This window comes from Nicotiana tabacum, chromosome 17 (assembly GCF_000715075.1).
Source record: "Nicotiana tabacum cultivar K326 chromosome 17, ASM71507v2, whole genome shotgun sequence".
NCBI classification, from domain to species: Eukaryota; Viridiplantae; Streptophyta; class Magnoliopsida; order Solanales; family Solanaceae; genus Nicotiana; species Nicotiana tabacum.
In genome coordinates, this window is record NC_134096.1 from 113,810,511 (window position 1) to 113,882,599 (window position 72,089).

General features: G+C 37.8%; 5 protein-coding genes, 1 long non-coding RNA gene and 1 pseudogene across 9 annotated transcripts; 4 read left to right on the forward strand and 3 right to left on the reverse strand.

The window, feature by feature from the left end:
- Positions 1-13,728: 13,728 nt before the first annotated feature.
- LOC107776686 (sphingolipid delta(4)-desaturase DES1-like) lies at positions 13,729-16,779 on the forward strand (annotated as a pseudogene).
- On the reverse strand, positions 15,137-19,312 carry LOC107776687 (tetraspanin-19). The gene is given in 7 exon segments (XM_016596597.2): positions 15,137-17,663; positions 17,742-17,938; positions 18,028-18,092; positions 18,095-18,131; positions 18,265-18,345; positions 18,438-18,537; positions 19,024-19,312. Coding segments are annotated over 6 exon segments (630 nt in total). The 5' UTR covers positions 19,191-19,312; the 3' UTR covers positions 15,137-17,663; positions 17,742-17,758.
- Positions 19,313-20,183: 871 nt separating this feature from the next.
- LOC107776685 (general transcription and DNA repair factor IIH subunit TFB2) lies at positions 20,184-30,411 on the reverse strand. Of its 3 annotated transcripts, none has more exons than XR_012701414.1 (15): positions 30,089-30,411; positions 27,382-27,549; positions 26,478-26,546; positions 24,427-24,520; positions 24,158-24,258; positions 23,978-24,026; positions 23,847-23,906; positions 23,038-23,106; positions 22,774-22,857; positions 22,589-22,672; positions 22,246-22,331; positions 21,818-21,908; positions 21,011-21,101; positions 20,639-20,713; positions 20,184-20,534 (listed from the first exon to the last, which is right to left on the reverse strand). XR_012701414.1 is itself a non-coding variant. In XM_016596595.2 (15 exons), exons 1-15 carry the CDS (start codon positions 30,199-30,201, stop codon positions 20,397-20,399), a joined length of 1,362 nt encoding a protein of 453 aa, XP_016452081.1. In that variant the 5' UTR covers positions 30,202-30,411; the 3' UTR covers positions 20,184-20,396. The 3 variants fall into 3 exon arrangements, 2 of the variants coding, with proteins under 2 accessions (XP_016452081.1, XP_016452082.1); XM_016596595.2 differs by having other exon boundaries at positions 21,011-21,091; XM_016596596.2 differs by having other exon boundaries at positions 21,011-21,091; positions 27,382-27,499; positions 30,089-30,225.
- Positions 30,412-31,601: 1,190 nt separating this feature from the next.
- LOC107776689 (uncharacterized) lies at positions 31,602-33,939 on the reverse strand. Its single transcript, XM_016596600.2, has 5 exons — positions 33,670-33,939; positions 32,980-33,033; positions 32,548-32,651; positions 32,028-32,066; positions 31,602-31,873 (listed from the first exon to the last, which is right to left on the reverse strand). Exons 1-5 carry the CDS (start codon positions 33,743-33,745, stop codon positions 31,772-31,774), a joined length of 375 nt encoding a protein of 124 aa, XP_016452086.2. The 5' UTR covers positions 33,746-33,939; the 3' UTR covers positions 31,602-31,771.
- Positions 33,940-34,869: 930 nt separating this feature from the next.
- LOC107776683 (1,4-dihydroxy-2-naphthoyl-CoA thioesterase 1-like) lies at positions 34,870-37,462 on the forward strand. Its single transcript, XM_075234863.1, has one exon. The coding sequence runs from the start codon at positions 35,150-35,152 to the stop codon at positions 35,627-35,629; it is 480 nt and encodes a 159-aa protein (XP_075090964.1). The 5' UTR covers positions 34,870-35,149; the 3' UTR covers positions 35,630-37,462.
- Positions 36,424-37,124, forward strand: LOC107776684 (1,4-dihydroxy-2-naphthoyl-CoA thioesterase 1-like). The gene has a single exon (XM_016596594.2). The coding sequence runs from the start codon at positions 36,424-36,426 to the stop codon at positions 36,898-36,900; it is 477 nt and encodes a 158-aa protein (XP_016452080.1). The 3' UTR covers positions 36,901-37,124.
- Positions 37,463-47,261: 9,799 nt separating the features above from the next.
- LOC107776682 (uncharacterized) lies at positions 47,262-49,217 on the forward strand. Of its 2 annotated transcripts, XR_012701415.1 has the most exons (5): positions 47,262-47,727; positions 48,346-48,400; positions 48,601-48,732; positions 48,846-48,895; positions 48,996-49,217. It is a non-coding gene; the product is annotated as an uncharacterized LOC107776682 (long non-coding RNA). The 2 variants fall into 2 exon arrangements; XR_001646029.2 differs by having other exon boundaries at positions 47,263-47,727; positions 48,846-49,217.
- The last annotated feature ends 22,872 nt before the right edge of the window (positions 49,218-72,089 follow it).

Here is a 72,089-nt window from a genome sequence, read left to right on the forward strand (position 1 = left end):
GGTAAGTGTCGAGCCTAACCTCGACGAAGTAGTGACAAGGCTAGGACAAGACACCCACATATAACCTGAACAGTATAATCATTCTAGTGGCAACAACAGTGAATAAGGAAATAACGTAGAAATAATGGGAAGGGGACATAGAGTGGGGGAATACAATATAAAGAGTGATAATAATGAAAAGACATAATTAAACTGAAAATTCTAAAATGAATTGAGCAAATAAAACAGCATAGGAAAATTGCACGGCATCACCCTTCATTCTTTTACTCTCATCCTCACCAAATAAATAGAACGGCACGACATCACCCTTCGCGCTTTTACTCTCAACCTCACCAAATAAGTAAATAGAACGGCACGACATCACCCTTCGTGCTTTTACTCTCATAATATACGCGGCATCACCCTTCGTGCTTTTACACTCTTCCTCACAATATAAATAATGCATGCACGACATCACCCTTCGTGCTTTACACTCCTCCTCACAAATCAAAGAATCAATAACAACGGATAGATAGGAGTATCACAAAGAAACTAGTATTTTACCCATAATCAATAGCACAATGTAACCTCAACCTTAATCAATATTTGAAAGTTACCAAATCTCAGTGAAACCAGATATAAGTCACCCAACGTTTCAAGTAACCCGCTAAGCATGGATAGTAGAATGTAAGGCTACAAAATAGACAAGAATAGAATTTTACTCACAGGCTATGACTCGACAACGACGCATAGATGCTCGTCACCTCACCTATACATCGTATTTAACAACCAAACACATAGCAAATAAACGCATAATACCTATTCCCTCAAGCCAAAGTTAGACACGACACTTACCTTGCTCTGAAAGCCACTTAATTCTCAATCGCAGTTTTTCCTTTGGAATTCACCTCCAAACCACTCGTATCTATTCAAAAATGACTAAATAATATCAAATATTGCTAAAGGAATAAATTATATTGCATAAATTAAATTTCCCAAATTTTCCTCCAAAAAGTCGAAAATCGACCCCGGGCCCGCTTGATCAAAACCTGAGGTTCGGACCCAAAATCTATTTACCCATTCACCCCGAGCCCGAATATGTAATTGGTTTTGGAATCCGACCTCAAATCGAGGTCTAAATCCCCAAATTTTTGAAATCCCTAGTTTCTACCCAAACCCCTAATTCTACCATGAAAACTCTAGATTTTAGATTGATAATTCAAGAAATGTAATGGGTAATTGAAAGAAAATGGTTTCGAATCACCTACCAACACTTTGGGGAAGAAAATGACTCTTGAAAATCGCCTCTACCCATTTGGTTCTTGAAAAATGTTGAAGAAATGGCTTAAACCCGTGTTTGATTCTGTTTTATGCAGTGGGCGACAGTGTTCATCGCGATCGGGTGAACATTGCCGCGTTCGCGAAGAGCAACCTCCTAAGGACTTACGCAATCGCGGGAAGCTCTACACGTTCACGAAGGCTTAACCCGCCTTACCTTCGCGTTCATGTGAAATGGCCCGCGTTCGCGTAGATCTTACCCAGGTCCCCTGCCCAGCTTAGCTAGAGCTACGCGTTCACGTTCGACTTGTCACATTCGCGTAGAGCAACTCCCCCTAATGCTCCGCGTTCGCAACCATGGTCTCGCGTTCGCATAGAGTAAATCCTCCCCCAGCCCAGTTTCCCCTTCGCGATTGCGAGAGTGACTACGCGATCACGAAGCACAGTATTGCAGACATCAGATACAGCAAAAATACCAGATTTTTCTAAGTTCAAAACATCTCGTGGCCTATCCGAAACTCACTCGAGCCCTCAGGGCTCTAAACCAAACATGCACACAAGTCTAGGAATATCATACGAACTTGCTCGCGCGATCAAATCGCCAAAATAATACCTAGAACTATGCATTTAGCACCAAATCAAATAAAATTCTCAAGAACACTTTGAAATTTCTATTTTCTCAACTGGACGTCCGAATCACGTCAAATCAACTCCGTTTGTCACCAAATTTCACAGACAAGTCTTAAATATCATAATGAACCTATACCGAGCTCCAGAACCAAAATACAAACCCGGTACTCACAGTGCCAAACATCAACCAATTCTTAAAAATAATTAATTTTTCAGACTTTTAATTTTCATCAAATATTCGTAACTCAAGCTAGAGACCTCCGAATTCGATTCTGGGCATATGCCCAAGTCCCATAATTCGATACGGACCCACCGGGACCGTCATAATACGGATTCGGGCCCGTTTACCAAAAATATTGACCAAAGTCAACTAAAATTAACTTTTAAGGCAAAAATTTTTATTTTTATTAGTTTGTAACATAAAAGCTTTCCGGAACCATGCTCGGATTGCGCACGTAAATCGAGGAGGATAAAAATGAGATTTTTAAGGCTTAAGAGCGCAGACTCGAGTTCTAAAAGATAAGATGACCCTTTTGGATCATCACATTCTCCACCTCTAAAATAATCGTCCGTCCTCGAACGGACATAGAAAAGTACCTGGGCTGGTGAAAAGGTGGGGATATCTACTCCGTATATCGGACTCGGACTCCCAAGTAGCTGCCTCAATAGGCTGCCTCTCCACTGCACTCGAACTGAAGGGTAACTCTTTGATCTCAACTGGCGAACTTGCCGGGTTAGAATTGCCACCGGCTCCTCCTCGTAAGTCAAATCCGTGTCCAACTGGACAGAGCTGAAATCTAACACATGGAACGGATCACCATGATACTTTCGAAGCATGGACACATGGAATACCGGATGAACAGCTGCTAAATTAGGTGGAAACGCAAGCCTATAAGCCACTTCTCACACTCTCTCCGGAATCTCAAAAGGTCTGATATACCTAGGGTTCAACTTGCCCTTCTTCTCGAACCTCATTACACCCTTCATGGGTGATACCCGAGGCTACGTGCCGATATTTTAGGACCCATGGGGTCGTGTTGTCCTTTAATTAATTGTTCAAAAATATACATTTTACACTCAGTAATAATTGTCCATTGTAGGAATATTTATGGGATTGAGTTGCGCAACGCAGCAGGCCATAATGGCTTTATACATTATATGGATCGGGGATGCCCGCCTGCAGCAGGCCTTATAGGCTTTACTATTATATGGATCGAGGCTGCCCGCCTGCAGCAGGCCTTATAGGCTTTACTATTATATGGATCGGGGTTGCCCGCCTGCAGCAGGACTTATTGGCTTTACTATTTTATGGATCGGGGTTGCCCGCCTGTAGTAGGCCATATTGGCTTTGTATTACGCTTGGGCTAAAAGAGCCCCTACGGAGTCTGTACACACCCCCAGTGAGCGTAGATGATCATCGATATTCGGGATGGACTTCCCAGGGCATGGATTTGCCTTACTTATTATTTATATATATATATATTTGGGATGGAATTTCCTAGGGCATGGACCTTGATCGTATTATTTATATTTGGGGATAAATTATCCTAGGGCTGGATTGGCCTTATATGGTACTAAGTGACTGACTGTCAGTCGATGTGTATTTATATACGGGTTGGTACACCCCTGGGCTGGAATGGCCATAAACAGTACCAAGCGACCGGATAATTTGTGACCAGTATCTACATGAGGTCTTTCTACTAAGATGTCATATGCCTCAGATCATGCAGTATTGATCTATTTCACTTGTATTAAGTTTAACTGTTGAACTTGAAAGCATGCCTACATTTCTGTACCATTATTTTTACTGGACTGTACTTGCGGAGCACATCATTTGTTTCAGCCCAGAGGTTAGTCTTGTTACTTATTGAGTGAGTTGTACTCATACTACACTCTACACCTCATGTGCAAATCCAGGTGCTCCCGGATACGACGACTGCTAGAATTCGGAGTTATTTCTGTTGGAAAGTATAAAGGTAGCTGCTGGATGACCGTAGACTTGACTCCATTCCTGTTTAGTTATTGTACTGTTCTATACTTCAGACAGTGATGTTAATCAGTCAAACTTTATATTCATTTAGATGTTCATGTACTTAGTGACACCGGGTTTTGGGAGGATTATATTTAAAATTGTGAGATTTCTTCCGCTGAATTTAATTATTGTATTTTCAAACTTAAGAGAAATTGTGGTTTATCGAGATTTTCGGGTTGCCTAGTATTCAGAAAGGCGCCATCACGACAGGTGAGATTTTGGGTCGTGATAAATTGGTATCAGAGCTTTAGGTGACATAGGTCTCAGGAGTCATGAGCAGCTTTAGTAGAGTCTTGCAGATCGGTACGGAGACATCTGTACTTATATTCGAGAGGCTACAGAACCCTTAGGAAAAATTTCACTTTCTTGTATTCTTTCATGCGAATTTGTTGATTCCGAAAACTAAATTTCTGTTATTCTATTCTCTCACAAATGGTGAGAACACGTACTACCAGATCGGACGTTCAGCCACCAGTGCCACTAGTTAGGGCCACGAGAGGCCGGGGCAGTGGTAGAGGCTGGGGCCGGGGTAGAGGTCGAGGTGTAGCTCGTACCACAGTTGGACCAGCACCTGTAGTACCACCAGTTGCTCCAGCTCAGGAGCAAATTCCAGATATAGTTGAGCCGACAGGATCAACTCAGGCACTAGTTGTACCCATTGAGATTCCAGGTCTTCAAGAGACTTTGGCCCAGATATTGGCAGCCTGCAATGGTCTTGCTCAGGTGGCTTCGGCTCAGGCCGCACCTGCCACTTCTCAGGCCGGGGGAGGTACTCATACCCCTGTTGTCCTTACTCCAGACCAATTAGTGCAGGGACTCCAGATACCGGGGGCACTACTAACCCAGCCGGCTGCAGCTGCTCAGGCCCCCGGTAGTTCCTGTTATGGCAGATGATGAGCAGAGGAGACTTGAGAGATTTGAGAGGCTTCGACCTCCACCATTTAGCAGTATTGAGTCAGAGGATGCTCAGGATTTTCTGGATAGGTGTCAACGGATTCTTCGGACAGCGGGTATTCTGGAGACCAGTGGGGTCTCATTTACTACTTTTTAGTTTTTTGGGGCTGCACTCAGATGGTGGGAGACTTATGAGAGGCGTAGGCCTGTTGGCGAAGCACCCCTTACTTGGCAGCAGTACTCCGTGGTCTTTTTAGAGAAGTTCGAGCCTCAGTCCCGCAGAGAGGAGCTGCGTAGACAGTTTGAGCAGCTTCGCGAGGGTGATATGTCCGTGACGCAGTGCGAGATGAGATTTTTTGAGTTGGCTCGTCACGTAGTCTGGTTGGTTCCCACTGATAAGGAGAGGATTAGGAGGTTCATTGATGGCCTCACATATCAACTGCAGTTACTTATGACTAGAGAGAGGGTCTCTAATGCTACTTTTGATGAGGTAGTGGACATTGCTCAGCAGATAGAGATGGTTCGTATCCAGGAACGTGGAGAGAGAGAGGCTAAAAGGCCTCGTGGTTCAGGTGATTACAGCGGTGTTCCTTCAGGGGGTCAGTTTTACCGCGGTAAGGGTCGTTCTTACAGACACGCTCAGACGAGTCATCCAGTTCACAGTGGTGCATCATCTAACCATGATTCATACAGTTCTCATCAGAGTCAGTCATCTCTCAGTGCACTTCCAGCCCCGAGTATGCTCCGTGCACCATCAGTTCAAGGATCATATGTACCAGGTCCTTCTGGTAGTCATTTTGATTTTTGGGGTCCGCCTCAGAACTCGCCACCATTCTTCGAGATGGAATGCTATGAGTGTGGAGAGCTGGGCCATGTGAGGAAATATTATCCTCGTCGTACGCGAGGTACAGTTCAGCAGAGGAGTCAGGCTACTACTTCTGTACCAGTTGCTCCACCACCCTCTCAGCCAGCTCAGGGTGGAGCTCAGTCAGCTAGGGGTCGCCCAAGAGGGGTAGGCCGATCCGGTGGCGGTCAGGGCCGATTCTATATTTTTCCTGCCAAGCCAGATGTTGTTACTTCAGATGCAGTGATCACAGGTATTGTCTCAGTGTACCACAGGGAGGCATCTATATTATTTGACCCTTGTTTCATCATATTTTGTTCATTTTTGGATATGCCCCGTGAGCCCTTAGTTTCACCTGCTCATGTATCTACGCCGATGGGCGATACTATAATTGTGTATCAGGTGTATTGGTCTTGTGTGGAAATTATTTTGGGGACGAGACCTGAGTTGGTCTTTTATTGCTTAGTATGGTCAATTTAGATATTAACTGGGTATGGTGAGATATCAGATATTTTGTTACATGGCCTTGGGCCAAGTGGGGGAGTCTGCTATCTATGATTTGATTGCACAATTAGGTGTGGTATTAGTTTTGGTCCAAGGTATACTTGTTGATTAGTTATGACTTGCATAGGTTGAGATCGGGTATGACTCGAGTAATAAAATTTCTTGAATGCGTGTTGCATTGCGCTTTATGAAAGTATGAAAATTATGGAATGAGTAAGTTGTTATTTTGAAGGATGTAGTGCGTACGAAGTATGAATTTTATTGGTGGTGTTAAGGTAGGGTTACTTATTTGAGTGTTGATTGTGCTAAAAGAGCATATGTCATTCGGCTTGTTCAGGAGGTGCAATTTAGATTTGAGCATAGCAGTGTGTTGTGAGGGAGTTAGATTTATAGGTACGAGGTGGCAATTCATCCTTGAAAGGAAGATCACAAATTCTTAACGGAATGGTCAGTGTTATATATTTAGATGAATGCTATAGTTGCTCGGTAATCCCTAAGAAGGGTGTGCGATTAAAAAAGGGCTTTTTGTTTTGAATTATAGATATTCATTGGTATTACGGTACTCTCCTGGTTGATAGACTGTTGATATTCAAATTATTGATATTATTGGCACGTGAGTTGTCCGTGCAGGTTCAGATATTGATACTATAGCACGTGAGTTGTCCGTGCGAGTGATGTTAATGTGAGCTCTAGAAGAGCTGGTTACTGGTATTAAACTTGTGTGTATGGGTTCTACTATATATAATAATAATGAGCTTATAGCATCACAGTTGTGGTGGTGCTTGTTGAACTTACAATACGGTTCTCTACTTTGAGACATTTTTCATTTTTGGGTACAAGGTTGTGAGTTGTTAAGTTGTATTGTGTTGTCAGCCTATATGGAATAGGGTAACGTGGGATCATCCCCGGGTACGTGTGTGGTAAGATGGAATAGTGATTTAAGGCTTAGGAATAACTCTTGGCACGTTCGAGGACGAATGTATGTTTAAGTGTGGGAGATTGTAACGATCCGACCGGTCGTTTTGAGCATTTATGCTCCTTTCAACTATTTGAGGTCTTGCATAACTTCGTACGAGGTATTATGACTTGTGTGAATTGTCGGTTTGGTTTTAAAGAATTTCGGAGTTACCTTGGAAGAATGAATTTCATGTTGGAAGCTTAAGGAGAAATAGTTGACCGAATGTTGACTTATGTGTAAACGACCCCGGAATAGAATTTTGATATTTCCAACAGCTCCGTATGGTGATTTTGGACTTAGGAGCGTGCCCGAAATGTTATTTGGAAGTTCGTAGTTAAATTAGGCTTGAAATGGCTAAAATAGGAATTTAAGCTTGAAAGTTTGACCGAGGAGTTGACTTTTTAATATCGGAGTCGGAATCCAGTTCCGAAAATTTTTATAGCTCTGTTATGTCATTTATGACTTGCGTGCAAAATTTGAGGACAATCGGACTTGATTTGATAGATTCCGGCGTCGTTTGTAGAAATCGAAAGTTTCAAAGTTTATTAGACTTGAATCTATGTGTGATTCGTATTTTTAGTGTTGTTGGATGTGATTTGAAGACTCGACGAAGTTCGTATGATGTATTAGGACTTGTTGGTATATTTGGTTGAGGTCCCGAGGGGCTCGGGCGTGTTCCGGAGGGTTAACGGATCATTTGTGGCCTTGGTGAGATTGTTGATATCTGTTACTGCATTTTTCGGATTTTCTCTTTCGCGTTCGCGAGTGGGCCCTCGCGTTTGCTAAGAGGAATTTCAGGCAAGCAGGATTTACTCTTCGCGTTCGCGAGGGGGTCTCGCGTTCGCGAAGAGGAGCTGGGTTGTGCATCGCGTTCGCGAGCAGTATCTCGCGCACGCGAAGAGAAAATGTTGGGAAGCACATTTTATGCTTCGCGAACGCGAGGGACCTGTCGCGTTCGCGAAGAAGAGAGGTCTGTACAGAGAGTTTAAGTTCTGAAAGTTTTTGACGGATTGGAGCTCGGGAAGAGGCGATTTTCGAGAGTTTTTCAAGGAAAACAATGGGGTAAGTGTTCTTAACTCAATATTAGTTAAATTACCCGAATCTATGGTTGTTTTTATCATATAATTGGTGAATTCGTTGGAAAAGTTTGAAACCCTCTTAGTTTAAATTGAAGATTTGAGGGTCGAGTTGGGGTCGGATTTGGATAAAATTGGTATGGTTAGACTCGTGGATGAGTGGGCTTTTGGATTTTGTAACTTTTGTCGAGTTCCGAGATGTGGGCCCCACAGGCGATTTTTGAGCTAAAATTCGGATTTTTATGCAAAATTTAGCATTTTTTATGGAATTAATTCCAATAAATTTTATTGACTAAAACGAATTATTTGTGACTAGATTCGAGGCATTCAGAGGCCGATTTGCGAGGCAAAGGCATAGCAGAGTAAAGAATTTCACGCCCTGAGGTAAGTAACACTTCTAAACTTGGTTCTGAGGGTATGAATCACCGAATTTGGTATGATATGAATTGTTGAAGGTGACACACACAATAGGTGACAAACATGTAGACGTGCACCACAGAAGTTGTGTCTTGAATAAATCATGTGAAGTTGTAAAATTAAAGAATCATGTTATTATCTGAACATGTGGCATGTGTTAGAGGAATTGAGATGAGGCTTGTGATAAATATCGTGTTTAGGCTACGTGCCGATATTTTAGGACCCATGGGATCGTGTTATTGTTGAATTAATTGTTCAAAAATATATATTTCACACTCAGTAATAATTGTCCATTGTGGGAATATTTATGGGATTGAGCTGCGCAACGCAGCAAGCCGTAATGGCTTTATACATCATAATTATATGGATCGGGGTTGCCCGCCTGCAGCAGGCCTTATAGGCTTTACTATTATATGGATCGGGGCTGCCCGCCTGCAACAGGCCCTATTGGCTTTACTATTTTATGGATCGGGGTTGTCCGCCTGCAGTAGGCCATATTAGCTTTGTATTACGATTGGGCTGAAGGAGCCCCTCCGAAATCTGTACATGACCCCCAGTGAGCGTAGATGATCATCGATATTCGGGATGGACTTCCCAGGGCATGGATTTGCCTTACTTATTGTTTATATATATATATTTGGGATGCAATTTTCCAAGGCATGAATCTTGATCGTATTATTTATATTTGGGGATAAATTATCCCAGGGCTGGATTGGCCTTATACGGTACTGGTTGACTGACTGTCAGTCGATGTGTATTTATATACGGGTTGGAACACCCCTGGGCTGGAATGGCCATAAACAGTACTGAGTGACCGGATAATTTGTGACCAAGTATTTACATGAGGTCTTTCTACTGAGATGTCATATGCCTCATATCATGCAATATTGATCTATTTCACTTGTATTGAGTTTAACTGTTGAACTTGAAAGCATGCCTACATTTCTGTACCATTATTTTTACTGGACTGTACCTGCGGAGCTCATCATTTCTTTCAACCCAGAGGTTAGTCTTGTTACTTATTGAGTTAGTTGTACTCATACTACACTCTGCACCTCGTGTGCAGATCCAGGTGCTCCCGGATATGACGACTGCTAGAATTTGGAGTTATTTCTGTTGGAAAGTATCAAGGTAGTTGATGGACGACCGTAGACTTGATTCCCTTCCTGTTTAGTTATTGTATTGTTCTATACTTTAGACAATGATGTTTATCAGTCAGACTTTGTATTCATTTAGATGCTCATGTACTCAGTGACACCGGGTTTTGGGAGGGTTATATTTGAAATTGTGAGATTTCTTCCGTTGAATTTAATTATTATATTTTCAAACTTAAGAGAAATTGTGGTTTATCGAGCTTTTCGGCTTGCCTAGTATTCATATAGGCGCCATCATGACAGGTGAGATTTTGGGTCGTGACAGGTGGGGTGGCGTTGGGAGCTAGGTTGGGAGATTTAACTTGGATGTTTTGGCTTGAATCTATGGCACTGAAAAGCAAAAAAAAAAAATTGTCATTTCAGTTTATGCAAAATCTTTTTTTTTATGTCACATATCAAACTATGTTGCAACCTAACAAGTTTGTGATATCTTCTATCAAGTTTGTGATGTCAATATATACCCTAATGAAGCTATTAGATATAAATACTCTTCAATTAACATATCATTATTATGTATCCATCTTTTAATTTTGTGATGCCAATATACATTATAATAATACTATTAGTAATATTCTATTAACATTCTCTTGCGGACTATTCGTTTCACATGATTTATTCTATTTATACTGTTAGTGGCTTAACCACGTACACTCCTCCTTAATTAAGTAAACCATGTGTTAATAAATAATAGTGTCTTAAAGAAGTTTTAGACATATGTAGTGCCTTCAAAACTTCTGGTTCAAAAACTTAATGGAGTAGCAATATTTTTTTTCTCAACTCATCTTTTTTGCGTGATTATATAACCTTTCTTTGATTGATACAGATGCTATGATCTTCATTTGCTAGTAAACTACGTTAATGCACAATTATAACTTGTGAAAACAAACACATGCGATATCAAAATAATATAATACATATTAGACAGCCATTCTGGTTGAGTGCAGTTGTTCGAGCAGAATAAAAAGATCAGCAAATTATGTTACGGTGAATTTAAACACTAAAATGCATGTTATCACCTTTTAATGAAAATTACAATGTTCTTTACAATCAATCATCATTTGTTACTTTATACTTTTCTGTTGATAAGCTAGCTCTGTTAAGTTAGTACAAATAGTTGAATATTCATTTTTACTACAAAATATCATACATGACTAATTTTCATAGCAAGTCTATAATCATACAATTTATAGATAAATAACATATTTCAAGAGTCTATTTTTATCTAATTTAGTCAATCTAACCAGTAAAGTCTTAGTATTTTTGCCGATTTCTCTCTCTCCCTCTCTCGACAAGAGTGGGTTGCTCTAGTGGTGAGCACCCTCCACTTCCAACTAAGAGGTTGTGAGTTCGAGTCACCCCAAGAGCCAGGTGGGGAGTTCTTGGAGGGAGGGAGCTGAGGGTCTATCGGAAACAGTCTCTCTACCCCAGGATAGGGGTAAGGTCTGCGTACACACTACCCTCCCCAGACCCCACTAGTGGGATTATACTGAGTTGTTGTTGTTGTTGTTGTTCTCTCTCCCTCTCTCAATATTATTTTGTAATGGATAATAGTTTGAGGTGCTACATATGGACAAAAATCTTCCCTAATTACTCCTGGCATTTTTGTTTCGATGGATGATTTTAATTTTTTTTTTGGTTCTTTATATTTAGATTTCAGAACACATCAACTTCTTAGGACATTACATGCTAAGCGAGCAAAGTTCAAAAATCGCTCCAAAACTTTATTTTTTGGATAATTAAAAGTTTTTGGCAAGATTTTAAAGTGTTTTCAGAGTGAAAAATATCTAAAAGCAATTTCTTAAAAATGACAAAAACTTCTTAAAAGAAATTTAAACAAACACGCCTTTTAAAAAAAAGCGATTTAAACAAAAATGTTAATTCGAGCTACACAAACAAATAAATATTTTTCACATTTTTATGAGATAGCTTACCTTTTGCTTTATTGTCAATATTTGCTATGGTTGCTACCAAACCTCTATTTTTGTTTCCAGACCTTCCAGTCCGAAATTTTGATTTTGGTAGTAATGACATTTAACAAGTTGTGATAGCAAAACATTTAATAGTTAATATTGACTTCACAGTTTGCTAATTCATCTAGCATTTTTTAACCTTCAATCTTTATTTATACTGTAGGATTGTATAGAGGTGTTCATAACACGCATCGGAAGATAATAACAATCCTAGGAAGAACTTTTCGTGTTTAAAATTTATTTATATGTCAAAGATCGGATCTAAGACGTACCTGGTGAAAAGAGTCTCGTTTTAAATTTCTTTGATAGAGTGAAAGACTCTATGCGTATCCACACCGAGACTGATCCTTGCTATCAACTCTTTGATCAATGAAATCCCGCGAACAAATTGAATGAAAATATTGTGTTAAAATTTTTCTCAAAAATCTCAACTCAAAGGTAGAAGAACAAGAAATGTTATATGAGTTAGGGATATATTATCAAATATGAGATTTGATCTTTATGTTATTAAAAATTATTTTAGTAACAATTCCCTCTTACTAAATGTTAGGGAAATATTATATATGCCCTAGATCCAATCTCATATTTGATAATTTGAACATATTTTTGTGAATGTTATTTGATATAAAAATATATGGCATTTAATATTCGTTTATCATATTTATTATTAATTACTTGATTAATTTAATAAGGTCCTTGATTAAATTTTGAGACTTGTCATCATGATGGAGATCATGATAATGAGAGTAAAGTCTCTTACAATTTAATCTAAATTTTGTTCTTGATCGTAGGATTATTAATTTGGACATTAGTAATCCAGTTAGATCAATATTTATGTGATCGTCTTTATGGGATAAAGATTAGTTGATCTCATTAACTAAATAACATAAATAGATGATGCATATAGAGATATGATCATTGAACTGATTCATTGGATAATTCCCAATGGTTAGAATTACCATAAACTGTCAATAGGATATTCTCTCGAAGAATGTGATGTAAGAGTTTCCTTTGACATGATATTATCATAGTAATTGACAAGTTATTTATTGTGCTTTGATACTAGACATCTATGGCCCTAGGGCGATAGTTGAAAGGATATTGGGTACGATTAAATACTTGTAGAATTAGTGATTGATCAAGATAGAATCTGTCAACTCTTGGTAATGAGTTTAAGCTCCATGTTGTCATAAATTATAACCAACCAAATTAAGACCTTGGTCAGGGCGATTGAATGAAAGAAGAAAAGAGTTTCTTAGGTCATTCAATGGTCGATTATTTTTTACATGAACACATAGTCGGCCGCCTATTAGGATTTGACAGTTGAACCATATCATAGGGTGACCCAGAGCTATAAGGACAAAAGGAATTAATACATTATTCTTCTACAGGTTCTTGAGAGTAAATTGTATACTTCATGCTATCCAGTCGTTAAAGCAGTGTTGTTAGACGTCACCCTTGATTAGTATATTGATGTGATCAATTTACTACCGGTTTAGTATTGAACCTATGGAAGAGATTAGTTGATCTAGTATTCTTCTGTCCTTTGCTAAAAAATTTGATCATAAATATTTTTCACATTTTTATGAGATAACTTACCTTTTGCTTTATTGTGAGTATTTCCTATGGTTGCTACCAAACCTTAGACCTTTCAGTCCGAAATTTTGGTTTTGATAGTAATGACCTTTAACAAGTTGTGATAGCAAAACACTTGATAGTTAATATTGACTTCACAGTTTGCTAATTCATCTAGCATTTTTTAACCTTCAATCTTTATTTATACTTCATACACATGCTTTAATAATATTTATGTAGCTTTTAAAAATTTGTACTATAAGACATAATACACACATAGCACGTATTCTAAAACTAGGTTTTTTTAGAGTTGGTGTTGTAGCAGGACAACAGAACGAAGAAAATCTAAAAACACAACAGCAGTGGGGACTGGGGAGAGAGAGAGAGTGGGGGGGGGGGGGCATTGGGCAATGGGGCATGACTTATGAGGGGGGAAAGAGAGAGGAAGAAGGAGTAATGGCTACAGATTTCTATTGGTCATAATACAGATGAGCCTCATGCTTCTCGTAGGAAACAGATTCTATCTCGCTACCCTCAAATTAGATACCTTTTTGGTCCTGTCCTGACCCTTTTGCTTGCCTCAAGGTATGTATATGCCCCTTCTTCTTCTTTGAATTTATACACATTTATTTCAATGTTTATGTATTGTTCCGTGTAATGTTGGCTTGAATATGCTCTTTAATGGTTTTGCTTAACGGGTTGTGTTAGATCTAGTTTAATGCGAGTGATAAAGAACGGCTCTTTTTAATGCTTTTGGTTTGGGATTTTATTCAATGTAGCTGATTTTGTATCTCTGTTTTCTGCTGGACATTGTGTACTGTTCTATAGATTTTCTTGCATGCTAAAATTTTGGGTTTGAGCTGTTTCCTTGAATTAATCATCATATTCGAGGTTTTATGTGCAGTATCCTTAGGTATTGGTAGTTTTATACTAGAATATATTGGAGTCCTTTTACTTTTTTTTTTCTTAACTAATCTGCATCTTGAATACAATGGGTGGTATTTAACTTTTCTGTAAAGCCAGTAAAGGTGATTCATTATTATTCTCTTTTCTTTTTTCCCTTTTTCCTGAAAGAACAATGAAGTTGCCTTTCTTAGATAAGATATCTTGTGCTTATGCTCTTATTCGGAGTTCTTATTTGTGATAATTCATGATTAAGTCAAAATTGGATGTTGTTTTGTGAGGTGATTGAATTTTCTTTTTCCTTTCTTTTAATGTTAGCTGCAATTCTGTTTGCAACCTTCCTAATTTCCATTCCCTTAGTTTTGTGGGGTTATTATCATTTTATGAATAGATTATCTGGTTGGCAGCTTCTTTGTTTTTGCTAGATGCAATTGATGGTGAAGAATTGACCTTTTAAAGCAAGGAGCAGGCTAGAGTTCTCATGTATTCAGTTTGAAACTAATTTGAGTACATTGGATTTAAAGATTGGCAATAATATTAAATCAGGAAATAGTAAATATGATATGTGTCTGTTTGCAGGATTAGATCTGTGTGTTGAACACATAATGTCTATATTTGCTTTAGACACTTTTTACAATGCCAGCCCCTTCTCAACAAAGTGTAATTTCTGATACATAATGTTCTGCGATATAGTATGCTTTATTGTGGTTGTCTCATTTATACAGCTTTACTGGTAGTGCAGGAGAAAAAACCTCCCATTGACCATACTTTTATCATCTCCTCCTCCTATTTTATGCAATTAAGCCATTTGATAGTTTCTATTGGTGACAATGAATTGATAATGTTACATAAGTTATTTGATATTTGTTTGATGAGTCTAATAGGAATCGGTCTCAAAAAACCGGTAGGTGTTGCAGGTGGATTTCAAATAAACACAATGACAAATGATTAAAGTTGTTAATATTTGTTAGACAGAGTTCAAAAGTTTTAAGGATCTATATGGGGGAATCTCTTGTTGTCAAATAGCTACATTTAAACTGTGTAAAAAAATATATCCCAAGCAGTATTAGCAAGAATCTGAGTTTCTCTCTTATAGTGATTAACTTTGATTAAGAGCAGCTCCGAAATCTTCACGATCATATGATTTTCTAACTATTTCATAATCACCATATGGAATAATTTTGAATTGCTCTATGAATGTTTTGCAATGCAGATATCAGGGGTTGTTTTGGTTCAGCTTTGGACTGCCACCTTCCTCCATGATGCTAGTTGGCGGAAAATACTAATAGTTGCCTACTTTTTTGGCTCTTTCCTGAACCACAATCTCTTCCTCGCCATTCATGAGCTCAGTCACAACCTCGCTTTCTCCACTCCAGTCTATAACCGATGGCTTGGCATTTTTGCCAACCTTCCCATTGGCGTTCCCATGTCTGTTACCTTCCAAAAGTATCACCTTGACCATCATCTCTACCAAGGTGTAGATGGACCTGACATGGACATTCCGAGCCTTGCTGAAGCGCATGCTGTCAAAAACATCGTCACAAAATCAATATGGGTTGTCCTCCAGCTCTTCTTTTATGCTCTCAGACCTCTCTTTCTCAAACCTAAACCACCCGGTATGTGGGAGTTCATCAATCTGATTATCCAGGTATGCCTTGATGGAGCCATGGTTTACTTTTGGGGCAGGAAATCCTTTGCATATCTGATCCTGTCTACTTTTGTTGTGGGAGGGATGCACCCGATGGCTGGTCACTTCATTTCCGAGCATTATGTCTTCAAGTCTGACCAGGAGACATACTCCTACTACGGTCTCCTTAATCTTATGACGTGGAGTGTTGGATACCACAACGAGCACCATGATTTCCCGAGGATTCCTGGAAGCAAGCTCTACAAGGTGAAGGAGATCGCGCCAGAATACTATGACAACTTGATGGCCTACAATTCTTGGAGCCAGGTCATCTACATGTATGTAATGGATCGTGCTGTAGGGCCTTTTAGCAGGATGAAGAGGAAGTTGTCTACAAAGACAAATGAGAAAGCTGAATAGACGGTGCTCTGCTGGAATCTTTTCCTTTTCCTTTCTATCCAGTCTTTGCAAGGGATATTTCCTAAGATCTTGTCTATTCTTTGATTCACCTTTTGTAATACTAGCAATTTGGTGTCAGATGTCATAGGTTCTATTGATGTATCAATGTCCAGCTCCATCATTGATCATTTCTGTAACATCATTTGGAGTTCTCCGTGTAGCCTTTTTCGGTCCCTCAAAATTCTTTGTAAACTTAAAGGAAAGTCAAATATATATTTTAGCATATAATATTGCCTCCTATTTACCAAATATATGAATAAAGTTGCAGAGGATGGGACTATACGCTGATAATTTAGAGAATTTTTACACATCATGTCACCTTTACTTGTTTGTAGGCTTGTAGCAAATAACCTGCCTCATTTTCAAGAATACAGATTCCTATTTTTATGGAGGTTGACTATCTTTTGACTGACCGAAATAGTGTAAAGATTTACACTGTCAGTGTATATAAGCTTAAACTCTTCTTGAAAATATTACAACAACATATCAAATCTGGGGAGAGTAATGTGTACGCAAACCTTACTCCTACACCTTACTCCTACCTTAGAGGGGTAGAGAGTCTGTTTCCTGTAGACCCTCGGCTCTACCGGACAATATTACATCAAAAGTTAATAAGATGTCAGCAAATTTTATTTCTTAAATGGCCAGACGACCCCTTACAGTGATAGATTTCAAGCACAAGGGGGGTTCTGGATGTTAAACCCCACATTTGAGCAAATACCAAAGCTTGTTTGAGTAAAAGAAATGAGATTTTCCAATATCATCCTGAGATAGCTAGAGTTTCCAGAGAAAGATGTCATTCATTTGATGACAAATAAAAAGGTTTATAAAAAATTCCAACAAGTTTTTTTGAATTAGAATCACAAGAAGTGGAACTAGAAGAAAACTTTCTTTGACATCAAGGATTAACAATTTATTTCTACCTCACGTTTCCCCCCATTATTTTAGTACTCCGTAGTTCATATTAATCTATCAGTGGAGATGGTTAGCTCTTTCATTTTCTTTGTTTCCTTTCTTTTTGTTCAATATTCAATATTTATATTTTGTTGAGAATGAAAACAAATATTCAATTATCCGACAAATATAATTCATTGTGATAAATGAAGCAATACTACTGAAAACATCAAAAATGCAAAATGATACTATTAAATGTACATTATGATCTTATCTGTTCCTCATAAAAAACATTCTTAAGCAATTGGAGAAGCTACATAGCATAATCAATATTCCTAGCTAAACTTGCCTGGGCAGGTTATATCTTAGTCCCAATCTCCAAACTTCAAGTTCAATATTTGAGTTGTGCTACTAAGTGTTGCCTCAGCAACCTTCCTCCCATAGAGGAAAGCTTCATTCACTTCAGCTTCTGCAAAAACTGGAAAACATCAATAACTTAAATGCCAAAAAAAGTTTCAAGATTTTCCATTTTTAGTATGGATCTAACCTTTTCTCTTCCAAAACTCAAACACCCTTGTAGACTGGTTCACCAATAACATAGGGTGGATACATTGTAGCTGGTGGCAGTTCTGGTGGGCGCAGAAGTGGATCCCATGGTTCTGCATATTCACCTTCATTCTCTTGAGTATATTCCTTAACTTTCCCTATAGTTCTTAACATTGTAGCAAATAGCATAGAACACCCCTGCTTATCAAAAATTTTGATCAAGAATCACATTTCATAACTTCAGACAGCAAAACATACTGAAATTTCTTCAAGGGGTCTTTTCTTGCCTGTGCTAGAACACTAAACACGGCAATCCATTGGAATACACCGCTATTCGACTTCACAAACTCCTACAATCATTAAATCTTCCTGATGGATCTTCTGGTAAATCCTGATTTAGGTAAAAAACATAATCAGAACATTGGAGAGAAGCAACGAGGTTCTTTTGTCGATGTCTTGATCAATAGAATACAGAAAGCTAACTTGAATAACAATAGTTGAATAAAGATTTCTTAGATGCATACCTTCTCCCAGTTAGAATTCAACAAAACATCAGCTGCCACTCCAATCTCTGATAGAAGAAGCACAAATATGACGAACATATACTATAATTATTGTTAAGGTCCTTTCTTTTGATCTCTTCCTATGCAGCTTCTTTCCTAAGAGAATATATGAGAACTATCTATAAGAAGGATACAGAAGAGAGGCAATAAGTGTTGGCAGAATTTGCAGCAACATGGCCAAGGCAAGTGATAGCACACAAAGCAGTGCCAATACCAAGAGATGCATGGATGAACCTGTCATGATTTCAGCAGTATTAGCATTTCTTTTATGCCAAGAATGTATTATAGGCAAGGAGTTAAAATTAGGAGCAGAGCTACATGGTCTAAAGGGGGTTCAATTTAATCCTTTTCACCGAAAGATATACTGTGCAAATAGTTGAATCCCCTTGATATAAGTGAAGTTTCTAGTGTACGGGGCGGAGTTAGAGTGCCGGGAACGGGTTCGGCCGAATCCACTAGCTTTGGTTCGAACCCTGTATATGTCTTAAATATTTATTAAATATATGTAAATTATTAATTTAGAACCCATTAGCTTAAAACGATTAGAATTCCGAACTCATAAACTTGAAATCCTGGCTCCGGCTCTGCTAGATTAGAGGCAAAGGTGTGACATTTTTACATTTCTTTGAATTTCCTTGTGAGAATTTCAGGCTACACCGGTGGTCAAAGCGAATAAACAAACTAGGTTGTGAAAGTAATAGCACTAAGTTGAGAACTTACCAAGGGAAATGATCGTAATCAGGGGATGAATGTGAGTCCGCAGCATCACGCTGCCAAACTCTAATCAGCCATATACCATAGAAAAGTATTGCAATACCCACAAATCCTATTGTTAAATTTGTGAACTTGAGGGACCATTGCAGGCAAACCTTCACAGGTTTTACCATCTTGTACTTTAAAGAGTAACTCTTCACTCACTTGGTAGGGAAATTAGAAGAGCGATAGCTCTTATGTCTGAAATGATAACTTTGAAGAATGCATGACAGAGCATATTGTTACATTTATAACTGTTTGGAGTCTTGATTTGTAAGAAATTAGGATATGCAACGTAGATAGGCTAAAAGAAGGAAATTTCCAAGAAAGAGCTTATTCTTTGTACTTTTGTTGGAGGACCTACTCAATTATCAGTTGCTTGCTGTTTTTGTATAACCTGAAAATTGGTTGCCAAATATGTGGACAGATAACAACTGTCTATTTCGATAATTATGTAAACAGTAATATATTGCCAAATGATTCTAAGTAGATATAGTGTTTGGTGACTGCAGTTATTAGTCAGCTTAGGTAGTAAAATATAATGTGATGATATAAATGGAAAAGATAAGAGAACATCTTCATCGCAGCCCAAGCCACTGATATGTTTTGTCTGATAGATTGAAAAGGTTCTTTTAGGTTGTCATTTGACTTGAATGTCTTTACCCACAAAGTTGCGTTTCTTTTCTTTTTCTTTATTTAGCTGTGTGTGAATTCTGTTAAAGAAATTTCATCCCCTTCCTATATAATTAAAAAGGAGGCATGCACTCGCAACCACAGAAGATAAAAAAAGAAAATTAATTGGGAGAATTGGGTTTTACTTCATAGATGGAACCACTGACAGAGTCTTGAATATCTGAGCATCTGCTATTGTGATGCTTAGAAGAAATAATAGATAGCATCATGAAGTCATACTAGTGTTATCTCTATAACTCTATCCAAAAGCTAATATATTCGTCACTGAGATCACTTTAAAGAGCATATGCGAGGGAAGGATGATTTGTAATTCCATATATACTAGGTATCGAAAGCTGAAGAGTATGCCACTCTTGCTCCCAGCACTGGATAAAGCCGAAGAATTTTGTTAACGCCTCTTGGTTTCCTTTGATCAAAGATATTTCTAATCCAGATATTTCATTCGACAGCACTTTTCTTCAATATTGTTTAAACCCCAAATTTTGAACAAGAAACAAGGCAGCTGAAGCGCAATAAAAAGATAAACCCGCAGCAAAATTCATGATTCATGAACAGCTCTCGGCAATGAGTTTTAAAATATTAGCCGCAACACCCCTCATCAATCTTCCTCCCCATACAAAAATGAAGGCCATCAGAAAACAAATACGCTATTGCTTTTGACGACGAAGAAATTCCTTCATCTCTGTCAAAATGTCAGCCTTCACTATGATGCGCATTTGCTTAGAGTCCTCCCACAGTAATCCTCCATATTCCCTGGCAAAATCACATGCAGCCTCAAAGACATCCTACAGTTATGTAAACAAAAACAATCATGTCATATAGCCATAAAAATTAAAACGTTAATCAAAATTAAGTTTGTAATGCAAATAACAAATATCTTGGCACTCACTCTAGAAGGGAATTCATCGTAGAGGTGGGCGGGCATCATCTCAACCCGATTCAGATCTGATTCCCACAATCTAATCTGGCATGAGAAAGTAGTAGTTGAATTAGTTGACTTGAAAAGAACTTGTTTTCCTAATAATCCTTTCATCAATATTTGTCAATGAAGACATATACTGTTGAATTGGTTTAACAGCTTCTGGTTGGCCACAATGATGGGAATGTGATACTACTCAAGAATATATTCTGCCAATGAATCAGTCTAAATAATAAATGGGGTCCAATCAGTAATCATCCATCAAATAACCAAAATGTATTTTTTATTACTAGAGCTTTACTGTCATTCAATTTCAATGCGCTATGAAATAGTAAAAGAAACCTGATCAGTAACATTCTCGGGCACGGACGGTATCCTCTCTGCAACCCTAGGATGGGCATTCTGCTGAAGGAAAGAAATTATCTGCAAAGCACTACAGCAGTCAAATACTTCAAGTGAAAAAACTGTATTGCAACTGCTCAATAATAATTACGTCCAGATAGAATACCTTATAATTCTACTTGAAACATTTGGCAAATCATCATGACTTTTTGTTCCCCCTTTTTTTTGGAGGGGATAAACCAATCAACATGACATTTAACCTACTAGGCTACTAGTAATACATTTGATAGCTATGGATGAGGATAATTGGAACTTGAATACACATTACCGATCAACACAAGCAAAGGTTTCTACTTTTCATATTTAACCTTTTCAATTCATACAGAATTAAAATTCAGAAGTCGGTAAGAATATAGCACCAGAAGCACAATACTTCCTGTAATTCACATGCTTTCAAGTATGTACTAGTTAAGAAAGGTGCACCAATGTAAATAATATTAGACATGATAAGTGCATTGAGGGACCAGACACAAAACTATAAGAGAAACATTCTTCAGAGGTCTGCTATTAAACAACTACCAACATCGACCAGCTAATCAAGATTTTTTTTTCTTTAGCAATAGCAGCTGATAAAGAATTAATAAGAATCTATGACAAACATGTCCCGCACTATCAACCTTCTTCACCTTTTGCTTTACATAAAATATGGCACTCCAAATACAGTTCACTTTCTCAGATATTTTTTAACTAGTTGACTCCAAAATAAGACAATGCTTGTCAATAAACAAAATAGCAGCTGAAACTTGCCTGCTCAGCAGTAATGCCATTTTGAAAAGCTTTATACAAACTTTCTTTTGTAATAGCACCGACAATGAGATTTGGAAGTTGGTATTCCACCCTGTATTTGCAGCTAAATTTTGTTACTCAAGAGAGTTCAACCACAAAAGTGAAAGAAGAGAGATCTACTACTAGAAAATCAACACTCAACAGCCAAAAAAGAGTATAAGGCGTAGCACATAGATTTAAAAATTCAAAAGAGTAATGCATTTCTTGACGAGCACCAATCCACCACATAAAGGTCGTGATGGTATTCTTACCAATTCCAACAAAAAGAAACAACAGATGCTAATACTTTCAAGAGAAAGAGAGTTGACGCCTATTCTTCCCTTATGTTCTTTTTTTCCCAACCAAAGGACAGAAACAAACACACGCAATGGAAACAAGTAATCGCGTACCTTGCAAAGAGGCGTAGGATCTCACAGTGTAATTTTGATGTTGAATATGCATACAACCTGAAGTTTGTTTCAATAACGATAAATCCCTGATGAAAGGGGGAAGGAAGGAAATCAATAGATGTGTTTCCAGTCAGTAAGGTATCATTGAACTCGTCCCACCATTACTAAACGAATTCGAGAACTTAAATCTGGATGACAGGAAGCACAAAATTCTAAATTTCTGATTCAGAATTTGCCGTTTTAAGAAAATTGTAATGCTAAAGATGGAAAACAAATAAATAAAAATGGACTGCTATGTAGCTTGACCCAACTACTCTAGAGAATGCTTATATGTGCATCATACCTGTTTCCTGGACGTTGTATCTGCTAAGCTAATTGACAGATTGGTGGCAAGTTTGGTGGGAATAAACCAACTCTCTTTCCTTCCCTAAAAAACAACAAATAGATAAATAGGATTCCATGAACATCACGGAAAAGAAAAGCTCCATTCATTCTGGTGAGCGCATTGATGGGGCAATTAGTATTCACCTGCTGCAGCTTGACCAGTCCCAAATCTGAAAGGTCCTTAGTTATACTTCGCTGGATATCAGTTAATGTGTTTGTATTGTATGCCTATATAATGCAAAAAAATACAAAAATCAAGCATCCTCAGAAAAAAAGGATAAATAACAGCAGAACTTAGTGCTCCAGAACCAACTAAAATCCATACATTCATAATTAAAAGGATGGCGTCATTTACTACAGTTCTGGGGCAAAATTAGTCCAAAATGTGCTAGCTCTGTCTAGTAATACCTTGCCAGTAACATGAAAGCTTAGCTCCAACAGAAATGCAATAAGATCTGCTGAATCCACACCTCGCTCCTTCATTAATATGAGAAATACAGTGTAAATAATTAAGTAAAAGTCATAAGTCGTCATTTGCAGAATTTGAGTAAAACACAACATCTATTCAACATTATGGTCATAGGCACAGTATCTTTCCAACCAAGATCTTAAATAATAGAGCGAATACATTCCAGAATGTTGGTCGCATTGACTAATTTATAGTGAAGAAATAAAGGAAACATTAGAAAAAGGAAAGAGTGAATAAAAATATGAGATGAAGAGCAGTAAACTCAGAGGTGGAAGCTATGAGCTCAACTCAACTATGTTTCAATCCCAAACTAGTTTAGATTATATGAATTTTATATGAACCCCCTGTATGAATGTATCCATTCCGCTTTATTCTTCAGTATTCAAATGATTCATCAAAGTTCGACTATTTTTACGTGGGACGTCAACCTCCCGCAACCCTCTTTCTTTATCTGAGCTTGGGACTGGCTATGCTTCGTGAAGCTTACATATGCGGAATGGGCAGCAAGAATGAGCAGCTCCCTAAATTGGCAGGTAGAATAATCTGCTCTGAAATTACTTTTCCCACCTACCTCCTTATCTTCAAAGTCTCTCAGAACACTTGTCAACGAAGTGAAGTATAAGCAGCTATTAAATGCTATTGGGTTTCAAAAAATGAATGCTGTTTTCCATGAAAGAGCTAACAAGAGAGGAGAGAGAGAGAAAAGAGGTAAAATGAGTTCTATGAATAAAACATCAAGAATTATTACCTCAGCATTTGTTATGTACTCCCTGATGATGTACCAAAGCTGTGCATTTGTGTCCATCAGCTGTTATACACGATGGTCAATAGAACTTCAAATGAGATATTGATTGACTGAGATAATTTAGTGACTCGTACCAGGAACTGGAACCCACTTTCAGTCAACCTTGGAGGTTCCCTGTCATCTCTGCTTAAGAAGGCATGAACTCATTGAGGTTATGTCAATTATTACAAAAATCTTCCAATCATACATGAACAAAGCACTATACATATATGTGGGTGTGCAATATTTATCAAAAATACTACACTTGAAAGTACCTCTGACTTAAAAGGCCACGCTGGAAAACTTTCATCATTGAAGAGCTTATGTTTGTGGTCTTTCCAGCTTCACTGGAGCTTATAAGATGCAGCAGAAAGCACTGGTTGCCACAGTTGCAAGTCATAAAAAGAGTTGCCAAAATTATAGTCAAGCTGCAGATTGATCAAGATGGAGAGCAAAGTAGATCGTCTCACAACATATTATTACATATTCTGAACTCTCCAGCAAGATGAAAATACAAGAATTACTAATATAATGCAATTCATACCTCCCATTGTTCAACAGCATATGCCTCTAACTCCTCCAAGCTAGGAAGCCTCACAGTGATATTAGAAGGCATTGGTTCCCTTGGTAAGACTCCACTACAGTAATTGAACTCACAAGTCATCATCCAGAATTTTTAACTTACAGATCAAGAATATGAAAGAAATATTTCAACATCAACTCACTTTTTTCCGAAAAATGAAAGAAAATTCCAAAACAAATTTAAAAAAATTGAAGATATTGAATAATTTTACAGGAGCTTATTCACTAAGCCTCCTAAATAATAAGGCAAAGGATTCAACGCTCCCGCAGAAAATTTCTGGTCCTTTTTTGCGTAAAAATGCAAAAATTGGAAAACACATGTCCATCAAAGTAGAAAATATTACCACAACAAATCTCTATATCAAGAAGCTGAATTTTGAATTGCAGCATGACAAGATTAAGACGCCAGTCACACAGCACGAATAAGACAAACATATACACAACTGAGAAGATACTTATCCAACAACAACAATAACAACTATGCCTCAATACCAAAATAGTTTTTTCTTTTTCTTTTTCCTTTTTCGCTGAACAGTATGCCTCAAATCCAAAAGAGCCAAAATCTTTGGAGCTTTAAGTGAAAAGTGCAGTTAAAGTGCAGGCGCCATCAACAATAACAAAAATTACGCCTCAGTCCTAAACAAGTTGGGATCGGCTATATGAATCATCGCTGACCACGTCACTCCATTTAAACTCATCGCATGCCAATATTATGCACATACGAATAGAAAATATTAGATGCTATGTATACAAATAAAAAGTATTAGAAGCACCAATGAAGAAAAATAAAAATATAGAAATGTAATGCAAGAAAATGCAACTATACACACAAACAATAAGAATGGGAAAACTACAATAAAGCTATATATTTGCTGTTGTGCCGTTAAAAACAGAACCCATTGGTGAAGGTGCACATGCCTTAGCACCTTGACGCGTACCCCAAACCGCCGATTAAGCGAAGAGCATAACTGGGCTTCTCCGAGCTTCAGCACGCTTTAAACGAGTCTTTAAGAACAATGATTTATTCAACTCTATTTGGGCACATTTTATTCCAATATGCAATAATTTATCTTTTAAGACAAATTAGGGAAAATAATAATGGTCACACCCCATTGGGCTCAAACCCAAAACCACAAGTAAGAGTCTTGCGCTCTAATGACTGGAAGATACTTATCCGCTCCAACAAAACTGTCAGCCTACTTTAAAACATAGCAGTACATTCAAAGACAGCAGCTCATCACAACTCCCTAATCCTATAAAGACCGACTACTGGAGATCCTTTGAGCGAGAGATATACTCTGTGTGTGTGTGTGTGTGTGTGTGTGTGTGAGAGAGAGAGAGAGAGAGAGAGAGAGAGAGAGAGAGAGAGAGAGAGAGAGTAAGTACATCTTAAATCTACATTTCAAGTTGGCATGCCTTCTTCCCAAAAAAGAAATGAAATACTGAATAAACCAAATAATGATTGTTCTACTACAAGAGTGTACAAAAACTGATGGGATGAGTTAACAAACAGATGAATTCGCAAAAACTAGTTACTGGACGGAGCAAGTTTGGACTTTAGCTTTCTCCCGAAGTTTAACTTTTGAATAAAAAAGAACAAAATTAACCAATGCACTGATAACCAACAGAAGAAAGCAAAACTGTAGTAGATGCTATTGCAACTTGTGCTCCTCTGTTTAACTATTTCCTTATTGTTCCACATGTATCTTTCTTACCTAGAATTTCATAATGTTATTCTTGTTAGAACTGGTCATGCTGCTTGGAACTGGGATTAATAGGAATGGAGTCTGGTGTCCGCATGATTTAAGTGCCCACTGCCTAGTAATTCAGTTTTTTTTGACTCCATTCCTATCAATCCCAGTTCCAAGCAGCACTACCAGTTACTGCCCACTGGGTAGTAATTCATCTAATTGTGCATATATTTTCATTTTTTAAACCACTAATCTCAAAAAGGCCCTTTTAAATCGTTAACTACCTAAAGAAAAATAAAATACACAAGATAAGGAAGCTTACCCATGGACTATATGCTTCTGAAGATTAAGTTGAAATTTTGGATTTAATTGATACATGGCTTCCTTCTTCCTGTAAAAATCAAAGAGAATGGCAGCGGTCAACAATCAAAAACTAACTAAAACAAAAAAGTGAAAATTGACAAGAAACTAGAGCCAATTAAATTGAATTTAAACTTGCGGATTAACAGTGTCTTCAGCAAAGAAATAATGAACCGCCCTGACCAGTTAACTATCATCCCAATAGTTGCGGCACGATTTCAATAACCTACAATTCTATAACTTATGAAGAGGAACTATTACTGCAACAGTTGAGGCATGACACAAAAAACTAAAACTTCTATAATGCTTATAAAAGCAAAAACTGCAACATGAAAACAAAATAAAGCTAAGCAAGCATTGGCATTTCAAGATATTCCCTTTGATCATGATTATTTTGAGCAAGGTTCTAAACTAGCTCACATGTCATCATTCTAGACAAAAACATGAAAACAAGATAAAGAGCATGTAAAAAGGTAAATAGAAATATAGTACGTTAGGATGTAGAAACTAATGTCTTTAAATACTAGAAATCTGAGAATACAAAGCTGCCTAAACAGCATGTTTTAAGCGCACTCCAGCACTTTCTGTTTTGAGAAAAAGGTAAATATTTCATTATAACAATAGCCTCTGGGAGACGCATATTACAAATATATTTACAATAGTGATCCCTTCTCCATCAGACGCTCAAGCACTTCCAGAAAATCTATTCGTATATAAGTTCCAACCTCCCTATGCTACCGGACAGGAAGTATAATAATTGCCAGCAAAGGCTAACTACCACTTTCATTACTAAAATTGGAATAAACAGCATTAATCAAGAAAAGAAAATAGCAGCTATCAAGAAAGAGAAGGATCTGCTCAATAACCTGTCAAATGTTTCCGTCATTACTCTCAGCTGTATCAATCTATCAATGGCAACTTTATGCTTTGAGAATCCATCTGGAAGCACCGACTCCTCCATTGACTTGGCCGAGATTGGTATGTCTATATACAACAAGTGTAGCACATACTTCTTTGCTAAGGGAGGTAACGATCTTGCAGAAGAAATGAATAAAATAAACACCTAAAACAGCATATTTCTAAATACTATCACCAAAAGAGATTTTTGTTTTCGAATAAACTAGTACCTTTTTTGCCTACCAAAAAGAAAGATATTTTTTTTCATTTTTTTCAGTATCTACAAGTAATCATGAGCATGATTAATTTACAAATTTACACCACCTCAACAAGGTCTTCTAGAACTTATTTTGTTCATTAGATTCATCAACAACAACGACCCACTGAAATCCCACTAGTAGGGTCTGGGGAGGGTAACGTGTACGCAAACCTTACCCCTAACCCGAGGGGTAGAGAAGTTGTTTCCGAAAGACTCTCGGCTCCAGAAAACGAAAAAAAAAAGATGAAAAGAGGCAATATATTAGAAACTATAGAACAAAGAACAGCATCACCAGAACCAGAAAATAGATGAAAAGCAAAACAATAACCAGTAAATAATGCCCGACACTAAGAGGAACGAAAGAGTAGTGTGAACTCATTAACCACTAACAGTCTAAGACTAAGTCCTAACAGACTAGCCTCACTCTAGAGCGCCGTAAAAATATGCACAACTACCTCCTAACCTACAATCTTAATGCTCGACCTCCACAACTTCCTGTCTAGGGCCATATTCTCGGTAATCTGAAGCCGCATCAGGTCCTGCCTGATCAACTCTTCCCACTACTTCTTAGGCCGCCCTCTACCTCTCCTCGTATCCACCAAAGCCAGCCGCTCACACCTCCTCACCGGCGCATCTGAGCTTCTCCTCTGAACGTGCCCGAACCATCTGAGCCTAGCTTCCCGCAGTTTGTCATCCATGGGGCCACGCCCACCTTCTTCCGAATATCTTTATTTCTAATCTTATCCATCTTAGTGTGCCCCCACATCCGCCTCAACATCCTCATTTCAGCTACTTTCATCTTCTGGATATGTAAGTTCTTAACTGGCCAGCACTCAACCCCATACAATATGGCCGATCTAACCACCGCTCTATAAAATTTATCTTTGAGAATCGGTGGCAGTTTCTTGTCACACAGGACTCCAGACGCTAACCTCCACTTCATCCACCCCACCCCTATACGGTGTGTGACATCCTCGTCGATCTCCCCATCCCCATGTATAACCAACCCAAGGTAATTGAAATTGCCCCTCTTAGGGATGGCTTGTGAATCAAGCCTCACGTGCAACCCCGCTTCCGTCGGCTCGACGCTGAACTTGCACTCTAGGTACTCCGTCTTAGTCCTGTTCAACTTGAAACCCTTAGACTCAAGGGCCTGTCTCCAAACCTCCAGCCTCTCGTTGACACCGCTTCGCGTCTCAGCAATCAGCACTATGTCATCAGCAAATAACATACACCATGGCACCTCCCCTAGAATATGGTGTGTCGGTGCATCTATTACCAGGGCAAATAGGAATGGGCTGAGCGCAGACCCTTGGTGTAACCCCATAACAACTGGAAAATGCTCTAAGTCGCCTCCATCATACTGTCCTAACCTGAGTCTTAGCTCCATCATACATGTCCTTAATCACCCTAATATAAGAAACCGGCACACCTTTTGCCTCCAGGCACCTCCATAGAACCTCTCTAGAAACCTTGTCATACGCTTTCTCCAGATCAATAAATACCATGTGCAAATCCTTCTTCCTATCCCTGTACTGTTCCACCAACCTCCTAATAAGGTGGATAGCTTCTGTGGTAGAACGCCCTGGCATGAACCCGAACTGGTTGTCTGAAATAGATACCGTCCTCCTCACCCTCACTTCTACTGTTCTCTCCCAAACTTTCATGGTATGACTCAGTAATTTGATATCCATATAGTTGTCACAACTATGAATATCACCTTTGTTCTTGTACAACGGAACCACCGTACTCCACCTCCACTCCTCCAGCATCCACTTCGTCCTGAAAATAACATTAAACAACCCAGTCCCCCACTCCAAGCCTGCTCTACACACCTCCAAAATTCTACCGGAATTTCGTCTGGCCCGGTAGCTCTGACCCTACTCATCTTACGCATAGCATCCACGGCCTCCCCAACCTTGATGTGCCTACAATACCTAAAGTCACGGTGACTCTCAGAATGCCCCAATTCGCCTAGATTCATCATATTCTATATATATTCTCTTTGTAGAACTACATTTTATCAGATTCAAAAAGACAATCGCATCCGTCATAGTTCTTGTCGGTTCCCATAGTATCTCCTTGCTATAGCCCAAGGTGAACCACTGAACTAAATAATAAGTAATAGTAATATTTTTCTCAAATTGTTCAACTTTATATATTTTGTGTCTGTGTGTATTATACTTGTGACTAGCTTGAAGTTCATTTCTCCAGAATAATAAGCCCAAAGAGAAATCAAATTTCTTTTGCATCCAAACTTACACATTACTTATCAAACATTGGAAAACACAATTGTGAAGATTACATCTAATTTTAATTGCAAAAATAAATAAAAACGGCAAGATTAAGGATTAACTCAATATGAAACCGAAGTTTGCACATATAAAAATGGCTATGCAACAAAAAAAAACTCTAACCTGAGGATGGCTTCACAGATAAAGGAATTGTCGTAGAGCATGTCGAGCTTCACTGCAGGCAATGAAGCCACCATGTCCATGAAATTCCTGGGCACTATCTTCACTTGTGGCATTGTTCCCAATCTCTGTTTTGGATCAAATTAGTGTTTTTAATTTCAATTTCTCAACCTAGGTTTAACTCTGATGATTCTATGGTACTTTCGCCTATATATTCATACGAATCATGACAAAGAAAAGTGCAGATTATGAAGTAAACTCGAGCAAACTCAAGCGATGAAAATCGAAAAGTTCTTTGATTCGTGCGATTTGGGCCAGATGATCTTGGACTTTCTAGCGTTTGCTTTGGATTTTGAAGTTTTGAAGGCGAAAATATATTTGGGCCTTCGAGATCAAGGGTAGAATTATTTCGTTTTGTTTTTTGTTTTTTTCCCTTACGTTTATGACATTTAGAAGCTTTTGTTTTCAAAAACACGTGAAAACAATTTTTCGAAAAGGTTTTGAAAAGTTTATTCAACTAAAAATTGGTTTTTTCTTTATATTTTTTGCAAAACTGGAAAATTACTCCAGATGTATTTCTTATTTTGTTTGCAAAAATAGAAAAAACTTATCTCTAATGGTGTTTGGTTTGAAGAAAAAGAAAGTACAAAAGTGTTTTCGGAAAAAAAAAAAATTGTTAACACTTTTTAGAACAGTCGCTAATTAGTACATTAGAAAATAAATGCATTTAGAACGCTGAAAAATAGAGTTAGGAAAACAAAAACAAAAAAAGTAATTTTCTACTTTAGGAGTATTAGTCAATTAATTGGTACAAAAAATAATGAAATTCCCAAAAGCACTTTGATGCTTAACAGCTGAAACTCTTTGCAATGTCAGTGACTCAGTGTGTTAAAGTTTTGAATTTCAGATTTAGCCCAAAGAAGATAAAATTTTATAAAAGGTGTTGTGTTCTCTTTCGTGCTAAAATCATTTATGTTTTCCCGTCTAATCAACCATGTTAATTAAATCCGGACAAAAGACCATGTTATTAATGGTTTATAACTTTATATGGTCTAGCAACGGATTTATCACTTGGAAATTTTTGAAATGATAAGCTATTAAAACAAAGATGGAAAAGAAAACCAAAAGAAGAATGTTAGATGGACTGTTTCTAAGAAGAAACTGGAGAAAAGAAACCCCACATGAAATTTGTTCTGCACAAGTTTGGAATTAGTATAAAAAATATGATTTAAGTCAGAAACACTAACAATGTAAAAAATCTCTACACTATTAGTAAAATTTAACAGATAATAATAGGTTATTACTTAATTTCCAGGTAACCAAATCAAATATGCTACGAAGACTTATATAGTAAATAGCTATACTTTCAAATAAGTAGCATATATATTAATATTTCTAATTGTTTCAATTGATTGCAATCTTTTGATTGTTTGTAACTTTGTTTGTTTCAAAATTGTACAAAAACTTCCATGTGCTTTTAGAATAAAGTCTGTAAAACTCAACTTTCACCCCCACGTTATATGCCTTAGAACAAATCTTTGAACTAAAGTAGTAATCCTTAGAATATATTATGTATGCTACTCTTGCCTATTACACAATCAGTTGTAGAAAATGTCAAGATTATCTTCATTGTAATTTAAGTGAATATCCAGGATATATATGCTTGCCATAATAGTTCAACTGGCTTCAGGCGGTGGTCTTGTTCTTATCAGTTGGCTCCTCTTCTACATGAGGCTTGGACGACCTGTTTGATTGGATTTTATTTACTTTCTCAGAAGGGATATCAAACTGCATAACAAACAGTAAATAGTTAAATAAAATGAAACATAGAAATGCAGATGACAAGCAGTTTATTAAAAGAAATTTCTACCAATCTCATGTTTGTTGAGAAATTTTGTGCAAGCAATAGCAGAAAAGGACCGATCAATGACAAAGTACTGACCTTGAAACCACAGCCAGCTACACAAGCACGATGGCAATCCTACATTCATAAAACAAGAGTATATAACATATATATATATGTGCAGGTAGGAAAACACAGTAAATGCCAAATGTCAGTATGTTCACTTGATAATTGTAGTCCAATATATATCAGACAGTTGCCAACATAGTAAAGATGTAAAATCACTTGGGAATTCTTCTTTACAATTTGATTTTAGTAACTATATTCCACCATTAACTAGATATGACTCCAAACCTAAAAGTTGAAACAGAAGTATAGGACACAAAATCTTAGCGAATGGTGCATAGATCTTGTTTCCAACTCCATATTCCATCGGTATCTGGTTGATTAGTCACTACAAATTCATGTTGTTACTTTTTGTTAGACAAATTTTTCAGCATTATCATTCCTCCTGCGACAGAAACAAAGTTCTATTGAAGCCATAGAGACAGGGAAGAGAAAACAAATGTTGACAGTAAGTGTTAAAAATGACAACAAATTTGAGAATATAAAAGGAAACCTCAGATTGGGTTGCAGAACCAGGGGCACGATCAATATAAGCACTCCATTGTTGATCCTTCAGAACTGGACCCTTATAGCACATTTCCTCACATTCTTCCAAACCTGCATATATATATATATATATATACCTTTTCATTTTCTATTCTACCTTAATTAATTCATTAGAGAAGCATCACACGAGCGAGGGTGCAAATTCAACAAAAAGACGTCTCATAATTAACCATTAGTTATCTTTCAAATAATTAAACATCTTAATTGAGGAGATGCTTTTTGTTCAATCACAAAGGGAAGCAACATATTATGGACATTCTGGAAAAATAAAATTTAACTTTCTACAGCTTGTTCACCAACTAATGTCCATATCTCTTCTCTTAAGCTGGATATGTTGGAGAATAATTTACACATCATAAAATAGAAGCTTGGAACTTACATTCCTCCCAAGTATCTCCATCAGCATCACACGCCTTTTTGCAAAAAACTCTCCCTACAAAAATGTACACATCATAAATTTTGAGTTGTGGTTTCAAGCTAAATATGCATTCCAAGAAATAAACTACTAAAAAGAGGAAACTACTAATGAGATAGTATGTTGAAAATCTTAGCCGCAGTTTTCTTCTGCCTAATGCAGTCTAAGGGCAGCCTGGTGCACAAAGCATCCCAAATGATTAGCCAAAATGCACTAATATTCTATAACTTTGAAACTATGAAACATGCTTGCAATTTTCAACAGGAATATCGCGAAGCAATATTTCAATTATATCTTAATCACAAGCTAGTTGAGTTCGCCTATATTTATTCTCTAGATTCATTCAGCTCTATTGGGCCATCTTATTCCCATACTAATATCAATTTCAATGATTTAAACAAGGTATATAAAACTGCTATTTCATAATAAGCTCAAGAAAGACATGAGTTTCATAATCGTTATTGTTCATTTCTTTTATTGAATAACTAGCTAGGCATTTCCAATAGGAAACATTAACACAAAAATGAGACCTTTACATAAAACAGCAAAATTCCCATATCCATAAACAAAGTCTTCCAAATATCATTCCAAAATAAAAAAGTTTTTTTTTGTTGGGGGTGGGGGGTTCCAAGAAAAAGGGAGAGAGTAAATTACAAGGAATTTGGGTGAGAGCAGAGAATTTATTAGTGCATTGTTTGTTACAAGGCGGTGTCCACTGTTGCGGAATCATTTTTTTCTCAGCTTTTTATTATTTTATATTCTCTAATCAAATGGGAGATAGGAACATTAATGGAAGTTTTAATGTAGAAGATGAAGTTAGAAGGAAAAACATAGAGGAGGAACGTGAGTTAGGAAAAGGATGGACTGAATCAAAACGTAGAAAAATAACTAGGAATATCGATGCAGGAAATAGGGGGAAATAATTGTTGATTCGTAAATTTAGGCGACTCATCTCTTGTGTGCCAATGTTGTTATGTGTCTTGTTTTGGACACCATGCAAAAGGAAGAAACTTTTCTTTGTTTCTGTGCGTTTACGTTAAAAGAATGAAAAATGAATTAATGTAGAATTATTTGTCTCCTTTCCTTCCATTTTCTTTCAAAATCCTCCAATTCTCTTTCCATCCTGAATAAAATGTCCTAGCTTTCATTTAGAATTGCCCAAAACTTATTCTACTTTTCTTTTTAAATAGTTCCCTTCTTTTTTTTTTACAGTCATTTAATTTGTTTATTTTTATAAGAGTAGCTCGAGAAGATATATATCCCATTACATTAATTTGCAGACGTGTATGAGAAAATAGATCATACTATAGAAGTTAGGGATTTGAGTACATGTGGTGTAAGTCGTGATTACTCAGTAGGTAGAGTGGTTGGAAAATTTGTCACCTACCCAAGTCTAAAGTAAGAGTGGGCCAGGATTGTTAGTTGTTACTATCATTATAAATGATGCGCGGATAACCATTAATATTATTTAGAAATTAGCCGATATTTATTTTGTTTTAAATTTTTAAATTAAAAATTTTAATTTCAAGACAATTCAGAATATTTTTATCCTGAAAATTTAAATTGAAAAACTGTAATTCAAGACGCATTGACTAATTTCTAAATAGCAGTCCTTTAGAGTGGTTATTTTAACTAGTTTCATTTCTAGGTTATAAATGATGAGGATTACAATAATTAAACTTCAAATCCCAAATTCGATAAGATTTCTGGGGTCCAAAACTTTTACTACTACTATATATTATCTATACCTAGTGTGAAATTTGAAAGGAACAAATTACCAGCTAAATAAGTGCCGACCATTAATATTACCTCTACATTATTATACCAAGCAACGTACTTAAAACGTTTTCCACCTACCACGACCTTTCACCTCTATCTTTCTCCTTCCACACACAGTACCAAACTCCAATCATCATCTTCATCTTTTCTCGTTGAGATATATATATGGATGTCTTACTACCATAACTTTTAAGGAACCATAGTTTCACAAAAAGTTCAATCCAATTTGGACAGGTCCTCCCAAAAGTGTTTTTGCCAAAGCCAGGAACGTGCGTCCAACCTTTCCGGCCGAGGTCAACCTCCAAAACCAAGAATTCATTTCAAAAATTGAAGAGAGAAAAAGATAATTGAGAATATGGAACCCCCACCACCATCAGGGGTAAAGGCTCGTATTTTAGATGTTCCACTTCATGGGGTTGGGTTTCAGTTTGTAGAAATCACACCCCACAAAATCACTGGCCGTTTACCTGTGACAGAAAAGTGTTGCCAGCCATTTAAGGTGTTGCACGGTGGAGTTTCAGCACTAATAGCTGAGTCTCTGGCAAGTATGGGAGCTCATATGGCAAACGGTTTTGGGCGAGTTGCTGGAGTTCATCTCAGTATCCACCATCTCAAGAGTGCTCATATTGGCGACCTTGTTTTTGCTGAGGCTGCACCTGTCAACGTTGGCAAAACTATTCATGTTTGGGAAGTTTGTCTTTGGAAGATTGATCCAAACAATGAAGAAAACAAGACTTTGATAGCATCATCAAGAGTCACCCTTAAGGCCAACATGTCTGTACCTGAAAATGCCAAAGATGCTGCTGTCAATCTCAAGAAATATGCTAAGTTATGATCAGGTTTAATTGAGTTTGTCTGCAGCATATATATTTGATTGTAAGCAAAACTGTACATAGCTGGGCTTGCAGCGATTAAAAAACAATAAATCCCAACTCGTGATACTGTGATTCAAATTGTAACTCTTTCCTTGTTGCAATCTAATTGCGAAGAAAGACAAGAGATGGCTTGAACCGATTTTGGAGTTTGATGCTCCATCAATAATTAATAAATTATTTATTCACTCTCTTGCTTTTACTGTATTTACTGACATACTAATATATCGCATCTAATTCCAAATTCGATAAGATTTCTGGGGTCCAAATATGTAATACGTATTTTTCTGTGGGAAAAGATGGAAGGAACAAACCACCAGCCAATTAAGTGCCGACCATTAGGTTTACCCTTACATTAATATACCAATCAAGATGCTTTAATTTTTTCACCTACCACGCACTTTAACCTTTATCCTTTCTTCTTCCTCACAGCTATCCCAAAGTCCAAACTCCAATCATCATCTTCATCTTCAATCTAGTTCTTCTCTGCCACTTTCATCAAGATTCTTGATTTCCATAAACAGATCAGATTTACCATTTCAGAATATCTGAATCCAAAAAAGAAACTCCCTTTTCTATTTATCAAAAATTGACGCTGTTGAGATATGAATATTTCTTACCCTATTACTTTGAAGGAACAATAGTGTAACAAAAAGGTTCATTCCAATTTGGACAAGCGCTTCTACTAAAGCTAGGAAAGTGAGTCAAACCTTTCGGCCCTCCAAGACCAAGAGCTCATTTCAAGATAGCAGAAAATATGGAACCGCCACCATCAGGGGTAAAGGCTCGAGCTTTAGATATTCCACTTTATGAGATTGGCTTTGAGTTCGTAGAAATCACACCCCGCAAACTCACCGGCCGTCTTCCTGTGACCGAAAAGTGTTGCCAGCCATTCAAGGTGTTGCACGGTGGAGTTTCAGCTCTGATATCTGAGGCTTTGGCAAGTATGGGAGCACACATGGCTTCTGGTTTTTCGCGAGTGGCTGGAATTCATCTTAGCATACACCATCTCAAGAGTGCTCAAATTGGGGACCTTGTTTTTGCTGAAGCTGCACCAGTCAACATTGGCAAAACTATTCATATTTGGGAAGTTTGTCTTTGGAAGATTGATTCAAACAATGAGGAAAACAAGACTTTGATAGCATCATCAAGAGTCACCCTTAAGACCAACATGTCTGTACCTGATAATGCCAAAGATGCTGCTGTCAATCTCAAGAAATATGCTAAGTTATGATCAAGTTCAGTTGAGTTTGTTTGCAGCATATTCGATTGTATAAGCAAAACTGTAGAGAGTAACAAGGCAATAAAGTAGAGCAAAGAGTATTATTGGGTGTGCAAAACATGTTGTGAACCCCTTGCTATTGTTTGTCCTGATAAGTTGTTTTGAATACCCAAAAAAGAGTAAAAACTACATTATCTGATGATTTCTTTGGTTTGTGGATCATATTGGTTTGACCATTTATCTGTTTCCTAAATTTTATTTTAACCAAGCCCAACTATACCAGGCTAAAAAAGAAGTTGAAGGAAGATGAGAAGGTAACTTCAATTTGCCCGATCAGCAGAGGGCGGCGTGCTTATCTAGTGTGCCAATGCTACAGAGTGAGTTGCTCTTCTAGGCGGGCAGCTTGTGACAACACTACAGAGAAAGCGGCACTGGACCTACCCGGGTTTGTTCCCTCAATAAGCACATTAAAATGCTCTCTCTAAGTTTTCTGGAATAAAGGCAAACCTTAATCATTTCTCCGATAAGCAAGTAGGTTAGGTTAATTGATCGATCAATCAACTAACCCTTACTCTTATATCAGTTGTTGTCGTCTATATAATCCTCAATATCCATTTGGCCTTATTTTCCAATATTAATCAAGTCTTTAAACAAGTAGGCTAACAGCTAGTTGGCCAAGCACCTCTCTTGAGGCAACTCTAGCACTACACTTGGGAACAATGATTGTCAATTAAAAATGTTACATCAATCATTACATGTAAATGTTTCACCAAGAGCTTAATAGCTAAACCTCATAACTATGTGTTAACACTTCATTAACTATGAGCATATCCTAATGAATAGTTTAAGTGAGACTGCATCATAAAGATAGTATTACGTCAATCTTATTAATTGAAATCTCATTCATCTGACCCAGCCACGTAGGTTGATATTACACAGCAACGCCCCTAGCATTGGCTTTTCCCCATTACAATTTACACTCGAGCTGCTATCCTACCATCTCATCCAATTGTCCACCTTCTCCACAACACAACCTCATTAAGATAATTGTGGAGTCTTATTTTACCCCAACAACTAATGTCCTTTTTGTAATATAATAATTGTTAGAAAGTTCTCATTCTCCATGTGCGTAGTAGCAACACAACCTCAATAAAGGTCATTTTAGACGAAGTAGTCAGAACTTTAATAACAAGATAAACCATCCAGAAAATGCTGTAGATCACCTAAACCATAAGCTCCTATAGAAAATTTAAGGAGCTTTGAAATCCAAAAATTCATCCACATCATGTGCATATCTGAGGAAACAACAAAAAGACATCAAACATTTGAAAGAGCGACTAGAGGGGAAAACTCCCTCAAAACATCTATGGTTCTTTCTCTCCACTAGGACCACAGAAATGCAGCCCAATATAGTATGTTATATCTTTCTTAAGGGTTCCTGACCTGCCGCACCAGCTAACATATGCATCTTTCAGAGTGTAGGGCATTACCCGCGGTATACCAGCAGGGACCTAAAACATGAATCCCACATATCCTTAGCCAATGTGCAATGTAGGAAAACATGTTTCGATTTTCCATCTCCGCTTTATACTTTCAACACCTATTACACAGAATGACTCTTCTTTTTATGTTCCCAGAGTCAGGCAAGCCTCACACAAAGTTATTCAGCTAAAACAAGCTATCTTCCTTGAACCTCTAGTTTCATACCAGGCTTCCATTAGCATCATTTTGGCTAAGCTAAAAGTTTGATTAATGTTGCCAGTAGCACGATTGGTTCATAGGATTGATTTTGATTGCCAATGGGAATGTTACTCTGCCCTAATTCGTAGATTAGCTTTACAACTCCTCAAGAGAGAAAAAACTAGCTTTACAACTTTGAAGTACTTCCATACCTATACAAAATTTTGTGTGTGCTTCTTAAGTTATTATATAATGGGACAAGCCTAGTAATTCTGCAGCATAAGTGAAGCTTAACCTTCTTAACAATTTAAAGCTAAAGAATTCCCAGATAGTACTACATATAAGACCTAGTGGTTAAATCTGATTCTAGTTTAACAAAACTGAGGGAGATATATTGTCGCAAACTGTAAAATCCTGAAATATAATACTTGAGTAGAAGTGATCTTTCGAGAGTTGAATACTTATGTAATTCAGGTATTACCAAAACGTAGTTGATGATCATCATTTGTGTCTCGAGTGAAAACCTCAACTAAATTCCACATCAACCACTACATTTTCATTAATTTCAATCAAATTGTCATCCCTTAGAATACCAAGCGTCAACTAAATTTGACTTATGAACAGGAAAAGATGTAAGATGAATTATTATTGATCCTTTGGAAATTGAACGCTTATATGATCAGGAACAAAAATGAGAAACAAATACTTATTAAAATATGCATAATTTTTCTAACTAAATGTTCAAATGGGAAAAACCCTACAATCTCACAACAAAATGTGGACGATGATTGTCTGTAATCTCCATCTTTGTGCTCAATAGACAAACTGAGCTACCTGAATTGATGGCAAAAGCAAATATTTGTGACATCACGACATTATTACACTAAAAAAATATCATCATTGAATTGCTAAGCAATCCAACTTACAGAAAACAAGGCACACTCAAGCTAAGCTTAAACCTCATCCAAATTTCACAGCGATGGCACTACATCATCGATCTGCGCCAAATTCCCTCCCATAGAACACAGTATGTTTCAACAAATTTTGGCAGCTGAGTGGGAGAACGACAAGATCAACGACAAGTAATCATTTCGAAATTGAAAAAGCTCATCAAAATTCCACATCAACTGAAATAAATTTAACTACTTATTTCTAATCAGCGTAAATATTTCCATTCCAATGGATGCCAAGTTTCAACTGAATGCCTGAATTTGGCAAATCAATACGGGGGGAAAGAAGAGTAAAATCAAGATTTAGGAAAGTTGTTTTTTTTTTCTAGCAAGAATTTAGAACGCACCTGGATTGAGGAAGTTAATGGGAGCTTAATATATACTAATGGGTGTCTTAGGCCCTGTCTTTTATTTCCCTCCAGCCAAAGTTCAAATTTCTGCTACTGTGCTTGTTCCTTTAAGCACCTGTGAATGAACAAAGAGCCAAAGAAAACGAAACAAACAAGGAAGAATGAGGTAAAAGAGATTTTGGAAGTCTTGTGTAACAATTTAGGACACATTAAAGGGGTTTGGGGTGAGATTAAAAATAACAAAAGTTGTGGATAAATACTAAAATTTTCAAAAATTTTAAAAAACCATACACATTCAAATTATTTCAAATTTTCATTTCCCTCTTCTTTCTCCTCTTTACTTCTTCTTCTCCTTCTTCCTTCTTTCTCTTCCTCATTCTTTCATTCTTCTTCCTTACTTTCTTTTTTCTCTTCAACTTTTGTTGTTGGTGCTTATTCGTCTATGTCTATCTTCTTCATTTTCTTCCTTGTCTTTTTCTTCTTTCCCTCTTCATCTCATTTTCATCTTCTTCTTCTTTTTTTATTTTTTCTTTTTCTTCTAGTGGTTTAAAATATACAAGAGAAAGAGAAAAATATAAAATTTTACAAAGTGAGTATTCTGCAAAATACCCTCGAGATATTTTGAGACATTCTCATAAATGAGTATTATGCAAAACATCTTCGGAGAAGTTTCAAACATCCCCGGATGTTTCAAACATCTCTCGGAATATTTCTTCTGCTTCTTTCTTTTTGATGTTTGATTTTTTTTCCACAGATATTTCAAACATCTCCACAGATGTTTGAAACATATGTGTAGATGTTTTGAAACATCTCATTAGATGTTTGAAACATCTTCTTAAATGTTTGAGGATTAAGAGTGGTGGGGGATAGAGAAGAGCGTTGCGAGATGAAGGAGCAAGGGGAGGATAGAGAGGAGCGTTGCGAGATGGAGGAGGAGGAGGATGAGAACTTTTTTGTAAATAAGAAAATTTGGGGGTTTTTAAAAATTATATCATTAATACTAATTACAAAAGTGTCCCTTCTATCCCATTCTTAACATTTTTGTCTTAAAAATTGATATAAGTTTTGAAATGTCTTAAAAATTAAAATCCCTCGACAAACAACCACCTTTTTTTTCCTCTTTCCTTATTTTGTTGTAGTTAGGGCCTTGTGCCACGTGGCCTGACTTGGCAAGTAGACTTAATGGGCCTATTTCACTACTATTGGGCTTACTTCTAACACATAAATTGGGAGATTTGCACAAATAGCCGTGCCACTTTCTGAATTTTGTCCCTATTTAAGGAATTAATACAAAAATAACCTCAAAACTATACTCCCAGAACACATCCGGAGGAATTTTATTCTTCTAGGTGTGTGATGCCAAGGCTATTGTTGAAAAACTCCCTTAAACGGGAACGATGTAAAGAAGAATTAACCCAAATAACTGCCCAACCAATCGCTTAAACAAAAAATAGTCGGTGGAGTATAATATATGCATAATTTATGTATTATATGTGTATAATTGTGTGTAATCAAAGTGTATGGCTAAAAAAGTAAATAGTAAATATAGCCGGCTATTTTCGTAAAGATCCTTGAATAGAAGTAACCATAACGCTGAAATTGAAAATACAGAGAATTTAAAGTTGAATTTTTGGGAAAATAAAAGTGAAGTCGTTTTTATACATAAATTCCACTTGATTTTTTTTAATTTATTTTGTGAGGGAAAATCAATATTTCACTAGAAGTACTTCTTAGACTAAATTTAAAACTTTAAATTCTCTATTTCAAGTTCAAACTCCTTAGTTTTGCTTGCAAATACTGGAAAAGGAATCTACAAACTAAATTTATAGATTTTTTTTCAACGTAATGCCACTGATATTGCGGTATTGCAAAGCTATAATTTGCTTCTCCACTGCTAGTATCTTTCCTAGCTCTCACTTAAATATTCACTTATATCTACCTCACAAAAATATTCGTGTCCACAAGTTTCAATGAGGTCGGATTGTCGAGATTAAGGGTGTACATCGATCGAGTTGGTTCGATTTTAATTAAAATAAATCCAAATAAACTATATCGGTTTGGATTGTTTCGATTTTGTCGGATTTTTCGGGTTTTGTTATCACACAAATATTATTTCAATCTTACTTTATTAAAATTATAGATAAAGTTTTGATAAGAGTGTATATGTTTAGTAAAATTTGAAAAAAACTAACAAACATTTGATCTAATAAAATATTTTTATGGGAGAATATTTTTAGTAACGCGTGAAAGTTATTTTCTTAGTCGTCTAACAATAATTTTTTGTTGATATACACTTTCAAGGTTAACCGAATTTAATAATTAAACATAAAAATTAATATGATACCTAAATAATGATATATTTTATTTAATTCTAAATTATCGAAATACCATTTTAAATTTGAAAAAGATATAAGAAATCTTTAGATATGAATACGGAAGAACAAAGATATTGACGCATTTCAATAACAATTGATAAAAAAGTGATGATACAACCCATTATTTAAAACAGATAAAAATGGATGCACTTCATAGTTCTATCAAATATTACATTTCATGAGAGGATACTAAATATTTCTAGTCATTTTTAATGAAAATTCTATATAAAGTCATAAAAGTATATATAAAAACTATATATTTATATATCGGTTTGGTTCATTTTTTTTTTACTCAATACCAAATTAAATCAAATCAAACACAATCGAAAATTTTAATCGATTTGATTTGACTTTTTGGTTAGGTGGGTTTGAACACCCTTAGTCAAGATAGACTAAGTTCTTTGTTGAAGTTACATGATGTTGGAGTTAAAGTTCTTTGTTGGAGTTACATAATGTTGGAGTTAAAGTTCTTTGTTGGAGTTACATGATGTTGGAGTTACATGACACTGGACATATTACATATTGGGCTAGTTTAACTAGTTGGGCCACATGCCTATTATCTGTATTTATTTGTATTCTTTGTAAATAAGAGGCCCAAAACAGATAAAGGGGCTAAGAGAAGATTCTAGGGATAATGTTTTTCCAAATAAGAGAATACACAGTTTTTGCTCATCTGTCTTCCCCCTTCCCTCTCTAAAAACCCTAAACATGGGTTCATCAAATCCGGTCAATCTCTGAGTTTAACATGGTATCAGAGCCATGAAATCATCGATCCTTCATCCTCTAATCTCAGCGGTGTTACACCTGGAGGTTTTAGTTCTTTAGTCACCGGAATTTCTCGCCCGTTCTTCGCCGGTCTTGAGGTCGGAATTTTCTTCTGATTTTCATTTGTTCTAATGGTCTTTTGCTCGATTACGTTCGAACGTAGTCAATCTCTAGGAGACTTGTACGATTCATCCATTCATTGGAGTTTTGGAGGTTTTCTTCAAAGCTAGGATTTCAGATCTGAGTAATCTTCAAGGCCTTTTACTTCTTCAAGTCGCGAAGAAGTTTTGGTATACTCTTTCCTGTTTTTACACATCTATTGATTTTGTTGTGCTAGGTGATTGTCTGTTATCAGAAATTAGTTGTTTGTTTTTTGAGAATTTTTTTGAAAATTATGGGTGATTCCAGTTCAAATACTGGTCCTTACGTTCCTGAACCTACTAGTCCTCTATTTTTACTTCCTTCTGATGTCCCGGTCGTTTCTCTTGTTAGTGTGCCCTTCTCCGGGATAGGTTTTGGGGGTTGGAAGCGTAATATGATAGTTTCTCTGTCCGCTAAAAACAAAATAGATTTTATAGATGGTTCGTGTACTAAAACTGTTAAGACCTCTCCTCAGTATAGGTAATGGGATAGATGTAATAACATAGTTATATCATGGTTAACGAATTCCTTATCCCCGGACATTGCTGAGAGTGTACAATATTTAGAGACAATTGAGAGTATTTGGAAGCAACTAAATAACAGATATGGGACTGTTAGTGGGACTAAAGTCTTTGAGATTAAAAGAGAATTTTTCTCCACTTACCAAAGATCTCTAGATATTGCCTCCTACTTTAATAAACTTAAGAAACTTTGGGATAAGCTGGAGATTATGCGCATCAGTCATGCTAGTTCTTGTGCTTGTCTGCTAAAGAAGGTCTCCAAAAAGAAAAGGAAGAAGATAAGGTTCATCAATTTCTGATGGGTCTAAATGAAGTTTATGTAGGAGTTAGAAGCAATATCCTAATGATGCATCCATTGCCATACCTTGATAATGTCTACAATATACTTCTCCAAGATGAAAAACAAAGATAAGTCCTTCCAAATGTACAAGCTTATTCTGAATCAACCTTTTTCCATGCAAATTCTAACAAGTTTCCTTCTCAATTTTACCTCAACAACAATATCCACAGAAATGAAAATTTAATCACCCTAGTCAGAGATTTAATTCTGGTCATAACAAAGCTTTACTGTTTTGCAAGCACTGTAAGAAGCCTGGTCATACAATTGAAAAATGCTATAAGTTGCATGGTTTTCCCCAGAACTTCAAGTTCACAAAGGGTAAGAAATTTGGTACTGCTGCTAATGTTGAATGGCAGTCTTCTGGGTTTCCTGATCATACTCCTTCACATGCTGAGGATTCACTAGTACCTGGTTTAACTAGAGATCAGTATACTCAATTGATGAGTTTTCTTCAGCAATCTGGTCTCAATGAAACATCACCACAACCTGCCATTATGGGCTCTACAAATTTTGCTGGTAGTTCTTCTTCCTTGCATGTGTGTTTGAATGTAATTCTAATGTGCGCATGTTAAGTAGTGTAGCTGGAAGGATATGAATAGTGGATTCTGATGCCACTGACCATATGACTTCAAATAAAACTCTTCTTTTCAGCATTACTCCTCTACCTATTCCTTATCTAGTCTATTTGCCTAATGGTTACAAAGTAAAAGTTACTTATACTGGATCCCTTACTCTGATATCTTCCCTCACTCTTCATCATGTTTTATACATACCTACCTTTCACTATAATTTGATTTCAGTGAGCAAACTCATTTCTCAATACAAATGCTATCTTTTATTCACATCTTATTCATTGATACTTCTACAGGCCCATTCTATGAAGAAGCTTCTGGAGCTTGGTAGAATGGACCATAGACTATACAAATTCTACTTCAACCAATCTACTTCTGCTGCACACCTCATCTCTGATAATTTTGATAACTATGCACCTATTTTTCATAATGTCATGGACAACATTAAACAGTCTACTCTTGTTTCTGTTGCTTCTGATTCACTTGTTTCTAGCTTTAATACCATAGCAACAGTAAATGATTTTCCATTGAATGCAAATGTAGATGTTCTGGATTCTCTTCATAATCCTATTTCTTTACCAACTTGTAATAGTCATCAACATATAAATAAAAATGATGTTCTTTGGCATCACAGATTGGGTCATGTTCCTTTTGCACAAATGAAAAATATACCTTCTATTTCCTCTAGTTTATCAGCAAAGCAGTCTTTCATTTGTCATGTTTGTCCTTTAGCAAGACAACCTAGATTGTCCTTTCCAAATAGCTCTTCTCATTCTACTGCTCTGTTTCAACTTATACATGTGGATACCTGGGGACCTTACCACACTTAATCCTATTCTGGGGCAAGATATATTTTTACTATAGTTAATAATTACAGCAGGGCAACCTGGACATACCTGTTGCGCTCCAAAAGCTATGCCTTCACCTTGATTAAGGCATTTATAGCAATGGTCAAAACCCAATTTCAACTTCCCGTAAAAGTCATTAGGAGTGAAAATGTCTTAAAACTTGGATCTTCCAATTCAGCTCTTCAATTCTTCTCTGAAACTGAAATAATCCATCAAATCACATGTCCCCACACCCCCCAACAGAATAGGGTGGTAGAAAAAAAGCACATGCATCTTCTTGAAACTTCAAGAGCCTTATTGTTTCAATCCAAACTCCCCACCAAGTTTTGGAGTGATTGTGTCTTAACAGCAACCTACCTTATAAATAGGTTTCCCTCTTCAGTTTTGTCCAACAATACACCATTTGAAGTTCTATATGGCAGTCCACCTTCATACTCCCACTTGAAACCTTTTGGTTGTTTATGTTATGCCATTGTGCCCAAATGCCATAGGGACAAATTTCAACCAAGATCTTCCCCTTGTGTTTTCGTTGGGTATCCCTATGCTAAAAAGGGTTATAAGCTATACAACATGCATAGTAAATCAGTTTTGTTCTCTATAGATGTCATTTTCTATGAATTTGTGTTTCCTTATCAATTGGTATCATCTACTACTTCTTCCTCTACTCCACCTCCTTATATTCCCATATTCTCTTCTGATGTTCATTATGACTTCTCTATTTCTACTCCTACTTCATCATCTTCTCCTAATGCCATTATTCCAGCTATTTCACCTGTACCTACGCATTCTACATCTGCTCATGTTCATCCAGCTTCCTCACTATATATTCCTAACCCTACTCAGTCAGCACCTCTAACTCATCTTACACCTGCACTTAGAAAGAGCTCTAGAACCCACCAAATACCATCTCATTTGAGAGACTTTGTTGTACAACTTTCTTCTTCTCTTTCTTCTTCCACTCCTTCCTCCCTTACTGTTGCACAACATGCTACAATAGAACCTAATTCCTACACTCAGGCTGCTGCCAGCCCTGATTGGTAGGAAGCTATGGTCAAAGAGTTTGAAACCTTAGAATCTAATCAGACTTGGAATATTGTGGAAATCCCTGTTGGAAAGAAGCTTATAGGTTGTAAATGGGTTTATAAGATTAAATATAAAGTTGATGGTAGTGTGGAGAGATTCAAGGCTAGATTGGTGGTTAGAGGGGACACTCAAGTAGAAGGGATTGATTTTAATGAAACTTTCTCCCTTGTTGTCTAGATGTGCATTGTGAGATACTTGATTGCTGTTGTAGTTAAAAAGCAATGGCCTTTGTTTCAACTAGATGTGAACAATAACTTTTTGCATGGTGACCTAGATGAGGAGGTCTACATGAAGATTCCTCTTGGGCTTTCTATTCCTTCTGCCTCTTCTACTTCTACCCATTTGGTATGCAAACTTCAAAAATCTCTTTATGGGCTTAGACAAGCATCTAGACAGTGATATGCAAAGTTGTCACAAGCTCTTTACTCTAGAGGCTACACCCACTCTTTGAATGATTATTCATTGTTTGTTAAGAAGACTGAGACCTCTATTATTTTTATTGTTGTTTATGTGGATGACACACTACAAGAAGTTAGGGTTACGACGATATTTAAAAAATGACTTATGTAATAAATGTCGGAAAATGATTAAATTTTTGATATTTTTTAAGAAATGTCGTAAATTAAGTGACATTTAATAATAAATGACAAAATTATTGACACTTTTAATTAAAGTGTCGTAATATTTGTCAGTATTTGCTGACTTTTACAGCAAATGAAGGAAACTTATTTACGTTTATAATGTTAATTCTGACAAATTGAAACAAAAAAATTACGTGTATATTACAGAAGGCCGCCTATCTAATGTTCTTAATTCTCCCAAAAATCCTACTCGTGATCTCTCCCCTTTCCTCAAACACAAAATCACGATTGCCATCTTTTTATATTCGCGAAATTATCGAGGCGTCGTGAAACTCCAGCATCCTAATGAGATTTTTCTTCTGGACTCGCTTCATATACCTTTCAAGCGTTCCAATCAATTCATCTCGAAGTTCATAGTCGCGCTCGATTAGCGGATAAGCCAATTCCAGCATGACGCAGAGAATCAAAAGGGGAGATGACCTGGTTGGTGTTAGACTATTCTAGAATTCTAAACATTACCAAAATTTAGGCCTCATTTCATACACCATCGGCTGTCATATCTAATCTGTTCTCTAGTCAATAATACCATTGTTGATAATTCTCGATATTTTAGTCAAGGTTACTAAGTTTCGGGTAAGTTCTATTCACCTATGATTCGGTGCTATTCTTGGATTGAAATTCTGGTTGTCTGCCTTTAAAATGGTTCCAAACTTTTGTTCCATCCTATTCTATTCCTACCAACTGTTTGATTAAATGCTTTAGAGGATTAATTAACATTTATTGGATTTACACTTTCGTAGCTAATCATTTTTCTCATAACTAGAGAGAAACGAATTTATTTTTATCAGTATAGCAGCTTGATTAGAATCCTTTTACATTTCTCAAAAAAAGGAATAGAATTCTTTTGTATAGATGACATTCTCATAACTACTTGAGGTTGTATAAGTACACTTCATGATTTGTCTACCATTCCATTCTTCTTCATATGCTACGTGTGACACTAGTTGAGGCTATCTAAGTACTGCCCCTTGAGACTATGTTAATGATACCTGTTGTACTTGCAACAACAGAGCTTCATTATGAAGCACCGAGCTGTAAATTGTAGTACTACATCTCTTGGTAAGAAGTTAAACAAATCAAATATCAAAAGTCAGCTCTTTTGCTGCATCTTTTCATGTTGAAATGATTTTGTATGGTACTTATTAGATTATTGACATTGCTTGGGTGTTCAATTTGTTCTTACAACTACAGAACCTGAAATTCATTTACCACATACGACATACTGATGCACCAGTCGAAGCAAAAGGTAATTAATCCAATTATAGGACAATCTTTGCATCAATTAGATAGTTTATTTAATTATTTATTCCCGACACCTACTCTATATTGATCCAGTGAAATGATACTCTATAATCTAATTATTTGTTTCACTGTAAAAGACCTAAGACTAAGATATAATGTAACACTGCAGACTAATATTTGTAATGTTGTTTCTCTTTGCTTTAGCTTACAGAAAGCATTATCCATCATTCTTGGAATAATGAAATATGATGGTTAGGAAAAGATTGCTCAAGATGTGTGTCCACCTAAACGGCTGGCTGAGAAGGGAATATCATTTGTGAAAAACTTCCTTCAGCTGTATGTAACTCCATCTCTATTAGTGGAATGATCTTTTCCATAAGCTAATGATGCTGAATTTATACATTTCTCTTGAGCTTCTAATATTGAATCGTTTTTATGTTTTCTTGCAGAAGGTAGGAACCACATGACTTATCTATACTTCTTCAAGATAGTGTACGAGGTACAATCATGTTGTTCTTTCCGCTACTTAGTAGTTTCCTAAATTACCTTAGTGATGATTCTATTCTTTTTTTGTTTCAATTCTTGGAACAATACCTTAGAGAATATGAGCAACTAATGTAAAGGAATCCTCCACTTGGGAAAGCATGGACACTGAAGCTTTTCCATCAAAAGGACAATACTAAAACTATGACTGGGTAGATTGTTATGGAAGTTTAAGGGAAAAGTTATGTAATTGTATGTGAAGTAACTCTGTATTTGGTTCAAATTGTTTGTAATGTACTGAAAGTATTGAAATAAGAATAGATGTTATTGTGGATAAATTGTTGTTACTTATTGATTTCTTTTAATATAAAAATATCTTTAGTTTAATCTTTATCCATGACAATTCTTCATATTCATGTTATTAGTCAAAAACTATAAAGAATTAAACGGCATTTATATATATATCGCAAAAAAGACAGGTTATGAACCCAAATTACTGACATTTAAAAATGTCATAACTAAGTGTCACGAATTATTTGCCGACATTAATCTAAATGTCGGAAAAAAAGCGACATTAAAATTTTTGACATTTAAATTAAGTATAAAATAAATGTCGATAATTGATTTTGTGACATTTATGTGACTTATGCCGACATTTATAAAATGTCGTCGTATGTCATATTTCTTGTAGTGACATCATACTAACCGGAGATGATTTATCTGAGATTTCTGCCCTTAAGTCATTCTTGGATGCTCAATTCAAGATTAAAGACTTGGGATTTCTTAATTACTTTTTGGGTATTGAGGTCTTTTATCACAAATCATGTGTTGTTTTGCATCAAAAGAAGTTTATTACTGATTTTCTTACTAAATACCACTGTTCTGATGTTTCTGATGTTGTTAGTCCATTAGACAATTCATATAAGCTGCATTCTGGTCTTGGTGATCTGTTGCCCCAACTTGACAAATATAGGATCTTGGTTGGGAAGCTGGATTATTTAACTCATACTAGGCCAGACCTATATTTCACTGTCCACCATCTAAGCCAATTTCTACAGGCTCCTAAACTTCCTCACATGACAGCTGCCTTACATGTTTTGAGGTTCTTGAAGGGTACTATTGATCATGGGGTATTTTTTAACAAATCCTCTGATTTCTCTTTATTAGCTAGCTGTGATAGTGATTGGGCGGCATGCCTAGCCTATAGGAGGTCTGTTACTGGATTTTGCATTCATCTAGGGGGCAACCTCTTTAGTTGGAAGTCTAAGAAGCAGCCTATTATTTCTTTATCCTCTGCTGAAGCTGAATACAGAGCCATGAGTAAGGTGGTTGCAGAGATGGCTTGAGTTGTCAGGTTGTTGGCTGATCTAAGTATTCCTTTTGCTACTCCAGTTCCTCTGTTGTGTGACAGCCAGACTGCAATTCACATAGCCAAAAATCCTGTATTTCATGAGCGTACTAAACATATCGAAGTGGACTGTCACTTCATACGTACCAAGTTAGCTGATGGGCTCATTTCCTTGTCTCATGTTCCTACTTCTTCTCAAATGGCTGATATTTTTACTAAGTCTTTGACAGGTTTGCAACATCGCACCTTATCGAGCAAGTTGGGCGTGTGTCCACCCTCCAACTTGGGGGGAGGGGGAGGGAGGGGGGGTGTTGGAGTTACATCATGTTGGAGTTACATGACATTGGACATATTAAATATTGGACTAGTTTAGCTAGTTGGGCCACAAGCCCATTATCTGTATTTATTTGTAAATAAGAGGCCCGGAACAGATATAGGGACAAGCAGAAGATTCTAGGGACATTTTTTTTGACAGATAATACAAAACACAATTTTGCTCGTCTGCCTTCTCTCTTCTCTCTCTAAAAACCCTAAACATGGGTTCATCAAATCCGGTCAATCTCTGAGTTTAACATTCTCATTAGCAACAAAATAATTCTACCACTCGGTTTGGTTTCTACTAATAATAATTGGATTTCTAGTTTTCACCAATTTGATCTATTCGTCAAATAAAAAAATAAAAAACAAGCATGGAATTTGGCTTTTAAGGACAAAACAAATTTCACGTCTTTGGAATATACCATGAACTTCCAGGGACGCGACGAGCACTTTCTATTGCTTTCCCTCGTCTTTTCCCTCGTTTTGTGGTCACCCATTTCTTGTGTCAATTTTCTCTATTCATTGGGCATGCTTTCGTGTTCATTTTTGCTTTCTCAATGTCACAATATGTCCACAAACATAAAATTATAATCCTCCTCAAAAAGAGATAATTGTAAAGTTTATAGCTTAGAAGTTACAGAAATTAGCAATGTCGCCTATATAAAAGTTGAAGAAGAACAATAGCTGATGTTAACGGTTCAATTATTGGCTATATACGCTTTGATGCATTCAATCATCTGCCCGAATAATGTTTTACCTCCGCTTAACGATTTTTCGTTTGTACAATTCGTAACTTACGTAATATAACAGTTCAGTCCACTAGTGATAGTATCCACTTTAATCCTAAATTCGTACGACTTGTTTACTTATATACTCAACATCTCTCACATATTTTGTTAATGTGAAATTTGTCCGGGTGTCCATGTCACACATAATATGATGAATTGATATATAAGGATACATGACTTTTCCAGAAAACAAATAAAGAGCTTAAAAAAGAATGGGTGTGAAAGTTGCTAGAATAATAAATTATCTTTTGTTGGGTTGTTTTAAGGCTATATATATATATATATATATATATATATATATATATATATATATATATATAATTTTATACCTTTTAAAAATTAAATGAATATATTCATTATAGTAACAAGCATAGGTTAGTTTCTTTTCGAACAATCATACGAGTTAGAAGTATCTATTTTGTTATCTAATTATGGTTTTTTACAAAATATTGGAAGTAAATTTCGTGGAACTCAAATTCGGCGCAAACTAATTACCCACCATCGTAATGAGTAAAATGCTTTGATTTGTTGCCATCATCTTTTAAAATACTGCTGGAAAAAATACATGAATAACAAAGAACTCAAAATATGAATTATGAAATTCTGAACCTACTTTGAGGCATAACTACATCTAGCCTTGAAGTTTTCCCGGCTAATCAATAATCTAAGGGGGAAAATGAAGCCACGTGTTTGACCTAATGCAATATTCCAAAAGATTCACATGGACCCCATTGTGGGAATCTCTCCTTAAGTGTCACTATCATTGGTCATTTGTCTATTGAATATTCTAATACCTCCCAAAAAAACACTTAGAAGAGAGAAGGCAAGATGAGTTAGTACTCCGAAATACTTACATATTATTATATGGCAGTATGTTGTACGAAGAATTCTCTGTAGTATCCGGGATGGCACCACAATAGATGTAATGTAAACAGTCTATCATGATACAAGTATCAATGACTGATTTTATTGCTCGAATTCGCGACTTATATATCACACGAAAATAGCTTTATTGTTGCTCCAAGACTTCTTTTCACTTAAAACATTATTATAAATTTTTAATATTTAGAATTTTATCAATACTATAAGTTAAAAATGTTTTATCAAGCTTTAAAATATTTTTCTCTCACTAATCGAATATCATAAAATATTTTTGATATTTCATGAAGAGTAATTTTTTTTATTAAACATTGACATTAATGTTAGCAGATTATATGATTGTGATATTTTTTTCTAGTATTAAAAATTAATAATAATATCCAAGTGTTACCGAAGCAATCATATAAAGCTAAAATTTTAGACAGTAGAGAAGAAAATGATTTCGGCTCTAAAAGTGGGGGGGGGGGGGTTTATTTTTTCCACGATGAAAAAAAAACTATTGCAAAATATTTCTCATAACCAAATATAAAAAAATAATTTCTTGTTTAAAAAAGTAACTTTCTATCATGTCATACACAATGACCAATGAATATTTACCCTTCTGGGCACTATCACGAGATTCATCCACACTCTAAAGGCATTTGAGTATTTGACTATCAACCCATGCTTTTCCTCTTTGATAATTTCCTTTGAATTTATCAAGTGATTTTTTAATCTAAATTAATTGGTTGACAAGATTGATGGTATCAAAATTCTTGATATCTTGTAAACTTAAGGTTATGTTTTATCTTTCCTTTTATTACTTATATCTCATCGTTTACACTAAAATTATATGCAAAGACAACATTAAAATAAAATTGTAAAGTTTTAACCCAAAAAAATTGTGTAAGTGCATGGACCAAATTGCATTGCAATAAATAAATTATAATGTAAGTGGTCCATTGTGTAGCATATATTGTACAAAGGCCAAAAAGTAAATTAAAAAAATCAAAAAGAAAGTTCTTCTATTTTCTCACGTCACTTCTAATCCTCTCAACGACTGAAAAACTATAATTAGACACAACTTTTTGGAAAATAATTCATGATACATTTTTGTCTTATTAGTTTTTTCTATATTAATACAGAAAGTCAAAGCATTCTTGCACTAAACCTACTTTTCGTATGTAAATAATTAGTGAATCTTTAATGAATCTTCCAGAAGATAAGGAGGAAAAAGACACCACACATAATAATAATGCATCTAAAGCAAATTAGGAAAAAGTATAAGTAGCCAAAAAATTCACGTGGATCCCTATGTGGGAATCTCTCGGTAACCTTCGCTATCAATTGGTCATTTGTTTAGGGGCGGAGCTAGTACCCGATTATGGGTTCGGCCAAAATTAATAATTTTTATTTACATATATGTTAAACTTTTTATTAAATATATAAGCTTAGAATTCTGTTATTAGCATTTGAATTCATGGCTCTACTCCGATTCCGCCTCTACATTTGTTTATCAGCAACTTCAGTAGCAGCAGCACCAGACTCCTTCCAACTATTCGTGGAGTTGCCCCCAAGTCCCTCTCCAGAATTGTAAGTAAAACGATATTTATATCAAGCCGCATAAGTTTAGCATGATTAAGTGATACATTAAGTTAAATTGATATATTCTTCAATCATGATTAAGTGATAAATTATATAGACGCATGCATGTCACGTATGTATATATTGTTGGTGTACAAATTACTAGTATCGCTAAATTAAAGATATTTGACCATCAACCCCTTGTGGGAATCTCTTGGTAACCTGCACTAATAAATTTTGTGATTTGTTTAATTTGATATAATTAATTTAGTGGCGTACATGGAACAGAGTTGGTTCGATTTTTATTAAAACCAAACCAAACCAACTATATCGGTTTGGATTGGTTCGGTTTTATCGGATTTTTCGGGGTTTTCGGGTTTTTTTTTGTTACATGAATAATATGTCAATTTTACTTTATTAAATTTTTGATAAGTAAATATATGTTAAATAAAGATTAAAAAAATTGACAAATATATGATATATTAAAATATTCTTATGGGAGAATTTTCTTCGTAATACATGATAGTTATTTTTTTAATTGCCTGACAATAAATTTTCGTTGATGTATGCTTGACCAAAAATATGACTCTTGGTTCAAATAATTAAATTTATGTGATTATGAGTTAAACTTAGTTAACAATAATATTTCTAGATGTAACATCCAATGGTGTGATAAACGTCAGATAGATTTGATCGAATAGTGATAACAATATGCAATAACTATTTCAAAAAGCATGAACAATAATGTAGCATTTAATGGCAATGAATAACAATAAATGATATTTAAGTAAATAAGAGGAATGATTAACCCAATAAATGATGAACTAGATGATTGTTCCTCCTGACAATGATGAGTGACAGACAAATCCTTGAATGTTTGAGTTATTCTCGGATCTGACGAAAAAGTATGAAATAATATAGACAAGAATCTTAGTAAAAATGTGGTGTTTGTAGTGAGAGTGAGAGAGAGAGAGAGAGAGAGAGAGAGAGAGAGAGAGAGAGAGAGAGAGAGAGAGAGAGAGAGAGAGAGAGAGAGAGAGAGTCTTTTTGTCAAAGTGTGTTCTTACAAATGAATATCACATGCCCGTCTCATTATCTCTTTTTTCTATATATATGGGACATGTTCCTAAAAAACCCTAATAGTACAAGTGTAGAGAATATCCACTAGAATATTCTCTTTTAATACTCTATCCTCACAAACTAGTCGGTACAGCTCTCATCGACAATATTTAACCTCGACCTTGACCCTTGTTATCATCTCAACTATGGCTCTCGTTAACATCTCGACCACGACTGATGTCGCCACTTTAGCCAAGGACTTTGCTGCTTCTTGGCCCATCTCGACGAACGACGAATCGAGAATTCCTTTTTTAGTATTATCCTGCCTCAAATATTATAAGGACGGATTTTGACCCATACAGTTAGTCCCTCCTCTTATTGAGGTCGTGTCCCCGTACGAGGTCGATGAGCAGACAGTGTCATGCATAGTTGGCAGGGGTAGTGGTTGTGGAGATGGGACTATGTGGCTTTTTGTGGTCCGCATATTTTGAATTTATCAAATTGCCCCGAAAATTATTTGGAGTTATTTGGGCCATGAATAGAAGTGACATCATGGCCCATGCGTCATAATGACGCCATTTCTCGATGCATTACATCGATTCAGGTGGAGCTCTTGATTGGCTCTGTCGGTTCGAGTTTCATGCTAATTATGTTTCATACGGTTTCAATTCAGGTGCCTTCCAAACTTATAAATGGTCACCAGCTTTTCCGATTTCACCAGCTTGCTTAATTGAAATCACCAACTTGCTTGATTCACTTATAAATAGGGGAAACTTATAAATAGGGGAAGCCCTCCAAACTTCTCTGCTATCACCATCCTTGCTTGATTCACTTTGCAGATCACTCATTTTCTTTTATTTATGAGGCTTATCATGTCCTTCGTTCTTCTTCTTCTTCTTCTTCTTCTTCTTCTTCTTCTTCTTCTTCTTCTTCTTCTTCTTCTTCTTCTTCTTCTTCTTCTTCTTCTTCTTTTGAAACCCCATTAGCTTATCAAAAGCGGTGTCTAACATACCTTCCAAGTCCGGTAAGGGGAGTTATGTCCCCCCTTGGCAGTGGCGTATCCTCCCCATGAGGAGGGTATTCCTGCCACCGCTGACGATGGAGCCTTCCCGTTGGTGGAAGAGATAATTCCATGCAACCCCGATTCCCGGTCTGATTTCACCAAGTCCCCTGACGTCGATCCTGGGGTTTTTCGGTCGGTGGTGATGGTGAAAGAATTGGAAGAGCTCAGGGCTAAATTCAATATTTCTAGTCATGTCGAGTTGATTCTGGCGGGGTGGGATACTCTGACGACTCACCGTCCTGGGTACTGCGCCTTCTACGCCTACCCATTCCAAGTTGACTATACTCTTCCTCGTTTACCGTTAGCGGAGGAGTTTTGTCGTTATTATGGTATTTGTCCGGTTCAGCTCGCACCGTATGTTTATAAACTTATCCGGATGCTCACCAAATTAGTCGAGCTGGCCGAGGTCGAATTGACGCTTCGACATTTGATACATCTCTTCACTCCTAGTTTTTATGGGGGACGATTGTAAATCTTTGCCATCGAGGGGGTAAATGTTTGATGGTAAAGATGGACGATAAGGCTAACAGCCAATTCTAGTTTAATGTTTTCTTCATCAAGACCGAAGACGTGGTGACCAATGTCGACGGTTTTCCCGAGACTTGGAACTATACTCTTAAGTATTTAATCTCCATGTAGATACTTGATTTTTTTTTGTGCCCGACCGGTGGTTTTGACTTTACGTTCATTACTTGTGCAGCCAAGACTACACCTCCTCCTCCGGTCGCCGATATTTCCGATTGGGTTGGCCGACTTCTCCCTCATAATGCAGGGATTCGCGAGTGGTCGGGGTTTTTGAAGAGGTTTGGACCTGCTCCCCTCTCGACTGGTAAGTTACTCTTGTTATTGAAATCTTGGGTTTCTTTATCTTTTGTTCATTTTTGCTAAGTTTCCTCTCTCCTCATATTCTTCTCAGCTTCGACCAGGGGATCTTCAAGGAGGTCTAGAGCTCTCGCACCCGTGTTCCGTAAGAGGAAAGCTGCTGCATCTTCAGCTCCCAACTCTTCTATGACCATGACTGATTCTGCTCACTCCTCGGTCCCTCCCGTTGCTGCTCCGGTATTAGTTCCTCCTCTAGCCGCGGAGACTTCGGCCGCAGAGCTTTCGACTTCTCCTTTGTACCGTCTCATAGATGAAGAAAATGAGTTGTTGCCAGGTGATAAGGACTTGATGCCTCGTAAGAGGAGATCTGTGGATGTCGGTGTTGGGTCACCCGGGTCGTTGACTCAGTGGCGGGTGATTTTACGCTACGCGAGACGGCAATCATTGTCATTGAAGACGATGTCGGGCCGGTGTCTGAGATTCAAAGGTCGGCGGAGGCCGACATAGGTATGTCTCTCCCTTTTGCGATGAAGGAGGTTGAAGGGCCGACCACTAGAGCTTTTGACATATCGCGGCAAGAGGAGTCGTCGACTTCGTGGTCAGTTGATGATACTTCTTTGCCGGCCGATGGGAGAGGCAAAGGCATTGTCGAAGAAGGCTATGAGACGGGTTCATACATTGATGTTGGCGATCTGAAGATGATGGAAGAAGGGTTTACCTAGCTCGAGGTAATGTTGGAGGGGTCTACGAGGACCATTGCGATCCCTATGGATCATGATCTGCTGAAGAATACGGAGAACGTAGTTCCTACCCTCGGCCCTCATTGCTTCTAAATAGAGGGTGAGACCCTCAAAGAACTGGACAATGTCACTTTGTCAAGGAGCATAGCCTATCTTGCTCTCAGGGTGAGTATTTAGTGTTTTTGTTCTTCTGTTTTTTTGTTTAGTGTAGTGCCTTTTTTAGCAGGGGCGTTTTCATTTTTTAGGGGACGAGCTGGTGAGAGTCATTTTTGAAAGAGAATGATGACGAGCTGGTGAGAGTCATCGAGAAATGTAGAGTCCTTAAGGGGACGTTGAGGAGTAGGGAAGAGGACCTTGAGGTCAGCAAAGCCGAAGAGGCCCAGTGGGGCGACTTTCAAGCACAAGTGGTCGAGATGTGCATGCAGTTGGAGGAATGACGGCTCCAGATAGAGGTCCTTAGTGGCGAAGTCGCCGAGAAAGCGGAAAAGTTGGAGAAGGCAGAGGCGACACGGTCAGAGGCTCTGAATAAGGCGGAGTCCCTTGAGGTGGTGATTCAAACCCTCCGTTCTGAGCGGGAGAATGATTTAGCGACGGTCAGGCTCAAGGAAGAACGGTTTGATGAAAGGATCAGGGAGTTAAAAAGAGAGGCCTTTGTTCTCCATGATCGAGTGGTTGCCTTGGAGGCCGAGAAGACTCTATTACAGGCACACCCGTCCTCTTACCGTACTTCGGTCTTTCCCAATATTCCTCGGGATTTATACAAGGAGTGGATTCATGCTGAGGCCTAGTTAGATATCTTTCGCGATTTGCATGCGGCAAGGTCTGTTTCTGATGAAGCCCTTGAAGATGTTCGTTTGAAGGCCCGTGAAGCCCGACTTGCTTGTGGGTATGATCCCGCTATGCCTGAGGTCGGCGAAGGTGACGATGAAGGTGTGGGTCGACTTGAGGAGGATCCCTGGTACGATACTGCATACTCGGAGGGCGAAGGCGACGGTGGCGAGTGGGACCAAGATGGCGAGGGTACTGGTGGCCAAGGCGGTCAAGGAGTAGAAGATCACGATGGTGGTGACCAGTAATTATTTCTTCTTTTTACTAAATCTTTTGTGTATTTTTGACAGCATCTTCTAAGTATGAAATGCCAAATTTGTTTTCTGCATCTGCTTCTTTTCCTATGGTTTGTTTTCTGTACTTGTACGTTTCTGCTTCTGCTGTTTGTGCATTGGAACACCGCCGAGGTCATCGAATTATTTGGTTGTGACCTTTCGTTAGATTGCGGTCGAGTGCCGATAGGTGTTTACTCGGATGAGGTCGATCATAACTTTTTGTTTAAGTTGCTGCCAAGGGTTGGTTGTTAGTTCGAGCGAGGTCGAACACGACCTGATTTTAGTTTATGGTCGAGACCGATAGGTGTTAGGTCAGGCACAAGGTCGAACATAACCTGTGTTTAATCACGGCCGAGGGCCGATAGGTGTTAGTTAGAACAAGGCCGAACATAACCTGTGTTTAATTATGGCAATGGCCGATAGGTGTTAGTTCGAACAAGGTCGAATATAACCTGGTTTAATCATGGTCGTGGGTCGATAAGAGTTAGTTCGAACAAGGTCGAACATAGCCTGAATTTAAGAGAAATGTGCTCGTCAGTGTAAAGTTTATTGCCTTGACATTATTGCATTTGTTATATACTTTGAGAAATTTACAGTTTTTTGGGTATTGGCTGGCGTTCCAGTCCCGGTCTATCTAGTCCCTTCATTGGTCGGTATGGAAAATAATGAGAAGTCAAGCAATGATATAGTAACCAGGGCCTGGCTTTCGCATACTTCGACTTTGAGCGTTCCCTTTGTCGCCTCGTTAAAAACCTCCTTGAGAAAACCCAACTGAGACAAAACTCAAGTGAGGGAAAAAAGAGTACGACTTCGGGGGACACTTTTTCTCTTAGAAGATGAAGTATTTGAGGTGGCTGATATTTCAATTGTTTCGTAGTAGCTTTCCTTCCATTGTTTCTAGTTGAAATGATCCTTTATTTGCTTTTGCTGTGATTTTGTATGGACTGTCCCAATTTGTTCCCATCTTGCCTTCCTTGGGTTCTTTGCTCGCTTGGGGTTTAGCTTTCAGTACGTAGTCCCCGACTTTGAGCGGCCTGAACTTTTCTTTCTTGTTTTAATAGCGTTCTGCTTGCTGTTTTTGGGCGATCATTCTTATATAGGCCATATCTCTTCGTTCGTCGACTTCGTCAAGTTCCTGCTACTTCTCTCGTCGTTGCTTGTTCCACTCTCATAGGAGTACCTTAGACTAGGCTCTCCGACCTCGACTGGTATTACCGCCTCTGTCACGTAGACTAAAGAGTAGGTTATCTCACCTGTGCTCGTTTTTGGAGTTGTTCGGTAGGCCCCTTGGCGTCCTCAAGCTTCTTCTTCATGATGTTTAGTATCGATTTATTGGAGGACTCTGCTCGCCCGTTGCCCGCAGGGTGGTACGGGGTTGAGAATATTCTTTTGATATGCCATTTCTCGAAAAATTTGGCGGTTTTCTTTCCCGTGAATTGGGATCCATTGTCGCAGCTGATTTGTTTGGGAAAGCCGAACCGGCATATGATGTTTCTCCATATAATTGTGATAACTTCCTGTTTCCGTATTTGGACGAATGCTCCTGCTTCTATCCACTTAGAGAAATAGTCAGTTAAAACTAAAAAGAATCATACGTTACCTCATCCTGCCGAGAGGGAGACCACGATGTCCATTCCCTATTTGATGAACGGCCAAGGTGAGGTGACCGAGTGGAGGTGTTCGCCCGCTTGGTGAATCACTAGAGCGTACTTCTGGCATTGCTCGCATCATTTTACGTAGTATGCGGCCTCCATTTCAATGGCAGGCTAGTAATATCCTACCCGTATGAGGCATCTGACCAGTGCTCGGTTGTCGGAATGAGCCTCGCAATTGTCACATCCCGAAATCGAGCAGCGCGACCGGCGCTCAACCGAGTGAACTCGGCTGAGCAAACCTATTAAATTTCCTTCTACCCAAACTCATCCATGAATAAAGAGGAGATGTACTCCATTAATCAAACACTGAAAATATTTTATTAGCAACTCCTATTTCATTTCCATTAGCAGTTTCATTCATAATTTCCAAAATATTACGAGTTTATAGATATAATAAAAAATATATTTTCCAAATACTAACATTTCTAGTTTAATTTCCAACATCAACCACAACCCACAACATGTCTACGGAGCCTCTAAGTACCATAGAAGAGTAATATGGAAATGTCGGCAACAAGGCCTCGGCTACACCTCAAAACATAGTACATGAGAAATAAAAGATACATGACCCCGAAATCAAGTGGGGCTTACCAAATCAGCTGAAAAGAGTATAATGCTATCACTGATCTATGTCGCCTGCTGTAGAACCACCTGCATTCATTAAAGATGTAGCGCTCCCGGCAAAAGGGACGTTAGTACCGTCGAATAGCACTAGTATGTATAAGAAAAAGTAACACATAGAAACAACAAATCACAATCAACAATATCCAAATGTCCAGTTAAAACATAATAATTTTCAAAATACAAACTTTATTTACAAATTTTGGTTGGGAGATCATTAACACCGATATACCACCGTCTTTGTTAGCACGAAGTCATATCACGCCCGATCGGCTAGGCCATCTCCCCACGAACAATGTGGTTTGACATGTGATGCAAAAGAAAGTTGTTACCAAGAGTAGTACCACCATGTGCGCAACATGGCGTCCGATCTCCACCCGATCAGATAGGCCGCCTTCCCATATATGCCATGTGGGTAGACTTTTCCAATCCACAATTATTACCAGTTTCATCCCAATTAAGGGGAATAATATCACAATTTCACCAATATTTTAATTTCATCCCAAATAAGGGGAATAATCACAATCCACCCCTACACCAGCACGTGTAGTTTCAGGTGTGGGCTTTATGACCCACCCTTCCTCGATTTTGCTAATGATGCTCCCAAAAATATTTTTAATTTGATTTACACACAAAGGTAACATAAATACAATTGTACTCACCTCAACCTCTTTCACATTGTATAAATCCTCATTAGTATTTCTAGTTACTCACAATAATAATATTTTCTTAGCTCATTTGGCCATTTATAAGATTCTTTATTCCTTGCACGATGGCCGTATTTCATATTCCACACTTTCACCTCTTTCAATTTCAAAGATCACCAAAAAATATTAACATATAGAATATTTCAGAAATCATATACTTTAATTCCATTTGTAATGGGAACTTTAAAGACAAATAGTTTCTTCCCAAAGAATGGGGCATACCAACCAGCAATAGAAACACACATCAAAATCATAAACAATCAATACATCATTTATTCTTGCAATACCCTTCCTCAGAAATAACAATGTACAATTTCAACACATGAGTATGTAAGAACTCGAATCACAGTGGATATATTTATGAAGCAAAGCATTAGTTAAAGGAGCCACTTATGGGCATGAATTGAGTACAAAAGCTTTTAGGCAATTCTATTTTCGAAATCATTTTTAAAACAATTGAGTCGAGGCTCATTTTATATTCTTTATCACATCATCTCACTTCATTGGCACCATTGTCCAGAAGTATAACTTTCATCCTTGGCACATTGGCCACACTTTATTTCCCCAATTCACTTATTTCACTTCCAACCATCTCTATATATTATCAACAATAAGACATTTCCAAATCAAGACTTTAGGTACACATTTGAGCACTTAAGAGTCATAAGCATATTGAAATTTTCTCACACAATTTGGCATCATAACCTTCATTTGGAACACGACTCAAAGACATAGCATTTTAATACACATATCATTCTTGAACACATTCCCAAAGGACAACATAATGTGATAGGAACATTCAGAACAAGTTTTGAATACATAATTCTCGACACTTTGCTTATTCGGGACAATCGAATTTATTGGGGACAACTCGAAACATAGAATAAGGAACTTGGGACAACCATACTTGGAACTTACGGGAACATCATGGAATTCAATTCTAAAAGAGAAAGTTTAGCCAGCATACCTCACTTTGAACTTTCCTTTAATTACTACAACGTTCCGAAAATTCTAGCTATCCCAATCTATTTTGAGAGATAACAAAATTGAACACAAATTAGGGATGTATTCATGGTTTCGGCTCATTTGAGTATTTTATCAAACACTAGGTGTACAAATTTGGCTACAAGGTTCTTCTATAAGATTTTCTTCATTCAACAACCCAATCTTTACTTATTTGAGCTTAACACTCTTCCCACAAACCTTATTGGTACAAGCATATATACATAATACTCTTACACCTAAGAATCATACTCCCAATCACCCATCTTCTACCCAAATTCGAAATTGAAAACTAGGGTATGGAACCTTACCACTTAGATAAAGAACTTGTGAGATTTCCTTGTTAATCTTCCAAGATTTGAGAAATAATTGATGAATAAATTATTGAGGAACAGTTTCCCATTTTAGGGCACTCTCTCACTCTAAAAAATCAGGTTTTAGCTCAAAAATGGTCCATTGCGTCTATTTAACGAAGTAGGGTCGGGTTATAAAAACCCAAAAAATGAAGCTTCGAAATAGGATATACGGTCCGCATATCGGCCGCACAATTTGGCCCCCAAAGCTGATGTCGCCTGCTTGGGTATGCGGTTATTATGCAGCCCGCAGACCTGTTCTGCGGTTGCATAATGCACCGCAGAACTGGTCTACGGTCGCATAATGTACCGTAGACTTCCTCCAAATTTTGCCCCTTACCTGCTTCACTCTGCGGCCATTATGCAGTCCGCAGAGTGATTCTGCGACCGCATAATAGGCCGCAGAAATGCCCTTTTCTGCCAAAATTTTCCTTTACTGCCCAGTGCATTGTTCAAACACGTAAGCCTACTTCGGCACCATGAAACCTTGAGTTCATTTGCAAAATTTTACGGGGCTTTACACTTAAGCACTTCGAAATTTTTCGGGGCATTATATTCTCCCCCGCTTAGGATCATTCGTCCTCGAATGAGGGTCAAAATCCATCATTAGCATTCAATGTGGCCCAACTATTAGTTCACACACACCAATAGTTTCAAAATTTGGCTAACTCCCTAAATTTTCAAAAATTTCGCCAGAGTCTCCCATGTAACTGGGCCTATCCACCTGCCAGGGTAACACCAAAATAACTCCTCACAACACATCCACAACCCAATAAAGCACCACAATGTATATATCAATAATACTAATCTCAGCATTACAAGCACTGCATTATCAAAATGATATCTGGACAGGAAATGAACATTTTTAAATCATAACACCTAGAAAGTACCTTTCAAATCATAATCATTTGACTATACACTCAAGTGAGAATATTTTATTTCCTTAACACTTTTGGCCCTCAAGATGACTTTCTCGACTTACAGACTTCGCCATAACACATTAACGTAGGCAATCCCAACTTCCAGTATTATCTAACAAGGATGACAATTAGGTACCTCTCATAAGCTAACTATCTATTAACTTCACCTTCAATAACCTCCACCGGAATGATATACAAAGTATTTCCAAATACCTCCTTAGACATATACACATGAAACACTGGGTACACGGAGGATAATAATAGGGAAATATCATACTCACTGTTTGGCCTATTTCCTTCAAGATTTCATAAGGCCTAATATGACTACACATACTTTACCTTTATTAACAATTTACATAGCATCCTCATGGAGAAAATACTGAGAATAATCCGCTCACTTTCTTCAACTCGAAATCTCTACGCCGAACACCCAAACTAAACTTTGGAGACCTCCAACAATTAGTCTAAGATGTGATAGATTGAATATCACCATGAAATTTCCTATCCAATATATTTGATCACGGGATGATGCTTCTTCTTTGACATGTGACATATGGGAGGCATAATCGGAAGGATAAATACATTAGCGTCAGTTATTCTTGGAAGTCTATGGGTCATGAAAAAGAACAACAAGAATTATTTTATTATATATGTGTCTTGTTTGGCAATAGTAAGCCCCAAAGAGAAATGGCCAAGTACATGACACCAGTCGTCTCGTGGAGTGTAGGGAAAATCAGTTCAACTCGAAATGATAATATTTTGGCACCCCGAATATGATATGGGTTTCAAAATGCATTAAATCGCCGTGAAGATTTTATACAATCCTCAAATATATAAGTCTACTCCGTCACCATGAAACCTTGAATTTATTTACGAAATTTTACGGGGCTTTAAACTTAAGTACTTCGACATTTTTTGGGGTGTTACAGCAATGGCCTTCGTGTATTTCTTCAAGGACACCCCAAGTCTGGTTTGGGCCCAGGCACTTCACTAAAGGGTCGCCGTAGGTTCTCTTGTACAGGTCGTTGTGGAGGATACTGTATCTGACTGCTTTCATTCTCATTTTCCTAGCCTCTTTTTTATCGCCTGGGAGTGTTCCGTCCTGTAAGTATGCGATAATACGGTTGCGCCAGTCCCAAGTTAAGTTAATGGTTCTTACTTCGACTTGGTATAGCGATGAGTTGAGAAGATGGACCACGTTTTTCTCTCCTGTTGTGATGATTTTGGTAGCTATGTCTAATTTAGTGAGTCCATCTGCCTCGGCGTTCTGTGCTCATGGAATTTGGTCGAGCTGACATTCATCGAACTCGGGAAGCAGCTTGCAGATTTTGGTCTGGTATTTTTGCAATATTTATTCCTTGATTAGGAAAGTCCCTGTGACTTGGTTGACTAAGAGATGGGATTCATAATGTAGTTTTAACCGTTTTTCCCCATACTTGAGTGCTAGTCCTAAACCTGCAATGAAGGCCTCATACTCGGCCCCGTTGTTAGTCATATCTGGGCACCTTATGGACTTGCAAATTACTTTGCCTGTTGGGACTTTGAGTATGAGTCCCAGTCTGGACCCCGACGCGTTGGATACATCGATGGTGTATAGGACACAGAGGTCTTGTGTTTGGGGGGAAGTACGGATGGCTTCCCGTTCGATTTCAGGCATTATTTTTGCGCTGAAGTCATCGACGAAGTCAACGAGCACTTGTGACTTTATCGACGTGAGCTGCTGGTACGTGATATCGTGGTCGATTAGATTGATAGCTCGCTTATCTTAATAGCCCTCAATGGCTTTGATTTGGTTAGGGTTGACCTCGATCCCTCACTGTGATACCAGGAAACCTAGGAACTTTCCCGAGGCTACGACGAACGCACACTTCTCTGGGTTCAGTTTCATTATGTATCGTCTAAATATGTCGAAAGTTTCTTTTAGATGGTCGATGTAATCTTCTCCCCTTTTGGACTTGACCACTGTGTCGTCTATATATACTTTCATTATTTTACCGAGCTGATCCTTGAACATCTTTATCACCAATCTTTGATAAGTCGCCTCCACATTCTTTAGTCCGAAGGGATGACCCTGTAGCAGTACGTTCTTCAGTGGGTGATGAACGTGGTTTTTTCCTGATCTTCCTCTTCCATAAGGATCTGATTATAGCCTGATTAAGCATCCAAGAAGCTTAGCATCTCATGTCCGGCCGTTGCATCAATGAGTTGGTCGATGTGAGGCAGTGGGGACGAGTCCTTTGGTCATGCTTTGTTCAAGTCTGTGAAGCCCACGCACATCCACCATTTCCCATTCTTTGTTTTAACCATTACTACGTTGGCGACCCACTTGGGGGTACTTCGACTCCCTGATGGAGCCATTTTCTAATAGCTATTCCACCTCCTCCCGCACTGCATCATTGATCGCGGAGTTGAATTTTTGCCTGACCTGCCTCACCGGGGGGTGGAAGGGGTCGACGTTTAATTTATGCGTGGTGATTTTCTTTGGGATGCCCGACATATTTGCATGGCTGAAAGCAAATAAATCCACATTAGCTTTTAAAAATTGACTGAATTTACCTGGTTCCTGAAGTTTGCAATCGATATAGGCCTTTTTTCTATGGTCGTTGGGATCTAATTGAACGGGATTGAGGTCTTCTATGGTTGATCATGCGGCTTCGACTATGTCGGGATCTTTGATGCCTTCCCTAATCTCGTCATGCCCCGACCTCGACCATGCTGATTGCTATGCCTTTTTTTCTTTGTCCTTCCTTTGTTAGGTGGTCGTGTTGTCTAAAGCAATATGGTAGTAATCGCGGGACATACGCTTCTATCCTCGTATGCTGAATATTCCCCAAGGAGTTGGGAATTTGACGACTTAGTGTAAGTTGGAGGGGATGACCTTCATGGGGTGTATCCACGATCGTCCCACTATGGCGTTGTATGCGATGTCTTGGTACATGATGTGGAATATTGTTTCCAGAGTCACATCGCCGGCCAAAATAGGGAGTGTAATTTCCCAAGACGCCCGTTCAACTACATTGTTAAAACTAGTTAGCGTGATGAAGCGCGCTACTATCTTATCCTTGAGTTTCATTTGGGTAAGTACTCGGGGATGGATAATGCACCCGCCGCTCCCATGATCTATCATAAAGCGTTTAACATTATTATCTAACACTCACAGAGTAATAAGGAGGGTGTCATTATGAGAAAAATCAAATCGTCAGCGTCCGGCTTGTCGAAGATGATACTTTCTTTGAGTTCATCGTACCATTCGCAGGGTGATAGATCGCTTGAGTTTGTAGGTAGTGGTGAACTTCACGCTATTGATAGAGGCATCGTCACCGATGATCATGTTGATGGTACGAGCTGGTGAGGGTGGTTTGGGCGGCCCTTGATGTTCGCGCCCTCTATTAAAATTCGTTTTTCCCTTATCGCTTAGCAGCTATTTAAGGTAACCTTGTCGTAGCATATTTAAGACTTCTTGCCTTAGGGCGATGCCGTCTTCCATCTTATTTCCTCGTTCTTGGTGGAACTCACAGAGGGCGTCGAATTTTCTGGTGTAAAGACCCGATCTCATCTTTGGCGGCCACTTCACTTTTGGACCGAGCTTTTCTAGAGCGTAGACTATCTTTGTAGGTGACACACAAAAATTGTGAGCAGATAATATGGAGAGCATACCTTTTTCATTCCGATGGGTTCCTGTCCTTGGTCTGGATGGACCTTCTTCGTAGCGGGGGGAGGTGGCGGCGACCGTTCTAATATATGGTTGATGTCGTTCCCTGTTGGGTTGCGGAATCGGATGATATCTTCTGGTATTCTCTCTTTGATCCTTTCTTGATTCTGCGTTTACCGAGGTTAGTCAGTGGGTTGGCCTGTTGAGGTCGTCCTTATCTGCACGGACCTCGGTGCAATAAAAATTGTGGATTTCATCCCAAGTGGTTGGGGGTACTTCATCATCGACTCAACCATTTCCTTGTTGCTCTTGAACCATCCCTACTCAGCCCGTTCTGAAAAGCTTCGATTGCCATCTCTTTGGACACGTTTGGCAAAGTGATCCTTACTCGGTTGAACCAAGCAAGGAAGTCCCTCATCCCCTCTCCCAAAGATTGTTTAAAAGCAAATATGTCGTTCACTCTCACTTCGGCCTTCTTGGCTCCGGCGTGGGTCGTTACGAACTTGTCAGCCATTTCTTCAAAGGTTTCTATGGTGCATGCTGGTAGATGTGAATGCCAGGTTAATGCCCCTCATGTGAGGGTTTCTCCCACACATAGAAGACACCTGTTCTTTGGCGAGGTCGTTGCCTTTTACGGCGGTGACGTAATGAGTCATATGATCTTCAGGGTCGGTTGTGCTGTCATATATCCTGAGGTAGGGCGACATTTTAAAGGTTTTTGGTATGGCATGCGGTGCTGCATCATCACTGTAAGGTTCCTCGATGAACCGGCCGGTGTCCCTCTTCGGCAACATCTTAGGAGCGCCCGGTATCTTGTCGACACTTTCTTGGTGTTCTTTCATTTGATCTCGGAGCGCTTTATTTTCATTCTCCCTTTCTTTCATCCTTTTCAGAATGGCTGAAAGGGCGTTGTCACATGCACTATCAATGACATTTTGAGTAATACCTATCGTTGGAGGAGAAGTCTAGTTGCACTACTCGTCCGCTTATTGTATCATGGAAGTCCATGCATTTTCCGCAGTCGTGTCTCGAGTGGGCTTGTTGAGGATGCTGGTTAGTGTGTCAGTTAGCTACGCTTCGAGGAGTGTTTTTACAGTAGGAGGCATCTCTTTGATGGTAGGCTAGAAACCCGTATTTTAGTCGCTTATTGCACTCTAATTCACTGCACTTTACTTATGTTAAGATTTAATTAGTAGTGTTTCGCACTTATTATGTGTTTTATGCCGAGTAGGAATGATTCCGAGTTATTTAGATGTTGCAAAGCAAATTCGAGCTAATTGGAGCGTTGAAGTCTGAGTAGAGGCCCAAGGGATTAAATCGGGATCGCGTTTAGCGGTCGAGGACCAAGTCCGGATGTCAAAAATTGGAGAAACTAACTACTTTGAGAAAAATGCACAGCCGCGCTGCATAGGGCGGCGCGGTAGTGCAAAATCTACCTAGAATCCATTTTTCAAATCGTACTGGAACTATCCACAAGAGCGTCGCATGGTGCGGCGCGACATGCTGCGCGGAGTATAAATTTGTTAGAGTATCATCCCATTTCCGCTAAAAAGGGTATTTTCGCCCGGGGTTTATTGGGGGATGACTTAAATACACGGAAAAATACCATTTTTGGCACTTTTGGACAGATTTCGACCTAAGGAGGCTAAGGAGGTGTCACGACCCAATTTTTCCCCCATTGGGTATCTTGATGGCACCTAGTCTTAGGGACTAGGTAAGCCTAACATTTACTGAATAACAATAATAATTAAATAACATCTAACAATTTTTGAAATAGAAATCTCTATAAAATTTACAATTCTCAAAACCGGTAGTACAAGTCATAAGCTCTACAAAGTTTGCTACAATTTACTAAATACAACTGTTTGAAATAAAGTAAACAGTGTGAATACAAATTAGAATGTGACTCCGAAGCCTGCGAATGCAGCAGTAGGTTTACCTTGAGTCTCCACAGCAACAGTCTGCACATCTAGCTAATGGTCACCCGACTTCCAAAATACCTAGATCTGCATAAAAATATGCAGAAGTGTAGTATGAGTATACCACGGCGGTACCCAGCAAGTATCAAGACTAACCTCAATGGAGTAGTGACGAGGTACAGTCAAGACACCTACTAGACTAAATAACCTGAACAAAGTATAAGTATAGAAACAACAGAGTATAATATCTACATAAAAAAAAACTACGCGATATGTCTAACAATACAGTAATTGCAATAGGAAAGGACAATAACAAGTATCAGCGGAATACCAAAATAATGACACGAAAGGATGAACGGAAACGCAACATAAATCCGAAATCACATATATAGAAAGGACAAGTAATCACTCAACCACACTGACCGTTTTCACATAATGTTTCACTCAATAAACTCCACGAGGTACCGAACCTCGGACAAATCACAACTCACGGGTCTCAATACCTGAACCTTAACACCTCATAATCGCACTGACGACTCACGTGCCAAATAGAGACATTCTCACATAGAAGGCAAGTAAGCAAGCGTGTACATCTATACTCAACAAAATCAAGAAAACCTCTTATCTGATAAGAGTGCTTAACTATGTGTATGGTTGTGCAAGTGTCCTAACATAGTTCATACCAGCTAGTGAGCATAAGGGAAAAGAACGGACAACACGTAGAATGTTTTCTCACAACTTTCACAAGATAAAGCTCACACAGGTAAGTGTGCCACTACACAAATATCGATAACAAGAATGCCCCCAGGCCATCCCAAATCAATCCCTGACACAGCCCACCTTATCTCGCCACGTGTACAATAGTAAAATAGATGCCCGCCTTGTCTCGCCACACGTGCATAATAATGTTCCCACCTTGTCTCGCCACATGCGCAACCCACATATATATATCCCGTCTTGTCACGCCGCATGTGCAAATGTCAATAGTAACAATAGAATGGAAGAAACCTCATGCAACCCAATAACACTCGCACGACAGAAACCTCGTGCATCACAATAACAACAACCGCATGACAAAAACCTCGTGCATCACAACAACAAGTATAACAACAACAATGACAATAATACAAGGGCACGACAAATTAGTCAACTCCGAAATTCCAGAACACAAAGAAACAGAGTAACTAATTCACAAGGAGTAGTCACAATAGAGAATGCTATTCATAATAAGAACAGCTCAACAAGAAAAGAAATAATATATAACAACGGCCCGCAATGTACAGTTCAACAACAAGGGAGCTAACACAAGTCGAATGATTCCAAATAAGGACAAGTCAACTAAGATATAGGATATCTAAACTTACTTTAAGGTCGGACAATTACGAAAGAGACACTACTAATTCAATTAAGGATAAGCAGCAGAAAGATAATCATAGTTTCAATTAAGGATGAACAATTACAGAAGAGATAATTATAACTTAAAATAAAGATAAGTAGTTAGGGAAAAGATAACATGACAATAGAAGAGATAACAATTTTAGTTAAGGCACAGATGAATCAAATGAACAACAAGAGTGGATCATGAAGCAATTAACTCTAATTAAAGCAGGTAGAGGTGAAACCAGTAATTAAGAAACGTATTCATAACAAAACAACTGCATATTCAGTAAATACAAGAACCTAAGAACCCTAAAAGGCCAACTTTCCACAAATAAGTCCGAGCACGTACTCGTCACCTCACGTACACGGACTACAATTAGCATAGAGACTCAAATCCTAAGGGGTAGTTCCCCCACACAAGGTTAGGCAAGATACTTACCTCAAAGAAGACAGACCGATACTCAAAAATGAACTTCTCGGTGAAATGGCCTCCGGACTGCTCAAATCTAATCAAAATAACTTCAAAGCACAAATAAAACTCATAAGAAACTATTCCGGATCATAAAGCTTCAATCTTTATAAAAATCTTAAAATTGACCCCCGGGCCCGCACCTTGGAACCCAAAAAATTTCACAAAATCCAAACACCCATTCCGATACGAGTTCAACCATACTAAAATTATCAAATTCCGATACCAATTCGTCCCTCAAATCATGATTTTTATTTTGAAAACTTTCTTCAACAACCACCATTTTCCTCAACTCAAAACACAAATTAAATGATCAAACTAAAGATAAAATCATGGATTATATTAAATTCTAGGTGAAGAACACTTACCCAATCGATCTGCTTGAAAAACCCACAAGGAAGCTCCCAAAACCGAGCTCTCAAAGCCCCAAAGTGAAATGAGATCAAACCCTCGAAATTTCCCCTTTTCTGCCTAGTGATCTCGCACCTGCGGAATTCTAGTCGCACCTGCGACGCCGCACCTGCGGAAATTCCATCGCACGTGCGGAAATGACTTAAGTCTTCTGGTCCGCTTCTGCGAGCCCAAGGCCGCACCTGCGAGTGCGCGCCTGCGGATTCTAGTCCGCATCTGCTACCCCCGTCCATACCGCTCTTGCGACCATCACTCCGCATCTGCGGATGCACAGATGCGGCTCCCTTCTTGCACCTGTGCTCACGGACCTTCTTGGCCCAAAGAGCACATGCGCCCTTCATTCCGCACATGCGATCCCGCATCTGCGGTCTCCCCACCGCAGGTGTGAAACACCAGAAACCAGCAAAGCTTCAGCAATTGCATAAGTCTGATATTTCC

Bases quoted from the DNA above. Each gene is read 5' to 3' on its own strand.
- LOC107776685 (XM_016596595.2), bottom strand. From the start codon at position 30,201: ATGCCACAAGTGAAGATAGTGCCCAGGAATTTCATGGACATGGTGGCT. The intron at 24,521-26,477 runs GTAAGCTTCCTT...CAATTACTGTAG, and splicing joins CAGAAGCATATAGTCCATGG to TGGAGTCTTACCAAGGGAAC. The intron at 23,907-23,977 runs GTACGAGTCACT...CGTGTATAACAG, and splicing joins AAAGTGGGTTCCAGTTCCTG to CTGATGGACACAAATGCACA.
- LOC107776689 (XM_016596600.2), bottom strand. From the start codon at position 33,745: ATGATTCCGCAACAGTGGACACCGCCTTGTAACAAACAATGCACTAAT. The intron at 32,652-32,979 runs GTAAGTTCCAAG...ATATATATGCAG, and splicing joins TGGAGATACTTGGGAGGAAT to GTTTGGAAGAATGTGAGGAA. The intron at 32,067-32,547 runs GTTTCCTTTTAT...TTATGAATGTAG, and splicing joins GTTCTGCAACCCAATCTGAG to GATTGCCATCGTGCTTGTGT.
- LOC107776683 (XM_075234863.1), top strand. From the start codon at position 35,150: ATGGAACCCCCACCACCATCAGGGGTAAAGGCTCGTATTTTAGATGTT.
- LOC107776684 (XM_016596594.2), top strand. From the start codon at position 36,424: ATGGAACCGCCACCATCAGGGGTAAAGGCTCGAGCTTTAGATATTCCA.